At 45.3% G+C, this 70,121-nt stretch overlaps 1 protein-coding gene across 1 annotated transcript; it reads right to left on the reverse strand.

The window, feature by feature from the left end:
• Positions 1-30,814: 30,814 nt before the first annotated feature.
• PTGES3 (prostaglandin E synthase 3) lies at positions 30,815-60,516 on the reverse strand. Its single transcript, XM_077483476.1, has 8 exons — positions 60,351-60,516; positions 46,309-46,422; positions 43,698-43,767; positions 37,372-37,470; positions 37,176-37,265; positions 37,012-37,074; positions 35,902-35,926; positions 30,815-32,268 (listed from the first exon to the last, which is right to left on the reverse strand). Coding segments are annotated over exons 1-8 (483 nt in total). The 5' UTR covers positions 60,353-60,516; the 3' UTR covers positions 30,815-32,248.
• Between the last annotated feature and the right edge of the window lie 9,605 nt (positions 60,517-70,121).

Raw genomic sequence — 70,121 nt, forward strand, 5'->3', positions numbered from 1 at the left:
TGAAATTACAATATGACTTGTGTCTCAATTTACCATTTAAAGCCAGAGACATCGCTACAATTGACTTGAGAAAAGCCAAAATGCACCCCACAACATACTGTCAGGGATGGAACGTATAGCCTCATGCAAGGCGAAAAAGGCCAACATCTGCATGGATAGCCACCATTCCAGAGTCAATCTGGTCTTGGGACTCAGTCCCATGCCAACTAGATATTGAGCTGAAGAGCTCTGGAGTCAAATTGGGCATAGTGGATCACATTGAGATCTACTACCCTCTTCCCCAGTACCCTCATGCAGGCTCAAAATCAACCAACCTTTCAACAACCTCAGGACAGTACCTATGTCTAAGCTGTATCAAGCACTAAGCCCTAATTAGTCTAAGTGCAGTTTGCACTAAGGCTCAGCACCCAACAGAACCTTTCCAGGACTTGTACTATTCTGCTGGACAAAACAAGTCTCTCGCAAATGGCAGCGTCTTGATTTGCTTTTTGAAAAGTTAACCAATTTGAGTGTCCTCCCGCAAGAGCTGCTGTATGAAGTCTTCCAAGACATCCACTGTGAAGCTTAAGGCCCTCTGAAAATCTACCAGGATCTGCCATATGGCAGAATTTCCTGGGTCAGAATCTCTGAAATTAGAGTATGTTTCATCCAGTCTTCAAGGGGTTGGCAAACTTCTACTACAGCTTCTAACCTCTTCTCCAGAGTGTTTTTTTTTTTAAACCCCTTCAGGAGCGCCTAACTAAAAATATGGCATGATTTACCAGGGTTTATGGCTTCAGCAGGATGCCATAATCCAAAGTTGTCAGCGGCCACTGCTCTTTCCAACAAAAGTGATCTGAGCAGCTGATGAGCTACTGGATCACTTTTAGAAGCAGCAAGATGGGTCGTCGTCGACCCCCACCCCCCACCAATTCTTCGGCTTACCTGGCTCATCGGTAAACAATCCAGCGGTTATGTGGAGGCTGACCATAGAGATTAGCAGAGGAAATATAGCCTTCCCCTCAAATCTATGAGGCCAGTAACGAGGTAGCTTCCTGTGCACAGTTAATGTGAACAATGTTTTTTGTTGAAAGCATTAGATCATTTTTATTTTCTTAACCGATTGTTTCCATTGTAGAGAGATTTGGGCTCTTATAGACCCTAGATCCCCCCTAAAGAGGGCCTGTCATTCTTTAATGTTAGCACAAGGGATGTTTATATTTCTTGTGACAGCAACTTCTGGTCTACTCCTTGCTGAAGAAACAGCAGGATCCTGGATATAGAAAAGGAGCGCGGATGCCAACCTTTCTCCTCACACATGGAGATGTAGGCCTTCCAGGTACGATTGTATATCTTCTGTGAAGAAGATTTAGAAGATTTTCGCATCTTCAACATAGTTGGAATCACCGAGTCTGACAGACCCCGATTACTCAGCACCTGGCTCTCAATAGCCATGCCGTTATAGCCAGAAATGGTAAAGCAGGGTGAAAGATTGGACCTTGAGATAGGAGGTCCTCTCGCAGCGGCAGTCGCCAGGGAGCGTCTGCCATCAGATGCACCAGGTCTGCGTACCAGGGCCGCTGAGGCCAATCTGGAGCAACCAGGATTACTGGAATCCCCTTGGCTTCTACTCTGCGAAGCAGACGTGGCAACAGTTTTAGAGGAGGAAAGGCATAGATCAGCTGGTACTGATCCCACGGAGCCACCAACGCGTCTGCCCATGGATCTCTTGTCCTGGACACAAATCTTGGCACCTTCCGATTGAGACAGGAGGCCAATAGATCCACATTTGGCGTGCACCCACTATAGGCACAGCAGCCTGAAAATCTCCAGATCCAATACCCATTCTCCTGGGTCCAGCATCTGTCGACTCCGTCCGCCTGCTAATTTTCCACCCCTGGGATGTAAATGGCCGACAGGGCCTGTACGTGTCCCTCTGCCCACCGAAGTGAGCGACCTCCCGAGCAGCGGCTGAGCTCCTTGTTCCCCCTTGGTGATTTATGTATGCCACAGCCATGGCGTTGTCCGACTGTACCCTGATCGGACGCCCTTGAAGACTCAACGACCATATGTGGAGGCACAGCCTTATCGCTCTCACTTCGAGCAGATTGATCGGCAACCTGGATTCTGCCAGCGACCAGAGGCCCTGAGCCAACTGAATCCCCATCACTCCACCCAAACCGGATAGGCTGGCGTTCGTTGTGATCACCGGGGATCTCAGCCACCATAGCAGGGAGTCTGATGGACTGGCTCACCTGGATCGAGCGATCCTGGGACAACGGAGACTTGTTCCATTTCGACAAAATCTCTTTCTGCAAGACCCTGGTGTGGAACTGGGCATACGGTACGGCCTCGAAGGCAGCCCCCATGAGTCCTAGGACTTGCATGCAAAAAGCGAAGTGACGACCGCTCGCGATTCCACAGTAGTTTTATCGTGGCTCTGAGGGTCTTCACCTTGTCTGAAGGGAGAAAGACTCTCACTTCCTTAGAGTGCAGCAACAAGCCTAGGTACTCCAGATGCTGGGTCGGTACAACCACCGACTTCTTCAGGTTCAACAGCCACCCAATTTCTTGCAAAGTCTGCACGGAGATCGCAACATCCTCCTCCAACTCTGAGGCGGAAGATGCTCTCAGGAGGAGATCGTCTAGATATCCCATGATCGCGATCCTGCGTTGTCGCAGCAACGCCAAAACTAGAGCCAATACCTTGGTAAAGACTTGGGGGGCTGATGCCAGGCCAAAATGGTAGAGCCACAAACTGATAGTGGGCTTCCCCAACTGCAAAGCGCAGAAACGTTTGATGCCGTAGACATACAGGTATGTGCAGGTACACATCCTGGATGTCCGACGCCAGGGAGTCCCCTTGATGGAGTGCAGTGACTACTAAGGGAACCGATTCCAGCATGAGCCTCTGCACTTTTACAAAGTGATTGAGGGCTTATAAGTCTAAGGTACCCAAGAAGGAAGGGGTACGGCCAAACAGATTTGAGTAGAATCCCTGGAAGCGTTCCTATTCTGGAACTTGTACAACCACCCCTCGACACAGCAAGTCCCTTACCGCCCCCAACAGGGCCTCCTGGCAAACCAGGGACACGGGAATGCTGGGAGGGGGAAGAATCTGTTTGGCGGCCAAGAGAGCCAGTGGAAATCAGATTGCAGACACATTGGTTGGATAAGCGGGAGGACAACCGGGCTGCAAACTCCCAAAGGCGACCCCCCACCCGAGACATGGGTGGGGGCAAACCTTCATGGAGGTAGCACTTTTTGTCGCAGGCTTGCGATGCCAGGGACGCTTTTGTCTGTCCGTGGCCATCCTGTCAGGCTGGGGGCGCTTTGCCGAAGCCCCGGTCGGATAAAAAAGCTGTTTGTGAGCAGAAAAAGAGGGCCCTTGTCTACGGCGTGGCTCCTTAGACTTCCTCGCTTGCGGGAGTAGGGTACCCTTACCAACTGTGGCATTTTTTAGAATGTCATCCAATGAGGCTCCAAAGAGCCAGTTGCCAAGGAAGGGAAGATCCGTCAGGGCTTTCTTAGATGCCTGGTCGGCAGACCAGCATTTTAGCCAAATCAGGCGCCTCAGCACCACAGCTGACACTGAAGCCCTGGATAACAGTGGAAGGAAGAGTATGCAGGGCTGCGTCAGATGTACTTAAGGCCTTGCACTAGTTGGTCTGCTAGTTCCACGCAGACAGGGGAGGCCTGTTGCTCTCCCAATTCACGTGCAAAAGTTTTGCCCACTCAGTGTCTGCGACACCAGTGCGGATGCCAGTACAGGTCGCACGGCCGACCCCACAATCGTAAACAAGGAACGAGCCACCGCCTCAGCCTTCCTGTCCGTGGGATCCTTGAATGCAGGAGTCCCCTCAACCAGGATCGTGGTTACTTTATTTAACCTGGATACTGGGGGGTCCACGACTGGAGGAGCCGCCACTTTTTGAGAAGGCTTTCCTCAAAGGGGTAAAGCACTGCCATGTTTTTGGGGACCGAAAAAGTCCTTTGCGGCCGACCCCATTCCCTGTAGATGAACTTGTCAGAATAAGTCAAATACCCTAAAAATCTCGGAAACTCTAAATCCATTTCTTGTCTTAATATTTTATAGATTTTTGATACTTTTTGGACTAAACACTTGTTATCCTTCAATAAATTCTCCAAAGGTCTAAGACACTCTAGTCCCCGAAGCGGACGTGGTAAACTTTGTGCAAAGTGTAAAATTTGAGTGTGCCTCCATTTATCTAACGGTTTATGTCCCCATTCTTGTGTGAGTTCCCTATATGTATATAACCTGTTCCCTTTAATAATTTCCCCTAATTTTATTTCCTCTTTACCTGCCCATCTACTAAAATACAATCGTTCCTCTTTCCCTGGCAAAAAATAATCCGTGTCCAAAAGTGACATTAAAGGTGAATTGTGAGTCCAGTTATATGCCCTATTAATGCTATCCCATACTCTTAACGTATGTCTCGTTAAATTACTTGTATTTTCTCCTAAGTTCCGCTGTTCCGATGGTATCCATACCATTTTTTCTAGCGGTACTCCACTCAGTCTCATTTCCAAATTTACCCAACCTTTTCCCTTCTGATTATGTATCCAGTCTGCTACTCTAGCTATTATTATTGCCTCATAGTATTTCTTAACATCTGGTAGAGCTACTCCCCCCTTGTCTTTTCCCTTTACTAAAACTTTATATGGTATACGTGCTCGTTTCAGGGGCCATATGAAAGTCATCATTAATGTTTTTAATTTCCTAAAGAAACACATTGGGACCGGAACAGGAATCATTTGAAATGTATAGTTAATAATAGGGAGAATAATCATTTTTATTACATTTACTCTACCCATCCAGGATACTGCTTTATACCTCATGTTATTCATTATTTTTTTTATTTTATTTAGAAGCGGGATATAATTTGCCTCGTAAAGGCCTTGCCTCTGTGGGGTCAATTTTATCCCCAAATAGTTCAGTTCTCCCTTACACCATCTGAAAGGCAAGCTTGATATGAGGATACTCTGTTCTGCCTCTGGTATATTCAAATTCAAGATCTCTGTCTTCGTAAGATTTATTTTAAAGTTTGATAACCTTCCATAACACTCCAGTTCCTTCAAGATTGGGGGGATCGATGTTCTTGGGTTAGTTATATACAATAATACGTCATCTGCAAATGCCGATAATTTATACTCTATCCCGCCCACCCTGATACCTTGGATATCCTGATTCCTGCGTATTGCCACCAAGAGGGGTTCGAGGCTCAAAACAAATAGCAGCGGTGAGAGCGGGCATCCCTGTCTCGTCCCATTGAACAACTCCAGGGGGCGAGACAGGGATCTGTTAACTCTTATTCTGGCCGTTGGATGAGTATATAATGCCTTAATCCATCTCATCATTCTGTCCCCTACCCCCTTATAGGTTAGGGTTTCGTACATAAAGTCCCAATCTAGTCTGTCAAAGGCCTTTTCAGCGTCAATTGACATGAGCACTGTTGGGGTCTTTTCTTTATTCACCTCTTGGATCAGAATGATGGATTTCACTGAGTTATCCCTTCCCTCCCGTCCCTGCACGAATCCTGCCTGATCGGCATGGACCCATGCAGGTAAAAGAACCTTTAACCTGTCAGCTATTATTTTTGCGTATATTTTTATGTCTACGTTCAATAGCGATATTGGGCGATAACTCTCCACCACGACTGGATCCTTACCCTCCTTCAAAATTAGGGAGATGTAGGCCAGAAGTGCCTCTTTACGGAACGGTAGACCCTCACCTACTGCATTAAAATACTCACATAATTTAGGTACCAACAGAGTCTTATATCTCTTATAGTACCTACTAGAGAACCCATCTGGGCCGGGGCTGCTCCCTAGTGGCATTTCCTTTATTGCTCTCTCTACTTCCCCAGTTGAAATGGGGGCCTCTAGAGCCTCCATCTCCTCTCTCTCTTCTCTTGGGAACTCAAGCTTCCTGAAGTATTCCCTAATCGCTTCCTTCCTTTTTTCTCCTTTACTACTAATTGTTCCCAGTTTATATAGGGTGCTATAGAATGCGTGAAAATTCTCAGCAATTTCTGGAGTCGCAAATTTTAACTCCCCCTCCTTATTTCTTATTTTGGGGATAAAAGTCCTATTTTTTTGTTCCTTGACCCTCCTTGCAAGCCATTTACCTGGCATATTCCCCCATTGGTATCTTTCCTTGTTTATCTCATGGAACCTTGTTCTCCTATCTTGGTCCAGGTACTCTTCTAACTCTCTTTTTTTTTTTTGTAGATCCTGACTCTCCTGTATTCCTCTCGGTCTAGTTTTCTGTTCCAATTGTTCTATCTCGTTATATAGTTGGGACTTCCTTTTCTGTTTTTCCTGTTTTATTCCTGCTCCGATCCCTATTAACCTACCCCTCATTACAACCTTATGTGTTTCCCATAGGGTCGCTCTAGATATTTCCTTTGTGTCATTTAATTCAAAAAAATCGTTCAACTCTTTTTCAATTTGTCGACTCGCCCTTTGTTCCTGTAAAAGGGAATCATTTATTCTCCAAATCATCTCCCTCTCTGTCTCTTCCTGCGTTTCTATTTGGGCAACTATCGGGGCATGATCTGATAGGGTGATAGGCTTGATCTCAACTTTTTTCAAGTTGGTCACAAGTCGGTGTTCTATAAAAACGTAGTCTAATCTCGCAAAAGTTTTATGGACCGCTGAGAAATGAGTGTAGTCCCGCTCTTTTTGATGGCTAATCCTCCAGGCATCCAAAAGCTGAGCCTTTGAAAATGCTTTAATTACCCCCCTATATCTCTGTTGCGACGCTCTTAATCCCTCCCCCGAGGAATCCATCCTTGGATCTAGACACCAGTTTAAATCCCCTGCTAATACTACTTTGCCCTCTCTAAATTCCTCAAGTTTTATTAAGGTTTTCTTTAGAAATCTGTCTGGGTTTCTGTTTGGAGCATAAATATTTGCTATTGTATATTGCGTTTCCCCCATTTTTCCCTTTATGAACATAAATCTGCCGTCTGGGTCGGTTAAACGGTCTTGAATATCAAATCTCATTTGTCTATCAAAACCAATGGCTACTCCTCTTGAGTGGGCCGATGGTGAATCCCCGTAATACCATAATGGGAATTGTACCGATGGATGCCATTTTTATTCCAGAGGAACTGGTTATATATGTCTCCTGTAGACATATTACATTTCCCCTCAGAAACTGCAATTCCTCATTGATTTTAAATCTTTTTTCTCTTGTATTTAACCCCCTCACATTGTATGTTATCACATTAATTAATGTCATTAAATATTAATTTCTTTAAAAGAGCTCCACCAACCCAGAGACATTTTTCGAGAGGACAGATCGGGATTGACGTAAAAAAAAAAAAATAAAAAAAAAAAGGAAAAATTAAATAAATACATTTCCCCATAACCTCCCCCCCTCCCTCCCATCCCTCTCCGCAACGCTATTCGGAGAACCCCCCTTTCTGCGTTGATCATATGGGATCGACACATCACCTCGAGGTGTCTTTTTCCTTCCCATATTTACCTCGGTGGCTCACGTCAGTAGGCCTACAAGAAACTCCCCCCCCTCCCTCCCCACCATCCCCCCGTCCTCCCCCCATCCTACCTTCACTTTTAGTTTAACTTCTAACTGTCTCCCCCTCATTAGGGTATGCGCCTCGCCCCCTCTTCCATCTTGCTCTCCTTTGTATTGGTCCTTCCTCTATAGCTTCTATTCCCCACCCCGGTAATAGGGGCTGGGGTATATCCAGCCTATCGCAGAAGGCTCTAAGGTCTTCCGGGAAACGCAATACTGCAGAGCGACCATCCTTTTTCCCTTTTAAACAGGCTGGAAAACCCCATTGGTACTCTATTCCCAGGGCAGACATCTGTTGAGTTAGATGTTTTAATAATCTCCTTCTCCTTAGTGTTTCTGGGGCTAGGTCTGAGAACACCTGCAGGTCTGCCCCATCTAGGGACAAGTCTGGGAGCGTCCTCAGCCTCCCCATTATTTGCCCCTTTTCCTCTGGATAGTGGAATCTTGCTATTACGTCTCTTGGGGCCTCTTCTCCTGCCCTCCTCCCCTTTGGAATCCTATGTACTCTCTCCAATTTTAACGGATCGGAGGGGTCCCTCTCTAACAAAGGATTAAACAGTTTTTGTAATGTGTCACCCAGAACCCCGGAGCTGTATTTCTCCGGGAGCCCTTTGATACGCACATTCTTTCTCCTCCCCCCTATTTTCCTGATCTTCAATTCTGTACTGGAGATTTATATTTGTTCTCTGCAAGTTTACCACTTGTTCTGCTATCTCATCCAACCTTTCATCATGTTTATCTAACCTATCCTCCAGTTCCTCTACTCTTCCCAGGACCAGCCCTATATCTGCCCTTACTCCTGCTATCTCTGTTCTTATTGACTCCTCCATTTTAGAAAACATTTCCGTTAACAGCTCCTTAATTGAGGCTGATTCTACTTCCTGGGGTGGTGGGACACCCCCTCCTACCCCACCCGTATCTATTTCTGCCTCTGTTATTTCCTCTCTCTCCTGTTGAGTCCTTGTAGATCCAGTAGGTTTGCCTTCTTCTAAGGCCTTCTGTCTATTTGGTCCTGATCTGCGTAGTGATCCTGCCTTTGGGCTACCTTGTCCCTCCTCTGATGTACTAGCCATGTTTGCCATATACCGCTGGATGCCTCCCGGACTGGCCGCCGGCGGTATATTGTTGCCTGCTTTTGCTTTCCCTCTCATTTTCCTTTTCCCTTCCTTTCCTCTTTCCCCTTCCCCCTTTCTCCTTCCCTTATCTTCCCCCCCCTCTCTTCTCGCAGCACCGCGGTCTCTGATCCCCAGAGCCGTGGAAGCAGCGAGGGACTGGAGGGGAAACAAGGGGCTAACTAATCAACTCCGTACTATTATTCCTTTGTTATACACCCCAAATTCAAACTTACATGCTACTTAAACAAATATATAAATATAAACAAATATATATTAAGGGTGTCCCTGTGTCTTTTTGTTGGGCATATGGTTTTCACTATGGTGTTTGACCTCTCCCTTCTTCTTTTGCTTTAAGTACTTATTTGATCTTATCCTTGTGAATCTGTTATATTTATGTTGTATTTATGTCCCTGGGACTCTTTGACCCCTTTTACTGATGAAACTCATATACTTATTCCAGTCTAGGCCGCACACCTCCCCCCCCCCCCAAGAAATCTTAGGAGGTGTTGTTGGGCCCAGCAATATTCTGCTGATTCAGGATCTGCCGGCCCAATTTCTAATCGGGCAGTTGGTGCGGCGGTGGTGCGGCGGGAAATTAGAAGGCCTCTTTGGTCTTCAATCACCACGTTAATGTCTTTCCACTGTTCCATATATAAAAAATGCAAAAACTACGAGTCCCAGCTTTAGGAAAATAAGTCCTTACATTACTGAACTTCTTCACACAGCAATGTCTCTTTCTTTATATATCCCCACTGATTCTCCTTTTTAGTTTTTACCATCCCAGCAAACTTGAGCCTTATACACCTTGTCTCAACAAGAGCAGCATTTTCCAGGTGTCACGTAAAGTGGGGGAGAAAAAGAGAGAAAGCAGACGGGAACATTGCCGGGAGGGGGGGGGAGGATAGGAGGCATGTGTATAAGAAGAAACAATCTCCTGCTCCTTTCGTGCGACCTATCTTCACACCCGCCTCAAAGCCGCTTCTTAATTTGTTGTATAGAGTACAAAATATGGGAGCGCTGTTTTCACCAGCGGCACTCCTTATACCTCTTAGCTTCTTCCCCCCACAATACCCCCTTTTGCGTGTTAAAGACTGCTTCACTTTTTAATTTTACTAGCCCACAATGCTATACCATATACACTTCCTCGCGGCCAAACAGGGCATTTTCCAAATATCACGTAAGGGAAAGCACAGCAGTAATCCAATGAGACCTCTTATGATGGCAGCCGTTCCAATTAACGAGTGTAGCAGGGATATTGCAGAGGAGATGGAAGACATATAAGGATATCTCCTACCTCCTTCCTACGACCTCTCTTCACTGCATCCTTTACTTCATAGGGATTCCTTTATCTCTCCAGGGGCTCCTCGAGCGGATTACATTACCTGGCCAAGTTGATTTTCTGGTTCTGCTGGAGCAGGGGGCTGCGCTAGGCACCGAGATAGGTAGGGCTGGGGGAGTGAGGCTATGGGCCCCCTCCGCTGTCTCTCCTCGTCCACTACCAAAGCGGCGGGTTATTACCGCATGTTAAACGGTCAGCGAGTTCTCCGCTCCCACCGGGGGCCACCAAGGATCCTGACTCGCGGGCGGCGGAGAGCCAACTGTGGTGCGGCAGGGCAGCGGTTCGGCTTCCAATCCAAGCGGGTCCCGTGCAAGCTTTCGACGGGACGGGACGGCGGGGTTGCGGGAGGTCGAGCGTGCGGGGAGACGCTCCTCGGCCGCCTACGTCATGACGCTCCGCCTCCTCCCAAAGCCTCCAGCATCATTTGATTTTTAGGGAAATGGGAAGAAGATTTAGGGGCACTAAGGGATGAGGAACACAGGATAAAAATATGTAAACTTACTCACTCAGCGTCAAGAGAAGTCCGTATGATAGAGATGTCTTATAAATTACTATCAAGATGGTATATGACCCCCCAAAGTATGCAGAGGTTTACAGGTGCACAGCAGGCACTGTGTTGGAGGGAATGTTCGGAGGAGGGCTCCCTCTCACATATATGGTGGAGTTGCTCCAAAATATCTCCGTTTTGGGATAAAATTGTAGAAATCATAAACTTGGTGACACAAAAGAAACTTAAGAAAAACCCCTGGACATGCCTTCTTCACGACACTGAATTAGGAATAACACAATATAGAAACACGATAGTCCCCCATCTCCTGAATGCTGCTAAAGTTCTGATTCCTCGCTATTGGAAATCCAAACAAATTCCAAGAATTACGGAATGGGTACAGAGGGTGGAGCAAACGAGGATAATGGAAGAATCATTATATAAATTAAAAGATAGAGAGGAAGAAGATCATGGGGAGTGGCAACAGTGGCTGGCATTCTTGGAGAGGGAGGACTGTCGTGAAATAATTGAGGGATAAGGGGACAGAGAGGGAGAGGACATTGGGAGGATAATTTTTTTTTTTTTTTGGGAGGGGAGGGTTAAGGAAAGTAGGGAGTAATGTACTTACATGTGATTAAATGTAAAATTATTTATTAAAGGTAATGAAAAGAAAAACAAAAATTTGCCACAATGATGTCAAAGTTAGCGGAGATATGAACACTGAGTTGATTACACTCTGCGAGATAAAGTAACCGACTGAGATGGCAAAAAAAAAAAAAAAGAATAAGTCAAATACCGGAACAGCTTAGGTGAACATGCTGGCTTGCGGGACCCAAAGGGGACTGATACATCAGCAGAGGGATCCGCTGGCTCCTGGATCTTCAGGGTATCACGCACAGCTGTGATAAGTGCTCCAACCAGCGTTTTGTCGCGCCCGGACCCGGAATCATCCTCACTGTCCGCCCGGTCCTGGTCAGCTTCGACCGATAGGTCAGAGCAGGGGTCACCAGCCACAGCAGGGCCCGAGTCCGCATCAGAGCTCTCCCCAGAGGACGGGGGGCAGGGGCCTTTTTAGCACACCTTTCCTTCCACGCACCGCCTCTATTTTAGCAACAAAATGAGGTAAGGACTGCCATCAGGGTGTCTATGGGCACAGCGCCATCCGCAGGTGACCCAGTTGCAATAGCCTGGATTTAGGGGGAAGAAACACCAGTTTCTGAAGCCATGCTGACCCTACCCTGTCTGCCACCTGAAAGGGGACTTAGGACAGGGAAGGTCCCACCTTCCTGCTGCCGCTGGCTGGGAGGGCTCCTAGCAGCAGACTCACCACCCTGAGGCATTCTGTGTTGGTTACTAGCCTTGCCTGTAGTCCCCAGGAGGTTACCCAAGTGTAGTGAAGAAGCTGTGTCGGCAGCAGCAGCAGCAGAGAAGAGCGGTGAAACGATCTGCAGAGCTTGCATCAGCGTTCAGGGAATGGCTGCTCAGCGTCCTGTATACACAGGAAGCAGCATGTAATAGCAAATGGCATGCTGTCACTAGAGAGCTGCGGTGAAAAAAAGCACTCAGGCTTCAAGAAAATGGCCAATGATCTGAATAGGGAAAACCTACAGAAAATGGCCACTGAAGCTCACAAGGGGAACCTGCTCTGCCCCTATCCAAAATGGCCGCCAGACAGCGCCATGCGGTGAAAGGAACAGTGCTGTCTCAAACAGTAAAATATCTCCACAGGCACCTTTTTGGGACCCCCCCACACCGAAACCAGGACCATCGCTAACCGCGTAGACCCCATACAGGTGCGACCCAGCGATCCCCTGTACACACACTGCACAGCAGACACATGCAGCCGTGGGAAGAGAGACGTGGGAGAGAAGAGGAGGCGAGATGGCCCCCCGAATCAACCTCCCAGGGAATTCCCAGCTGCTCACACCACCGAAGCAGTGAGAGCCTTACCAGTCCTGAAGAGCTGGGAGACATTCCAACACAGACCGGCTGCTGGCCTCGGTATACTGTGATCCAGACATCAGTAGCCCGGTCATATGTATACCCCAGAGCATTGAAGCTCACAGACCACCTCTGGAGCTGAGGTATGTCGTGGCCTGCCGAGCCGTAGCTGCGACGCGCACACGCTCGATGGCCGGACTGGGGGGACTACAAGGATAACTTAGCCAGCCTGTCACCCAGCCCACAGTTGATAGAATATCTCAGGATCATTCATCTTGCACAAAAGCATAAGTCCTGCATCAAAAAAATGGATCAAAGGGCCCGCGGGATTCCTAGGTCATTCTCCTTCACTAGGTAAAATAAAACTGAAGCTGCTGGGGCAGCAGGGAGGGTTGTTAGCACAGGGTCTGCCCCCTGGGCGGTACTGACAATCTGTGTATTGTGTTACAATTTTTCCTAGTTACTCCTAGTGGCAGGCTAACAAACCCATTTAGTTACAGAGAGGAGCTGTGTCGGTCGGTGAATATAAGAGAAAAATGCATTTGAAAAACTGCTGCATAAACACACACTATATATATTTTACACACACACACACACACACACACACACACACAATAAATTTTTTACATGTAGGAGAGAAGTGTCAGAATAGGCCTGGTCCTTAAGTGGTTAAAGACCTCATCTCCAGGGACCACCAGGGTCTTCTTCAAGTAAGGAATGGCCAGGGTCACTAGACAGAGTATATACTGTTGTGAATTCATGAAGAAATACATTTAATATTCACTGGCCAAGATGAGAGATTTCAGTAGGCCTAGAAAAAGGTGGATGAACTATAGTATTGATATTATTGAACTGTGACCTCTTGGAGAACTATAAAAAGCAAAGTACAAGATCTCACAGGTTTTTCCAAATGTTAAAGGGATTAGCTATCTTTTAAAGTTCTACAAGCCTGTATTGAGACAACCTGAACAAAAGGGGGCTTTTGTCATAACATATACCTCAAAATATCATATTTTGTTATTTTTGTTTTAGTCTGGTAACATTTAAATCAGCGGACCAAAAAGGACCACTTTCCCCTCCCATCAGAATTAGGTGACCAATTTATATGACCCATTGAAAAGCTGGGCTGCGACAAACAAAAGTCTCAAGCTGACTCAGACTGAAGCCACAATAACTTTTAATTCAAGGAAGGTTTAAATAAATAAACCTATTGTATCAGAGAGTGAACAGATATCCTAAAGTCAACCTCAATATGGACTCAGATGTCAATGAGACAATGACTAAGATACGAAGTGGAGGTCTACCCCAACAGGGCAAATAAGACACCTCTATTAGAAAAGTAAACAATGGGATTGTGTCCTGAATGTTCAAAGTTCATTTGAGACGCTGCAAGGAAACATTGAAAAGTGTGTATATTTTTACATCATGAATATACGTATATTAGAAGCAGGAATATAATATTTTACTATAGTATAAATGTCTCAAAACATGGTGTGAGAGGAATATACAGGCAGAGATATTTCAAAAATACTTCAAGTGATTCAAACTGTATGTGATATTTGTGGGTCAACAAGGAGATATTGTGGTTTGGTATCTAGTGATCTGGGGAACTTTGTCATGGAGAGATTATGTGTGAAAGTGTGATTATAAATAGAAGTGTTTTAGCACCGAATTAGCATTATAAAAACATATAATCGTGATAATAACTGTATAAGAATTTAACCTATGTTTAGATAAACAAATATTGATTGGATACCCAAATTATACGTGTATCCATATAGATAATAATTGTATGTGATATTGTTTGATATATATCTAACCTGTGTCCTTTATAAATGGACTAAAGATTAATAGATATACATTGATATGCATATACATCACCATTTTATACAAGTGATCATTCAAAATTATGTTAAGCGTCATTTATATTCTACTATCATTCCTGAACACTCAAAAGATATTCGTTAGAACATATATAAACAACAAACGCATATTATAGAAATAAAAATATTAACTTAAAGAAATAAAATACCAAACACATGTGAGACACCTGGTGGTTGAAGGTGCTATTACCTTAAAATCACGAGACTACTGGGAAAGGTGATCATTAAGTCTGCCTGCCAATAGGAAAGGGACACATACCCTCTGGGCAGAACTTAGTATAATTTTATGACTTTTGTCCAAGAGGATATTTAAGAAAATAAAAAGATGGTCAATGGGGAGAGCTGGGGGAAAAGAGCTCAGGGGGAAGCTTAGGGACCCCCCCGAGAAGGGACACTGGAAGACTCCCAGACAACTGACCCTCATGCACCATGCATGAATACATATTTTTACATTCATGAAGATCCCTGCTCCTTGGAACTCGGAGGTCACACAAAGTAATTCCTCTGTAAAAGGATCCATGTTGAAGCCACAGCAGCCATCTTAAAATTCCTGGTAACCAACACTCCACACTAATAGCCATATTGGAAATGGGTAAATATATGTTTATCATCTATTCTATGTTCTCTTAAATATTGATTTTTTTTTTTTGAATATTCTATTATTGAAAATATTTCTCCCGAATCAATAACCGCCTTTTAGATTTTTCTCAAAATTAAATTTTTCATTATAAATTTCTTTTTGCATAGATGCCAATTTTATTGACAAGCTAATGTCTAATTTCACATTGTTAACCACTTACTTACCTGCAGTATAGTAACGGTTGGACGTGTGAAATACAGACATTCTGTTTAATTGTCAATTATCAAAAGGTTATTGATTCTACCGAGAAGGGATAATGGTGATAATTGTGTCCAAGGTACTACTACGCCCAGTTTGAGGATGTTTCCATTAATTGTCAAAATGATCAAGTAATGCAATCTGTATTTTAATATTTCATGTAAATATTTGTCTTTTGTCAACCAATAAATGTAACCATTTTGTATGATCACTCGTCTCCGTGAATAAGTTTCACATGTATAGACCGCGTCATATAGATTGATTCTGTATCTTAAAAATATCTTCGTTAAATATTACTTAATAGGGGCGTGGCCTGACCTTGCATGGAGTAGGACGTGTGTCTCCGGAGCTCCGCCGAATAATCCTGTCTCCCACGCTGATCCTGTGACACCACAGCACAAATACTTACCTGAACACGTCTGGAAGGCTTCCCTTCATCCCGGTGGACATGTCTCCCTCGAAATCCCAGCGATCGGCGGCAGCACGGCTGTCTCAATACCGCCGACATGTGAGTGAGGAGGGGGAGGAAAATGGCGGCGCGGAGGAGACAGGAGGGCCGCGTGCAGCGGGAGACATGGACAGGCTTCTTGAAGCCATTACATTGTGCCGCACGTCCCTTACATCCCAAATTGAAGAAGTGCAAATGGACATCTCTTTAATAAGGCAGGATTTTCAGAAGCTGCGTGACCGAGTGAGGGAAACTGAGACCCGTATTAGCAATATGGAGGACGCTCTCCCGCCACTGCAAAATGATGCTGACCACATGCAGAAACAAATAGACCTCCTGCTTGCTAAGCAGGACGAAATGGAAAATCGTATACGCAGATGCAATATCCGACTGATTGGTCTTCCGGAAGGGGCTGAAGGTAAAGACCCCACAACTTTTCTGGAACAATTGCTGATAACTACCTATGGCCGGGAGTCTTTTTCCCCCGTGTTGACGGTTGAACGCGCGCATCGTATGCCTGCCAGGCCTCCACCTTAGGGTGCACCTCCGCGCACATTCATTGCAAAACTCCTGAACTATAAGGATAGAGATGCTGCCCTGCGCATAGCTCGGGAAAAGGGTAACATCCCTATAGGAAATGCTAAAGTTGCAATCTTTCCTGATTTTTCTGCGGACGTCCAGAAACGCCGACAGTTTCCTGGAGGCTAAAAGATTGCTACGTGCACAAGTGAAGTACTCTATGCTATTCCCAGCGCGCCTCAGGGTGGAGGCAGGGGACCGGGCACTCTTCTTTGAACAACCCAGGGAGGTCATGGCATGGTTGGAACGCAGAGCGCCTCGGGATAGAGCTGTCTGAGAACCTGTGGGACGGGTGAGCTAAAAACTTTTTTACTTTTCCCCTGGTGTCCTGGAAATATGGCAGGCTACCTGATCTCTTTATCCTGCTCCAGCATCGCTAGGATGCTTGCATCTGTGGCGTCTGATACTCTTATGCCTTTTCTACTTCGCGATATGCTGGACTTTCCAATTCTGGAACTAATGGGGGAAGAACTTTTTCGCCTGCTGATAGTGTCAACGTTCATGGAACAAATTTTTTCCTTTTTTTCTTCGTGTCCCTATTGAGGGAATTTTTCTGCACTACATGCCTGTTAGTTTATTTCAACAATTTTGAGGATTTTCTTTTTTTCTCCCGGAGCAAGGGGAGACATGTTAGTCCTACGGACTGATTGCAGGGTGCAGCGGAAAACTGCTCTATTGTCTGCTGGGACTTTTTATTGCCATGGGGGCGTTGGTCACTGGGACTGGACAGCAACTGACACTTTTGCCTCTCTACCCAGGTCACCGCTGTGTGCTGTTATGCAGGGTGCTCTACTTTACCTGGCCTTCTGGTGCCGGTGGCCACGACCCTTTTTCAGATTTATTGTTCTGGGTTTTCTTTCTAATTCACTGAAACTGGTTTTCCCAGCCAGGCATGTTTGGTTTTTGAGGGAATATACCCGCACAAGTTGGGGCAGGTGCAGGGTAGGGTGGGGGGAGGGGGGTGGATTGGTTTGGGTTTACATACAGAAGAATAATATGAACAAGCTAGAGTATGTAACTGGATTGTGTGTTGCCTTTGACGACTGTTTTTTGCAACTACTGACTAAGCAGTCCCTGTATGGGCTCGATCATGCACAATTGTATTGGGGTGCGCTTACGGGAGGACTGTTAGGGGGAAAGTTGAACGCACTCATTATTGTATATGACTCTATATGGCATCTATACGATTTTTTGTTTGGAACGTGAGGGGCCTGCGTGATAAAATTAAGCGCGCGGCGGCCTTCACGTTCCTCAAGAAGCAAAGGGCGGAGGTGATGGTGTTGGTTGAGACACATGTGGAGGGTGGACTGCAAATGGCCCTTAAGCGCCCTTGGATTGGGTGGGCATTTCATTCCACCTACACGTCTCACTCGAGAGGAGTTTCGGTACTTGTAGCTAAGTCTGTCCAATTTGAACTTTGCAAAGTTCTTACTGACCCGCAGGGCAGGTTTGTTTTTCTGCATGCTAAATTGTATGGGGAACCCTACCTTATTATGGCCTTTTATATCCCCCCTCCATTTAACATGGCGTTGGTTGTTGAGGGACTGTCTTTTATGTCCAGACACCCGGCGGTTCCTGTTATCTGGCTGGGGGATTTCAACACTACGCTTAACCCTTCCCTGGATAGGCTCAAACCCCCCGAGTTGATGGTGGGACAGGCTGGGACCACTAGGCTGTCCAGGCTCTTAGCCACCATTCATCTTGTGGACACTTGGAGACACAAATTCCCTCAAAAGAAAGAGTATTCATGCTTCTCACCCACACATGGTTCTCTATCACGTATTGACTTTATATTAATATCTCAACAACTCACTCCCAGACTCAGGGAAGCATTGTTTTGCCCCAGACTGCTTTCGGACCACAGCCCCTACTCTATAGTGCTTGATGTACCCCTGGGTAGGCCTCCGCGGGCGTGGCGGTTAAACCCGTTCTGGCTGACATTATTACCCGACGATGGCACTATTGAGGCGGAGTGGATAAGATTTTTTTAAAGGACAATGACCACACGGCCTCGGATCCGGCCGTGTGGGATGCATTTAAATTACATGCTCGTTCGGTACTGACTACCCACATTAATAGGCTCAAGGCTGATTCGGCTACTGCCTTTGCTGAGGCTGAGGCGGATTTGAGCTCCATGGAACACACCTACATAAACGACCCGTCTACGGCAAACGCCGATGCACTTAGACTACAGTCGAGAGTGGTTTCCCAGCTACACCATGACAGGGCCCGACAGAAACTTTTTTTTACCAAACAAAAATATTTTGAATCTAGGGAAAGAGTTGGTAAGTTGCTAGCATACTTAGTGCATAAGGAAGACAGACCCCCGATTGTTATCTCTTTGCGTGGACAAGGAGATACAATGATCACGGACCCTTCTGAGGTAGCGGCAAGATTTCTGGACTTTTTTGCGGACTTATACACCACTACAGTATCCGACGACACCACTCAGATGGACAGCTTTCTAGCTCAGGTTTCCCTCCCCCAAGTCACTGAGGAACAGGTGCAGGCTTTGGAGGCCCCCCTGACCACTGATGAAATAGTGTGTGCTATTGCGGAATTTGCAAGATCCAAGTCACCGGGGTCAGATGGTCTTCCCATTGAATTTTACTCCTGTTACCAAGAAATACTGGCGCCTCGGCTTCTCGCCCTCTACAGGAGTCTTTTTGATACACTGACACTGCCTCCGTCCATGAGGGAGGCAACGATAGTTTTAATACCCAAGCCTGGAAAAGATCCAGGTTTCCCAGAATCCTACCGCCCAATCTCCCTATTGCAGGTTGATATTAAGATTTTAGCTAAGCTACTTGCTACTCGATTGAACGGAGTGATCCTTATCCAGGCTGATCAAGCGGGCTTTATGCCGGGTCGGAATACGTCGTTCAATCTACGCAGGCTCTATATTAATTTGCAGGCAACGCATGAGGCGGTGGTGTCACTTGACACGGCCAAGGCATTTGACTCTGTGGAATGGGGGTATTTGTGGAGGTGTCTCGAAGGATACGGCTTTGGCCCTAACTTTATTCGGTGGGTGAAACTATTGTATCACCACCCAACGGCCAGGGTGGTGGCAAATGGGTGGTCCTCCCGGGCATTTGACCTCAGTAGGGGTACCAGGCAGGGGTGCCCACTGTCCCCACTACTTTATGCCTTGGCTGCCGAACCTTTAGCGGTGTCGATCCGTACAGACCCTGAGATCAGGGGACTGTCGGTGGGTCAACTAACGGAGAAAATCAGTCAATACGCTGATGACACGCTGTTATACTTGGCAGACTCTGGCCCTTCCCTCGCAAAGGCCCTGCACATGATAGAGTGGTTTGGTAGCTTTTCCGGTCTTCGTATAAACTGGGAAAAATCCCAAATCTTACCTATTGACAGTTTTCCACAGTCAGAATCTCAGGCCAGCCTGCCTCTTCAGCGAGTGGGAACTATTAAATATCTGGGTGTATATATCTCTAGGACTCCAGCAGACTATACTGCTCTGAATATAGAACCTTTATTCTCCCTAGTGCGCACCAATCTGCAAGCCTGGTCTCGTTTCCCCCTTGGGGTTTGGGGGCGCATTAATCTTATTAAAATGGTTTTATTACCTAAAATACTGTATGTGTTGTGGCACGCCCCGGTATACTTACCGCTAAAATATTTTAAATCCCTTGAAAGTCTTCTTAGACCCTTTGTATGGGGGAATAACAGGCACAAGCTTGCTTGGCAGGCTTTGAAAAGCCCGACTGATATGGGAGGCATGGCTCTTCCAGATCTAAATCACTACTATGTTGCCTCACAACTGTCTCAACTTTTTCATGTGGACAAGACTGATAAACAACGGTTTCTTACCCTTCTCTGTCCCACTTGGGCTCAAATTGCAGATGATCCGATAGCTGCTGTCTCGACGGGGGCTGGGAGCTCTGCACTAGAGCCAGGTAAACACTCCATGCTTTTTCACTACAGAAGGATCTGGGATCTGGCATCCGCTAAATTGAATGTTATGTCCCCAAATGACTATACACCACTTTGGCATAATAAACAATTGCCAGAACTTCAAAAGATCCAGAGTGTTCAGTTATGGGTATCGAGGGGTATATACTACATGCATCACCTGCTTCACCATGGCACTATTAAAACATTCCAGACGCTGCAGGAGGAATTTGGTATTCCAAACACTATGCTGTTTCAGTACCTTCAGGTTCAGCATGCACTTAGGGCACAATTTCCGCAGTCATTGCCTCAGCCTGCTCCCAACCCTATTGTCGCCATAGTGAAGGATACAGATCCCAAAAAGCTTATCTCGTGCTTCTATGGTATGCTTGCGGCCCCCATCTCGGCGAGACTGGCCTATGCTCTAAAGTCCCGCTGGGAGGGTGATGTAGGTGAGCTGACGGATGAGGAATGGGAGGAGGCCCTCGAGACGTGCAAGCTGGTGTCCCCTAGGCTCCAAGACAGGCTTTCCAAAATTTACATGGTGCATAGAGCGTACCTCACCCCCCTTAGGACCGCCAAATATAATACGAATCAATCTGTGTTCTGCCCGATATGTACTGTTGAGACTGGAACATTTTTCCACCTTATCTGGTCTTGCCCCAAATTGCAGGAACTTTGGATACAAGTAGTATCATTTCTACATGATGTTATGGGCTCACCCTTAGCCCTCGACCCCAAACCCTGTCTCCTAGGGATATTTCCCGAAGTATTGGATAAATTTACCAAAACTTTTCTGCAGGAAACCTTGTTTTCTGCTCGAAAAGTGATAGCTAGACAGTGGATGAGACCACTTCCGCCCAGGGTGGAGGACTGGAAACGGGAAGTTAATTCCACGCTCCCATATAAAAAATTCATATATAAAAAAAAATAGGGGATGCCCAGCTAAATACAATAAAATTTGGGATAGGTGGTTGCAAGAGGCTGCCACGTGTGATCAGGAACTTTGATGTAATGTTGAAGTAAATGACATGTATGTGCTATGACTTTGTTTAGCTGTGATCCAAACTGTCTATTGCAACGGAGAAATGTTTCTTTATTTACTGTTATGGTTCTGACGCAACACTTTTTGATTGTTTGGTGTTTGCCACTGTGATTGTACTCTATGCAATACTGTTCAATAAACAATACGTGTTTAACCCAAAAAAAAAAAAAATTACTTAATAAATATTGTGTGGGAAAATGTCCTTAAAAAGCACAACAATACTTTTTTGTAGACTTTCTTTTCCATTGGGTACAGCTGAGGGAAGCACTGCAGAGGTGAAAACACCTTCTCGGAGCCCAATCAGCATGTAATGGGCCATCAGAAAAAGAGTTGGAATTTTTTTTTGTGCAACTACCAGGACACAAATCCAGTGATCTTTGGAAAGAAGAAATCAAGGTGGTCATTTTTAGGTTACTGTGCAGCACATCTACCAGGAAGCCCAATGTGGTCCTGTATCTGAGACGGCACCAGACCTCAAGACTCCTCCATGGAGGACCTCCCTATTCCTGATCTGACAGCTTCCCCACAAAAAGAGAAAAGGTGAAGGTGATCGCTCACATTTGCATTCTAGGTGTTCCAAGCCAGTAAGAACTGATAAAAACAGACCAGAAATTACTTCAGAGAATATAGAGTAAAAGGAACAAGAGGATTATGGGAAAACAGATAGGGACAGGTTGGAAAGCCATCGCAAAGCAAACTATGCAGGATGCGCTCATCTAATAAGGGGGATTTGGGAGCCTACCCCTATATCTAATTTCCTGTGAAAAGCCAGTGCTTGCTAGGGTTTTGTAGGCCAAATTACACCGCAAATGGAAGGGTCACCCAGCTAAGAGGAGTGTAGATACAAGCAATAACACCTCAGTGGGAGTCACCCCCTGTATTCAAGAGTCTCAAAACGTGCACCCTATATTGAAAACAGCTGTGCACAGTTTTGCCAAATTACTGGCTAGTCTGAGCTGCCAGAGCCTTAAGTATGTGATCCTGAATCTAGAAAAATAAAATGGCATATGTGCATGGTGATATTGTGCCAGACTACCTACCTTGAACATTGTTACTGTGGTGCAATTCTCCCCTCGCGGAAACCAGAGACTAGTAGCCCATAGAGGGGACACTGTAGGAGAATGCTGCCTTAATGTCCACTAGTACTGGAAGTTTAAATCGAATTTTGAGCATATGAAAGTCAGCACTGCTGGGTCAGCAACTAAGAATTGATTATAGCCAAGCAAGCAGCATTTTCAGAATGGTAACAGGAGCCTCTCAGCACAGGTCATCTTTTCAGTGAACCTGTCTTCTCTCTCCTACAGAATACTAGTTCAGATTAATTTTGCCACTTAAATTAAAAATCCCCTGTTCAGAAGGCAACAGCCCCACAAATTCCCCGCAGAACAGCATTGTTGCCCTGTTAAAAACAAAAACTGGAGTTAGTACTTACCGGTAACTCCTTTTCCGGTGGTCTTCCAGGACAGCCCTTGAGAGATGGAGCTCCTCCCATCGACACAGGAAACACATTGCCACAGTTCAAAAGGCGGTCCCTCAGGTCCCTGGTCAATCATTCACCAAGAACCAAAGGATGGAACTGAAAAACATATAAACCATAACAGGTAATAACATTAGTACATCACTATAATCAAATAAAGGGTGGGATCGTGCTGTCCTGGAAGACCACCGGAAAAGGAGTTACCGGTAAGTACTAACTCCAGTTTTCCCAAGTGTTCTTCCAGGACAGCCTTTGAGAGGATCCCCAAGTACTTACCAGATTAGGGGGGGGGGACCACGGCCTGGAGGACCTTCCTCCCAAAGGCCTGATCCTGACTAGACATTAGGTCCAGTCGGTAATGCCTTGTAAAGGTGGAAAAGCTTGACCATGTGGCTGCTTTACATACCTGCTCTGGGGTGGCACCAGCTCTTTCTGCCCAGGATGCAGACAACGCTCTTGTTGAGTGAGCTTTAACACCCTCAGGAGGATCTCTATTCAAGGCCTTATACCCCTCTGCTATAGCTAGCCTAATCCATCTAGCTATGGTTACTTTTGAAGCTTTTTGCCCCCTACGCTGCCCGGAAAAAAGGACAAAAAGGGAGTCAGAGATTCTGAAAGGATTTGTCACTAAGATATTCTAGAATACACCTCCTCACATCCAATAAATTAAAACGTTCTTTCTCATTTGCTGCATTTTGACAAAATGAGGGGAGGACAATATCTTGGGACCTATGAAAGCTAGAAGCTACTTTTGGTAAGAACCCAGGGTCTGTTTTTAGTATGACTCTGTCTTCTAGGATCTGTAGAAAAGGTTCCCTGATGGAAAGGGCTTGGATTTCACTGACCCTACGGGCTGAAGTGATTGCCACCAGGAGTACTGTCTTAAATGTAATAAGCTTTAGGGAGGCCTCTGAGATAGGCTCAAAGGGTGACCCCAAGAAAGCTTTTAGTACAACTGCTAAATCCCAGGATGGGACTTTGCTGACTCTAACCGGCTTACGTCTAGCGATTGCCTTACAGAATCTAGCGACAAAAGGATTTTCCTGTAAGCGTTCATGTAGGTACACACTTAAAGGGGGATTCCACCAAAAAAAAAAATATTAAAAAGCCAGCAGCTATAAATACTACAGCTGCTGACTTTTAATAAATGGACACTCACCTGTCCCGGTTTCCAACGATGCCGGCAGCCGAGGCCGAGCGATCGCTCGGCTCTCGGCTGCTGTAGTCACCATTCTAGGTGAGGGAATCAGGAAGTGAAGCGAATCGGCTTCACTTCCCGGTTCCCTACTGCGCATGCGCGATTCGCGCCGCACAATAGGAAATCTCCGCGCTGTCACTGGGACCCGTGTGTGTCCCAGAAGACAGCGCGGCAGGGCAGGAAATGGCGTAGACTCCCACGGGAGTCTATGCCCAGAAGTGGGTGAAAATACCTGTCTTTGACAGGTATCTCCACCCCCCTCCCCCCTGAAAGGTGTCAATTGTGACACCGGAGGGGGGGAGGGATTCGATCAGCGGAGGTTCCACTTTAGGGTGGAATCCCGCTTTAAGGCAGCTATCTGAACCTTAATAGTTCTTAGGATTAATCCTTTGTTTACACCTTCCTGTAAAAACTGTAGAATATTAGCCGTATTTATGTCACGGCTATTCAGCCAGCTATTAAATTTTTTCTTTTTTGTAAATAGCCCTCGTGACTGGTTTGCGACTCTGTAGTAAGGTCGCAATTACCTCATCTGTCAGGCCCTTACTCCTTAAGATTTCCTCCTCAGTAACCACGCTGAAAGCTTCAGTGTGGCCACCTGTGGATGATAAAGAGGTCCCTGCGACAGGAGGTCCTGTCTGCAGGGAAGCCTTAGAGGCGGACAGTCTGTTAATTGTAGCAACGTTGTGAACCATGGTCTCCTGGGCCAGAATGGTGCTACTAGAATCAGTTTTTTTCCGTGAGGAATCTTGCTAGGACCCTCGGAATGAGATGAAGAGGGGGAAATGCATAAGCCAGACTGAAAATCCATGGAGTTTGCAAGGCATCTACAGCCAGGGACTGATCTCCTGGGTTTAGCGAGCAAAAATTGGGAACCTTTGCATTCTCTTTGCTCGCAAAAAGGTCTACTTCTGGTTTTCCCCAGTGAGTTGTTATGAGATTGAATGCCTCTGGGTGTAAGGACCACTCTTGGTTCGAAACTTTTTGTCGACTCAAGAAGTCCGCCGTGCTGTTCAGCTCCCCTTTCAGGTGAACTGCAGAAATGGATTCCAGATTGGCTTCTGCCCACTGAAAAATGCGTCTGGCTACCAACATCAAACGAGGACTTCTGGTACCTCCTTGTTTGTTTATGTATGCTACAGCCGTCATATTGTCTGAACGGACTTGTAGATGGTGACCCTGTATTGTGGGGTGAAAGGCTAAAACAGCTCTTAGGATCGCTGTTAGCTCCTTCCAATTGGAAGAGAAACATTTCTCTTCCGGGGTCCACTTGTCCTGGACCCAGCCTGAGCCGAGGTGGGCTCCCCAGCCCCAGCTGCTCGCATCCGTTGCCAGTGTTGAAGTGATAGGAAGAACCCAATGAACCCCTTTGTTTAGGTTCTCCCTGTCTTTCCACCACCAGAGGGAGTGTTTTATCTTTGAGGGGATCGATACCTCCTCCTCCAGATCTCTGCCCTTTAATTGTTCCAACAGAAATCCCTGAAGGTCTCTTTGGTGGAACCTGGCCCATTGTACAGCTGGAATGGCTGCCGTCATAAGACCTAAGACCGACATTACTTCCCTCACAGTACATTTGGGGCTGCATTGAAGAAAAGATGTTCTCTGCCACAGATTCAAAATCTTTTCTTCCGGCAGTATAATTTTCTGATCTACAGACTTGATCCAGTAACCCAAATACAGGATCTCCTGTGTTGAGGTTGTCTTGGATTTCTCCTGACTGACAATCCACCCTAATCGACTCAGGCTGAGTTGAGTCAACTCCAGATCCTGAGAAAGACGACTCTCCAAGTGTGCTGTTAGGAGCAGGTCGTCTAGATAGGGAATAATTGAGACTGATTGAAGCCTCAGTGGAACTAAAGCCTCTCCTAGAACCTTGGAAAAGATTCTCGGGGAGGATGACAGACCGAAGGGGAGCGCTCTGCACTGAAAGTGGCAAACTTTTGTGTCTATCTGCACTGCCATCGGAAGGAATTTCTGGCATTCCTCCCTTATTGGAATATGCAGATAAGCATCCCTTAGATCCAGGGTGGCCATAAATATCCCTTTCTGGAGAAGGTTCGTTATGGAATAAATGGACTCCATCCGAAATCTCTTGTAACGGATGGAGCGATTCAGTGGTCGGAGGTTCATAATTAGTCTGAACCTCCCCGACGGCTTTTTTACCACGAAAATGTGCGAGTAAAAACCGTCTCCTTGTTCCTGAATACCTCTTGATCCACCATTTCCCCTATCAGTAAAGGTAAGGCCCTGGCCTTTTCTGAGTGACTTGGGAGCTTTGTCACCAAAAACCTTGAGGGAGGGCTGCTGTGGAATTCCAGCGCATGACCCCTTTTTATTATATTTAAGACAAACTCGTTCGAGGTTGTCTCTTCCCATTGTGGAAGAAATTTTCTTAATCTTCCTCCCACAGGAACCCTGACGTCACTGGGGTTTGGGATCCTGATTGGGGCGGCTAAACAGTAAACTTTCCCTTTCTGTCCCGACCAATGTTTTTTGGGGGTTGAACTCTTCTCCGATTTAGAGGGTTCCTTAAAGGGACGAAAAAAATTCTTTGGAAATTTTTCTTTTTTGCGGGAAAGGTTTTCTTTTTATCCGCCGTCCTTTCTAAGGCGGAATCTAATTCAGGCCCGAAGACTAAGTCTCCTGTAAAAGGGACGCTGCACAGGCGGGTTTTAGACGCCGTGTCTCCCCCCAAGTTTTCAGCCATACTGACCTCCTTGCTGCCACTGAAAGTGCTGCTGACATAGCCGTAAATTTTACGGAGTCCGTGGAGGCGTCAGATGAAACTGGTGGCCTTAAAAAGCACAGGGAAGGATTTCAGAAGCTCCCCCCTAGGAGTGCCTGCTTTTAAATGTTCCTGTAGTTGCGACAACCAGAACTCCAGGTTTCTAGTTACACAAGAAGTGGCTAGAGCTGGTTTTAAGCTTGCCATAGAGGCATCCCAGGCCCTCTTTAAGACAATGTCTGTTCTCCTGTCCATTGGATCTTTCAGATGGCCCATATCCTCAAAGACCAGATCAGCCTGCTTTGAGACTTTGGACAGAGGGGCGTCTAGTTTAGGATTTTTATTCCAGACCGCCTCTGGGCTCTCATCAAAAGGGAACCTTCTCTTAAGGGATTTAGGAAAGAAAACCTTTTTATCTGGTTCAGACCACTCCTTAAGGACAAGGTCAGAAAGCACCTTATGTATAGGGAAAGCCCTTGCTTTCTTTTTCCCCAGAGCCTCATACATTTGATCATGTCTGGATAACTGAGTTACTTCCTCCTCAATTTCCAGTGTATCATAGATAGCACCCATTAGCTCATCAACTTCCTCAAGAGACAATCTATACTTTGAGGTTTTAGATGTTGCTTGCTCCTCTTCCTGATCAGTCTGTGTCAGAGGAATCGGGGCTAATCAACGTGGGGCTAGGCTCCCTGACCATACGGGGCTCCCCTGAGCTGGGTGTTGTAAGGCATGGTGAGGAGGAGATTGCAGTTGTTTTACTCGTGGAGGCAGCTGACCCTACGTCAGTGATTAACTCCCGGAGGGATTTAAAGGTCGACGCCATTTCCTCTTTAAAGGAGCCCAAAAATTTTGCTAAGGGGGAATCTGCCTCAGATTTAAGCAAGCTTGCAATGCATTGCTTACATAGGGCTTTGTTAGAGCCAGAGGACAACCTATTCCCACAATTAGGGCACTTTTTGCGGCCTGCCTCGTCTTCCTTTGGTAGCTCTTTAGCCTGAAAATAAGAAGACAAAGAATTTTTTAGCGTCAGCTCCATTGTCCCTCCTTAGAATCACCCAACTGCATACATCCTTAACTGTGAGTTAACCACCACCGTGGGGCACTACAGAACCCAGCCAACAAACACCACCACTCCACCAGAGTAATAGCATGCCCAGCAGCCTACCTGGGATTGGCTGGTGCCTGTCTCCGCCAGAGCGTCCTGGGGAATAGCCTCCATGGTCCCCCTCTGCCGCTCCGGATCCCGACGCTAGTCCGGTATTGCTGGACGCTGGTCGGGACTGTACAGGCACAGTGCTGGCTCTCCCTCTCCTCCTTGTACCCTAGAGACCCGGAACCGGAAGTCTCGGCACACAGTGATGACGCGGTTCCGCCGGAAATGACGCTCGGCGTCTCCGACCCCACCGCAACAAGGAGCAGAGATGGAAGGTTCCACTCACCGCTCCTGGGGGAAACCGGCGTCATTCTGCCCCTGGCCACCTCGGCACTGGAAGGAGGAGGGTAACGGGTCTGCTCCGATTCAGCTGGACGGTACCCGAGCCACAAGAAAAAAGGTATGGACCCAACTGCAGCCAAAAAACAGGACCCGGTCCCTTATGGCTTGCAGGTTCTCAGGTAGCCCCTGAGAGGGGCCTCCAGGTTCCTGGCAACATGTTCCTCCGACGGAGGAAACACAAATGACTGACCAGGGACCTGAGGGACCGCCTTTTGAACTGTGGCAATGTGTTTCCTGTGTCGATGGGAGGAGCTCCATCTCTCAAGGGCTGTCCTGGAAGAACACTTGGGAAAAATACCCGTAGGACCAAAAAGGTAATAAAACAGGTGGGTGGAGGACGGGACACTGCTGTAATGATGCTAGTGATAGTTTGCAGCAAGTCAGTATTTTTCCCCCTATAGCGCTACTCTAAAACAGTTATATGCCAGATCATCATGTTGTGAATTCATGAAGAAATACATTTAATATTCACTGGCAGAGATGAGAGATTTCAGTAAGCCTAAAATAAATAAAAAATAAATGGATGAACTATAATTTTGATATTATTGAACGGTTACCCTCTTGGAGACTTTTAAAGCAAAATACATGATCTTGCATGTTTTCCCAAATGTTCAGGGGATTAGTTATCTTTTAAAGTTTTACAAACCCTGTGCTGAAACAATGATAACTTGTCACCAAAACAAAAAGATGTTTACTTATTTTGTTGGTTAGATTGAGAAGACCAAACTTGCATAAGTAATGATCACACGGAAATAGCCCTTAACTAGAAAACCCCATTGTGAGCAAGTGAAGACTGTTTGGACAATATACAACCATGAAGACAAAATTCAATAGCTGACACCTTGTCCAACAAAACCTATTGTGTGAATTGTAGGGACTTGAAGGGCACAGCTCAGCTATCTAAACATTTATTGGACTGCTCAAAGTCCATCTCAAAACATGGTGTTAGAGGGATATGCAAGTCAGACATATTTTAAAAGTACTTCAAGTCATTCAAATGATATGTGTAGGTCACAAAAGAGATTATAATTTTAGTATCTAATGATCTAAAGAACTTTGTCATAAAGGAATTGTATATGAATGTATAATTATAAATAGAAGTGTTTTAGCAACGAATTAGCATTATGAAAAACATAATTGTGATTATAACTGTATAAGAATTTAACCTATGTTTAGATAAACAAATATTGATTGGATACCCGAATTATACATGTATCCATATAGATAATTGTATGCGATATTGATTGATCTATATCTAACCTGTGTCCATTCTAAATGGACTAAAGATTTGATATACATATAACCATTTTATACAATGGGGATTATTCAAAATTATGTTAAGCTTATTTTCTATTATATCGATTACCATGATTCCTGAACACTTGAGATATATTCGTTAGAACATATATAAAAAACGAACGCATATTATAGAAATAAAAATATTAACTTAAAGAGATAAAACACCAAACACATGTGAGACACCTGGTGGTTGAAGGTGCTATGACCTTAAAATCATTAGACTCCTGGGAAAGGTTGCCTGCCAAAGAGGAGGGAACACATACCTTCTGGGCAGAACTTAGTATAATTTTATGATTTTTGTTTAAGAGGATATTTAAGAAACAAGAAAGATGCCATAGGAGAGAGCTCAGGGACATACCCGGGGGGGGGGGGGGGGGGGACGGGAATGGGACACTGGAAGACTCCCAGACAAACTGACACTCATGCACCAATACACATTTTTACATTCATGAAGATCCCTGCTCCTTGGAACTCGGAGGTCACACAAAGTAATTCCTCTGTAAGAGAATCCATGTTGAATGCCACGGCAGCTATCTTAAAAATCCTGGTAACCAACAAGCCACACCAATAGCCATATTGGAATGGGTAAATATTTTGTTTATTATATCTTCTATGTTCTCTTAAATATTGATGTTTTGACTATTCTATTGAAAATCGTTCTCCCGAATCAATAACCGCCTTTTAGATTTTTCTCTAAATTTAATTTTTCAATATAAAATTTCTTTTTGCATAGATGCCAATTTTATTGACAAACAAATGTCTAATTTATTTCACATTGTTAACCACTTACCTGCAGTATAGTAATGGTTGGACGTGTGAAATACAGACGTTCTGTTTAATTGTCAATCATCAAAAGGTTATTGATTCTACCGAGAAGTGATAATGGCGATAAGTTAAGTACTATACGCCCATTTTGTTGGTGTCTCCATTAATTGTCAAGGTGTTCATGTGACGCAATCGATATTTTAATTTAATGCAAATATTTGTCTTTTGTCAACCAATAAATGTAACTATTTTTTATGATCACTTGTCTCTGTGAATAAGTTTCACATGTATAGACTGTCGTATAGATTGATTTTGTATCTTAAAAATATCTTCGTTAAAAAATACTTAAATACTGTGCGGGAAACTGTCCTTAAAAAGCACAACAATCAGTAGCACTGATCACTACTCTAGCCTTCACCAATGATATGAGCAGGTCTGTGCATCAGTGAGTGGATGATGAACTTATATTCTGTAACGTCACAGTTGATGACTAGGACGAGGCTTTACTATCAACTTGGGCAGAAGTTAGGGTTATGTAAAGCAAAAATTAATCAGCCTATGCCAAGCTAGTACTGTAGCTCCCAGGTCTCCTTTACTCGCTTTGGAATCTTTCATAATTCACAAAAAATAAAAGCCAAGGGCAGACTTAATATGATTTGACAAACTTCAGTTAACCTATATGTATAAACAAAATACACTTAAAAAAAATTAAATCATAATTATGTCTATTAATAGTTTATTAGAAATAACGCAAACAATTAAAAAAAATCCCCTTCAATACAACGTAGGCTTTTTCAGCTGATCAAAAAGAAAAAAAACAAAAAACAGAATAGTGAATAAACATTGTTACTCTTTCCTTTTTAATATATACTGTGACAGTGCAAATACAATTTGGTCTAAATGTACAGACTGATGAGAGAAACAATGTACAGTTGTCTACACTCTTCCAATGTAGAGATGGAAAGGGTCAGTTAAATTGTACAGGACTCACAGGTTGGGTGGTTTATTCATCACTAACCTTGGAGGAACAGAATTCAATTCAACCATAAGATTTTCTCGTACATATTTAGGGCATCTACTGTATTATGCCCATTGTCAAAGCAGCATATTAGGTATTCAATTGATGTAGTGCGGCGTGCTACAATGCTGGATATGGAAAGCTCCCAATACTGACTAACTTGCTTTCTGAAACAATTTAGATCCCTTTCACACTGGAGGTGTTTTTCAGTGCCTGTAAAGCATCTGAAAAAAGCCTCAGCTGCAATCCCAGTATGAAAGCCAGAGTGCTTTCAAACTGGTGCACTGCGTCAAAAAAAAAAATCCTGCCTTTTTTGCAGCATTGTTGAAGTGATGAATACACCACTCCTGCTAGCGGCTGAATGGCGCAGCTAAAACTATGGTAAAGAGCCGCAAAATAAAGCAGTGCTTTATCGCCAACGCCTGGGCACTTTCAGTGTTAAAGGGCTCTTCAATTAAATCAGAACGAGCCATTTTTTTATATAATCTGTTTTCTCATGAAAATTAAAGTACGCTATGCCATTGCTGAGCACGTCAAAAAGGCAATATTGATCCAAATAATGTGTTTTTGTAATAGAAAGCCTAAATGTTCTGGCACAATAGTATTTAGATTTACTAGTTCACTTTCTACCAGTTCGTCAAATCTGGTAAAGCTTCCATCACATCTAATCAAAAGCACAGCTTATTTTAAACCAACAATGACAAAATGGAAGGGAACTGGGATGCACCATGTTCCCAAAAGTTACAAGTTTCAGAATGGTCCTTGGTACCTAAAAGCATGTTTCAGTTTTTGTAATGTCATGTCGTAGAATATTCAAATTGCTGTGCAAAACAATTTCAATATTAAAAACCATTTCAAAAAAAGATGCTCAAGTCCTAGAACACTTACAAACACATGCACGGTGGTTAAGATGATTTTACATAGCAGCTCTGTAGCAGGAAAAGATTGAAGGATGTCCTGTACAATCATAATCTCTAACCCTGATAAGCGTCATTTGGTGATAGACAAACAAGGCTGACTGGAAGTACTCAGTAACTGTATTTACAACTTGGGTATCGGCAACTGTTGCAGAGTGTTTCGAAATATTCTTTCCTCCCATTCTCCCACCCCTTTCCCAAAAGCACAGGATGTCTCTTTATTCGAGGTCGGGCATTTCTATAAAGAAAAACGAAAAACATTAGACGAAAAACATTAGACAAAAAATACACACGATAGAGAATATATATATATATAAAAATCAAACGAATGCAAGACATAAAATGTGGTCACATTTTAGGTTAATGCAGGTAGAGTTCAAACTACACTGAGAAGGTTCTATACAGAAATAATTGACAGTCTTGTGAAAGTATGTAGACACCATATAAATTGGCTTATTTTTATCACTCAAACAGGGCCTACAGAAAAGGCAAAAACACAAGGAAAATGCACCTTTCAATCATTTACTCAGCCAAAATGTCAATAGTTTTAATTGTGTGATGTGGGGAAAAAAAAAAAAAAAGTATACTTTTGGCCTCAGAAGCCAGCATTGTCCCATTGAGCAAAAATGTTTTGTCTTTACATTGCACAAATTCCCCACCAGTCTGACATTGACTCTTTGCAAATCACCTTCGGCTACATGATTGTGGGTCTCCTCAGCATGAAAGATTTTAACCCCCAACCCTTAATTTTAATACAAATTATTGCTTATTTTTTGAGTCATTCCTTAGTGGAATTGCTAGTGCACATCAACCATTATTTCATTGATGGATCAATCTCCTACTGGACAGATGACCTCACATTCTGACCAAGTACACTTGGTATGACACAGAATTCATAAACAAGGACCATATCTGCCCAGGCTCTGAAGACACAAACTTAAACCACAATGCCTAGCTGTTGGTGCAAGGTTCATTTCCTGAAATGCTTTCTTTGGCTTGCACCAAACATGTCTAATTACTGTAGTCAGACAACTATCTCCGATTCATCGGTCTGTAGCACATTGTTCTGCTTAGTCCTCGCCTATATGTTCCATGGCAAAACTATATTCTTGCTCCAATCTTTGTGGACAGCAAAGGCTCTTTCTGGCACATCTCTTATGCAGTTTAAATTGGTGTGTTCTCTTTCCCGGATATACAGTGCTCATAGGTTTACATACCCTGGCAGAATATACGATTTCTTGGCCATTTTTCAGAGAATATGAACAAAAATATTTTTCACTCATGTTTAGCGTTTGGCTGAAGCCATTTATCTTCAACTGTGTTTACTCTTTAAAATCATGACAACAGATCTAGCCAAATGACCCTGAGCAAAAGTTTACATACCCCAGTTCTTAATAAAGTGTATTGCCCCCTTTAAAGAGGAAGTAAACCCTAATGGGTTTACTTCCTCTTTCATTCCCTGAAGGTAAAGCATAATGGACTACTATGCATCGCATAGTAGTCCATTATGTGTCACTTACCTGACACAGGAGCCAGCGATGTCACCGCTGTCCCCTGTAGTCCGGCGCATCCATCTTCTCGGTGGGTCTCGCTGCCCCGCCGCTGTCATTCGACAAAGCCACGACGACGTCACTCCCGCGCAATGCGCACGGGAGCCGCCACACACGGCATATCGCCGATGATGGGTGCCGCGCTCAGTGCGCCTGCGCTCCGCTGTCTACGGTGCATGCGCCGTAGACACCGGTGCCTGTCTTTCGGCAAATATCTCCTAAACCGTGTAGGTTTAGGAGATATTTCTTGGACCTACAGGTAAGCCTTAATCTAGGCTTACCTGTAGGTCAAAGTGTGTTGTAAGGGTTTACAACCACTTTAACATCAATGACAGCTTGAAGTCTTGTTGTATTTGTGAATGAGGCTCTTTATCTTCTCAGATGGTAAAGCTGCCCATTCCTCTTGGCAAAAAGCCTCCAGTTCCTGTAAATTCTTGGGCTGTCTTGCATGAACTGCACGTTTGAGATCTCTCAAGTGGCTCAATGATAGAGATGGCCACTCCAGAACCTTCACTTTATTCTGCTTTAACCAATGACAGGTCGACTTGGCCTTGTATTTTGGATTATTATGTTTGAATGTCCAAATACGTTCCATGCGTAGCTTCCAGGCTGATGAATGCAAATGTTCCACCAGTATTTTTTGATAACATACTGCATTCATCTTGCCATCAATTTTACAATTCCTGTCTTTGTAGTTCACACATCTCCCCCCCCCCCCCCCCCCCAAAAAAAAAAAAAAATAAAAAAAAAATAAAAAAAATCAGAGACCCACCTCTGTATTTCACAGTAGGAATGGCATACCTTTCATCATAGGCCTTGTTGATTCCTCTCCAAAAACATAGCATTTATGGTTGTGGCCAAAAAGTAAATTTTTGGTCTCATCAATCCAAATGACTTTGTGGCAGAAGGTTTGAGGCTTGTCTGTTTGCCGCATTATAAGTGGGATACTTTGTGACATTTGCGTAGTAGTAATGGCTTTCTTCTGGCGACTAGACCATGCAGCCCATCTTTCAAGTGCCTCCTTATTGTGCATCTTGAAAACAGCCACACCACATATTTTCTGAGAATCCTGTATTTCATCTGAAGTTATTTGTGGGTTTTTCTTTGCATCCCAATTTTCCTGGCAATTGTAGCTGAAATTTTAGTTGGTCTACCTGACCGTGGTTTGGTTTCAACAGAACCCCTTGTTTTCCACTTCTTGATTAGAATTTGAACACTGCTGATTGGCATTCTCAATTCCTTGGATATCTTTTTATACAGTTCAAAACCTGACAATTCGTTTGCTTTCCCCATGACTCAGAATCCAAAAGGTCAGTGCAGCAATGGATGAATGATGCAAGGGTCAGTCATGAGTCCAGAAACTCATTGACCTTTTATATACACACACCCCAATTACAAGTAGATCACAGGAGACAATGGTTACCTTTAATAGACATTCAAACCCCTTTGTGTTAACTTGTGTGCATGTTATCAGGCCAAAATCACCAGGGTATGTAAACTTTATCAGGGTCATTTGGGTAGTTTGTTTCCATTATGATTTAAAGAGTAAACAGTTGGTTGATAATAAATGTCTTCAGCCAAACACAAACCATGAGCGAAATAAACATTTTTGTGTTATTCATATTCTCTGAAAAATGGCCAAGAAATCAAATTGTGCCAGGGTATGTAAACTTATGAGCACAACTGTAGATGCATACATTTGACACCAACTGTCAACTGCAGTTCTTGGCAATGGAAACTTCTTTTAGTATCAGTTGGCACTTGGGCTGAATTTGCTGGCCTAGTAAGTCCAGGACAAATTTGCAGTCTTATGAACACAAAGTAGATTTCCTTACAGTGAAAGGATTTAAAATAATTTAGAGATCTTTACATCCATTGCCATGCTGACACTTACAACCTTCTGGAGGGGCTTAGAGACCACTTTTGAACTTGACATGAAACCCACAATTCCCACCTACATACTTCCTAAGGATATTCCAATCACTGGCACTTAATCTGAAACACTAGATTACAAACGTATGGATTTAAAGTGGCGGTATACTTTTTTCATGTGACAAAACTGCATTTTTGTTTAGATGAGATCAAACCATATCATTTGTTCAAGTAGATCAAGGTCATTAGGCACCGTCTGGAAAAAATATCTGTTTGCCTATGAACAATTTCCATAGGGTGTGCTTTTTCACAAGATTGTATATATTTTATAAGTAGCGTTACTAATATAAACAAATACTTGAAGAAAAGATTCTTTACTGGAGTATCTTACAAACAAATTACTGATGTTTGTAAATCATTCTGCTCATACGCAACATTCAATTACTTACTTTCATCATCGCTGTCTGGTGAATCCTAAGAATGAAAAAATAAGCCTTGTTAAATTTGCAAATCGTAGGAGGTCATATACGTCAGCACAATGGCACGGCTAGGCAAATGGGCGTGCCTGCTGTGTACTCTGTGACTGCGGACTATGTCCACCATGGGGCCAGCGATCGTGTCACGGAGTGGCAAAACAGGGAGATGTTTATGTAAACAAAGCATTTCCCTGTTCTGCCTAGCAACATGACAGATCTACTGTCCCCTGTCATCGGGAGCAATGATCTGTCATGTTCCTGTGAGGCAACACCCCCCCAGTTAGAATCACTCCCTAGGACGCAAGTTAACCCCTTGATCGCCCCCTAGTGTTTAACCCCTTCCCTGCCAGTGTCATTTACACAGTAATCAGTGCATTTTTATAGCCCTACTCGCTGTATAAATGACAATGGTCCCAAAAGTGTGTCAAGTGTCCAATGTGTCTATCAATGTTGCAGTCACAATAAAAAAATAAAAAGGAAAAAAGGAAAAAATATAAAAAGAAAAAATGCCATAAATTTCATTTTGTAGACAATATAACTTGTGTAAACCAATCAATATACGCTTATTGCTTTTTTATTTTCTGACTTTATTTATAGCGCAAAAAAATAAAAGCCACCTAGGTGATAAAATACCACAAGAAAGCTCTACATATGGCACAAACTTACGAGAGGCGGCAAAGTCTAGCAGAAGTGGGGAAGGGTACTTGTCAAACACAAGTTCCCCTTCCCCCCAAAAGGTGGGTGCCAAATGTGGCAACTCTGCTTTAAGTCTGGCTTGTGTACATTTTAATCTTTAGTGAAATATGCCCCCTCTAAAATGACTCCCCTGCTTTAACTACTTCAGCCCCGGAAGGATTTACCCCCTTAATGACCAGTCCATTTTTTTGAGCTCTATTGCAGGAAGTCTTGTACAGCGCATGTTATTTTGCGAAATAGAGACAACCTGCCACAGTACATGTACTGTGGCTGCTCAGCAAGTAGTTAATACCATACCATAGGTGACACTTTCACAATTTGGTCTGATGAAAATGTATCATACAACTTTCACAAAGCAATTTAAAAATAATTTTTTATAAAACGTACATCATCTGCACCATCTACTTCTGGTAAGTCTACATCTTCATCTCCTCCCATGTTGTTCATCATCTGTTGTCAAAAATATAAAATAAGAATGCAGGTAGCAAAACTTACATAATCATTTTCAGAATACAGAAAAAATACTCTCCAAAGCAAAATAGAATATTTACCTCTGAAAAGCGGTCAAAATTTGACAGATCTTCATCTGAGTCATCTTCCCAATCTTTCCAATTGTTAAAATCCACACAAAGCCAATTGAGCTTAAAGAAGTTAAATACTTTTAAAATTACAAATATTTAAACAAATCTTTCACATGCTTAGCAGGAGGCAGCTAGCAAAATATAGTAGATAGAGATAAGCATTTACCTTTGCTTTCTCCTTTGTCAACCTAGGCCACGACTGGCCAGATTCTCCTTTTCGTAAACAACACAGGACAGATCTGTCTGTTCTTTTATGTTTGGACTCCTATATAAAGAAAACAAAACAATTGTAAAGAACATCTACATAGTCAACGCGTATGATCAATTTGACAACCTTCGAAAATGCTAGCTTGCCTGGTTTACTGGTCTTTCATTATTGAACCAGAAAAGAGCTAGTGACCTTAAGCATGGAAGCTATGTGTGAGCATGATATTTATGAGAGATATACTGAAACGGGAGGACTCTGGTGAAGCTGTGCATAGTATCAATCAGTATCTAGGTTTTATTGGCAAAGCTTAATTGAACACGCTAAAGTTAGAAGCCGATTGGTTACTATGCGCTGCTGCACCAGATACTGCACTAGTTTTAGTAAATCTTCCCCTTAGGCATCTAGCCTTTTCAGTAGAGGTCAGTAGTGGCAGTCTGCATGCCTTTCCCCGAGCTAATTTTTATTTAAAAAGTCAAAATCACCATAATGACAAAACACATGGGCAGGTGCTTGCTAGGGTACCGGACGTGTGAGTTGTTAAGTATGCACATCATTTAAGTAAAAAGTTGCCCATGTTCGTTTTCTAATGGTTGGTGGAATGCAAACCACAAATTCTGGTCAGTATGAGCAGATTTCTAAACATCAATATGCAAAGATTTAACTTTATATATGAAAATTCATATATCTGAACTAGTGACTTAACTGCAGTTCACTGGGATTATGCCCCGAGGTCTTCGCAGATGAAAGCCTTGAGTACCAAATACGATGCACAGGTCCCTATAACTCAACCTCAGTGGGGCTCCTATTCTGTTGGGGTTCTCAATTTATGGATGGTGGTATATGGCCTCATTCACACAAGATTTATCCTTACAGCTACTTCAAGACTGGCATATTTCTGCAGCTGGATACATAGTTGTGGCCACTCAGCCTGTATAACGCAATGACAGTAGCCGTTAGATAATTGCTCCATGAGTGGTTATACTCAGGTTAGGAACAGATGGCCCCTGGACACAAGCAGCTTGTATCCAGGGGTGATTATCCTGTCATAATTGCACGTCGTCGCTTTGAATCGAGGAATACAATGGATTCTTGCGGCAGCAAGTTAAATCCTACATGGATGAGGCCTATGGCTCGATCAATGTCTTCCTAAACTCGTGCAAGTAGTGTGAAATCTTTTTCTTGTTAACGGGGGTCCCTCAGGGTCATTACTAAACAATGTCAAAAAGTTGTCCTTTCCTTGCAGTCAGGTTTGAAGAAGTGCTTTTGCAGAGTCTAGGACTTTCAGATGAAGTTGTTTGACCTCTTGCTTCTGTCATCTTAATGCTACCACTGGGTCAGGTTATAGCGCCATAGCAAAGATCAATTACTTAGAAGGCAATTGACTAGTTCCCTGTCATTTTTAATGTGTTCTGCTGCTATCTCCAGGTAAATTTTTCAACTTCTAACCGATTCAGAACAGTAAAATGCTTAGAACAGCCCCCCCCCCCATCTTGTATTTGTGTGTTGGGGCCACTTTTATATCTCCTATGAATTCTTTTGCTGTTCTGTAGAAAATTAAGGGCTCATGCACACGTTTTCACAGCTACTGTTAGGGATGTCTGACTTTATTTTAACTGCCTCTAAATACCCCTCCATTTTAGCCTATGTGTCCATGCACACAAACTGTCAGGCATTTGGAGGCATAAGAGATTAGGGGTAGTAGAGGGGGAAAAAAAATAAAAAATAAAAAACCACAACCAAAAACGGTATAACAAGCTGTTAGCCGCAATTGGCGTTTTTACATTATAGTGAGTGTTTACTAAAAAAAATAAATAAAAAAAAAAGCCCATAAATGTTATTTAAAAACGTTGCCAATAGCGTGTTTTTAACATTGCTTTTTCCTGGCAGCAGCGCTGCGCCCCCCCAATTCTCTTTGTTTTTTCCAAAGAGGTAATAGAGTCACAAAAACAGAGCCTTTGGGCATTCCCCAGTTCAAAAACAAAAGTACGCAAAAAAAAAAAAAAAAAAAAATATATATAAAATCGGTATTTAACAGGTTATCTACCTCAAACAGTGACAAAAAACACCACTGCTCAGTCACTCCATTTGGAAAAGTTATGGAAGGAGAACTTGCTACTCTTCAATAGGGGTGAGGTTTCCCAAAAGGGAACTTTGGTACTAGGCCTAGAATACTAGCGGATTCAAATATAGGGGTATCATGAGGGTCTTAACATGGAGGGAGTAGTTACTGTGCATCAGATTTACCTTCTATTCTCGAACAGCATAAGGGGAGAGAAGTCAAACCATATTTTTCACAATCAAATTTTGCAATACAACCACGGGAGCGATATGTGGCTTTATATAATGGAATTGCAGCGTTGACCAGGTCTTTCCAAAAGTTCAGAGAGGGCGAGTTTGTTTCCAAGTTAGCAATATTGCTTTACAGGCATAAGAGCAAAAGTCCTATGAGGGTCTTGGTTGCTGTGCGCCAAAGTGCCCATCAAGCAAACTGGTATAGTTTGCGGGATTGTTAAAAGCGAGGCTATAAACTGCGTTACCTCCGCCCAGAAAGTGTGCACTCAAGACGACAGCATGACAGAAACCTGCCTCTAGATTACCACTTTCCCAACAGCTAAGATAGGCCCCAGGATAAAATGTATTCAACCTTTGTGGCGTTAAATACACCTCGCGTAGAATCTGAAATTGAATTAAGCGGTCCTTTACAGCCACTAATTCAAGAAAAGGGTATTACCACATATCCTCCCAATACTCTCTATCTAGCTCAAGAAAGTCCACCCTCCATTTAGCTTGGAGAATTTAAAGACCAAAATGCATTGATGGTAGTAGTGCCTTATATATGGTGGACAGGGGTTTTACCAGCTCGTCATTCTGGAGTAGGGATTTGAGTGGAGTAAACGAGTAATAACGCTTAAGACCCAAATTGGGAAGAGGAGTGTCTGAGCTGAAGATATCTCAAGAAATAATAATTGGGTAAGTCAAAGTTCTGTTTGAGAGTATTCAAAGAGAAGGCTAGCCCTGTCATCACATATATGGTCGAGTACCTGAATGCCCCCCTTGTTGCCCATATGCTTGGTTCAGTGATAGTATGGAATTCCACGAGGAGTGGGTTGAGTCAGAGAGGGGTTATTTAGTTTCGCTTTATGAAATCAGTAATAAAGGAGTGTCAATCACAAATATGTAAACAGTGCGAGAGTCACAGGTGCCTGGAGACCTCTGTATAGTGCATTTCTCAATGATTCAAGGACCCCAGCGATGCAGCAGCCAGTACTATTGAGGAGTTTGTAACAAAGAGCAACCAATTATGCGCGTGGGCAAGTAGGGCTGTGAAGAAATGATTTTTGGAGGTCTGGATAAGCCAGATCCCCTTCTGTTCAGGGTCTATGGAGAATTGATATGCTAAACTTGGGGGTTTTAGAGTTCCATAGGAATGAAGAGATAATAGCATCTAATTGTGTATAAAATGTTTTGGGTATCCATATTGGAGTGTGTCTTATGACATATAGAAAAATAGGAAGGCACTTCATTTTAAAATAGGTTTATTCTGTCTATAAGAGATAGAGGCAGATTATCCCAAGCTCTTAGTTTGGATTTAAGGGTTGATAATAGGGGAGTGAGGTTCAGGTCAATAAAGTCCATCACATTGGGGGGTGATGTTGATCCCCAGGTAACGGATTGACGAGGCCCAGGACAAGGGTAGTGAGGGGTCTGCCGCCTGGCCAGCCGCTGGGTTGATAGGAAAAATCCCAACTATTAACCAATTTACTTTCACTCCAGAAAGAGCTGTGTAAGGGCAATGATGGAGCCCACTCGTATGCCTACCACAGCCTTAAAATGATGGATGGCAGAGGCTCCATCCCCAGGGGAAACAAAGGGGAAGTGGGCATCCCTGCCTAGTTCCCCCGTTATATCTGGAACTGTTCTGAGAGCATGCCTCTGAGTTCAATTTGTGCTGTTGGGGATTTATACAAAATGGTGATCCACTTGCAAAAGGTGGGGCTGATTCCAAAGGCTTGTAGTACTATAAGCATGTAAACCCAAACAATGTCAAAAGCCTTCTCCACATCTAAGGCCACCAACACCCTAGTCTGGGAGGAAGTCGAGGGAAGTTGCAAATGTGAGATTCATTCTCCAGACATTGTAAAGAGCTTGCAGTCTGGGGGCCAACTTCTTTGCTTACATCTTATACCAGCCCCCTGGTAGACCATCTGGGCCTGGCATCTTAGCAGGAGGAAGTGATGAAATAGCGTTCTATCTATAAATGGAGATCTGGGCATCCAGAGCCTCCCTCCACATCCTCCTACGCCAGAGAGGGAAAGAAGAGATTACAAATTTCCTCTGCCACGAGTTCAGTAGAGACAGGCAGAGATTGGCTATACAGGTCCTTGAAGTTCCTAAATTCCTGAAGTATAGCTTTTGTGCCCACAATTCTCTCCCTGTCAGGTGTATGAAGTTCAGATACCACCGTTTGGTAGCCAACAACCTGCCGTTCTTGTCCCGATTAAAAAATTCTACCAGCTAATAAATTTACATCATTGTGCGTTAAAGTGGTGTAATGAAGGTTTACCTCTCTTCTAACCTGTGCCAATAACAGATAGGCCTCTGGTGAGGGGTTTCGTGCAAAGTAGTCGGCTGCTTCAGATGCACAATTTTCAAGTTGTGAAGTCAAGGATTTATAGTCAGCCCTTGCTTTAAAAGCATCCCATAAAGTTTCGACAGAAGCCGTATCATCATTGGCAGGACAGTAAGAGTCTAATAGTGGAATAACAGTTTCTGAAACTCATTTTGTATTCACCGTAGTCAATCTATACTTACCTACTCTGTGCAAGGGCTTTACACAGAGTGGCCCCGATCCTCCTCTTCTGGTGTCCCCCAGCAGCACTCCTGGTTCCTCTGCACCAAGTGTCCCCTTTCATCCGTTGACAGAGAGCAGGAGTCGCGAACCCCCCCCCCCCCCATCATTGGATTTGATTGACAGCAATGGAAGCAAATGGCTGCGCTAACAATCTATCCAACGAGTACCCGAGACAGCAGCTGGAGCTGCTGTGCTAGTCTCCGCAGGAACACTAAGTTTCAGCTAAGTAAAAGGGGAGGGGTCTAGTGAGAAGGTTTTTCACCTTAATGCCTAGAATACATTAAGGTGAAAAACTGAGGGTTTACAACCTTTAAAAAATATACACAAAAGCAATAGGAAAAAAAAAAAAAACACACTATGAAAATGCATAGTACAATTAAGTACAATTATGATATCTAGTAGTTAAAAAAAAAAAAAAAAAAAATGTACCTCTTGTATGCATCTGGACACTCATCCAAGCCACCATTTCACAATATCTCAACAAGGAATCTTCTAGTACTTATACCTCAACGTACATTGCAATCAGCAATAGAACCCTGCAACATGCTTAAAGTTTCTTTGACAGCAGGAAACTGAAAAACGCAGCAAAATCATGTCATGATTTTACACCCGGCGGTCAAAACATACCTATCCTGAAAGATTCTTCCGCACATCTTATAATGCAAAAAAACAAAGACACACTCACACAAAAGGCACCAAGACTATTTACTATAAGGCTCATAAGGCTACTATAAGGCCCAACATCGGCACATGCGAACGGAAGCAACAGCTTGTTCACGCGCGGGAGTGACGTCATCGCGGCTCTGGCCAATCACAGCGCCGGAGCCCGCAAGAACTGGATGCAACTCCAGGAGACACGTCGCAGGCCAAAGCGGCATGCCAGGACCGCTGCAGGGGCTTCGATCTAAGGCAAGTATATCGTAACGAGCTAGTAAGCTATGCATACTAGCTCATTATGCCTTTGTCTTGCATGTTTTTTTCCCTCCCCATGGGTTTAGAACCACTTCACGTTACAGTAAATGATTCACATGCAGTGAATGTCTGGAAGTATTTTTTTACTGCTTTAACAATTTGCCCAAGTGTGTCAGATCATGCCAGGTCTTTCCCACTGCCTTACATTACTATTGGCCATTCCTATGACAGGCTGCCTCACAGACCAAGAGGAAGATGCAGAAGGCAGGAAGGGGTGGGCAGGCTTTAGCAAGAAGTGCAGAGCTTTGCCTGTCAACCTATGGCCTGCCATTCATAAAAAGCAGATGTAATAAAGACGTTGCAGGTATAAGCAAAGATGCCCGCACTTAATACTTGACAGGTCAGCAGCATTTTGTTTGCTTAAAGTGATTGTCTCTAAACAAAGTCAAGTAACATTTAACATAAAATTATACTAATACCATTACAGTTAATCAACTGGAAAAGGAATCAATTTACTTACATTTGGGTCAATAGACTGATAAAGTTCAACCTCATTTAAATGTTTAACATTATCAGCTCCTCCCAGACAGCTGCAAAATAAAAATAAAAGTTCAGAGGTTTACAATGTGTTGTCCATTAACATAGAATAAAACCATATAGAAGGCAATGTTAGTTGTAAATTTAGATAAAGAGACAAACAAACACAAAACCATTCTTAAAATCTTAGAATTAAAAGGGATTGTAAAAGATCACCCTGTAAAACAACCCAGTTTAAAATAGAAATAAAAAAAAAAAGGCAAAAAACGTAGATAAAAAGTCGTTTTCTTCTCCCCTTTAGGCCCCTTTCACGCTTGTGCGACCCGAAAGTCATGCGACTGCCATGACTTGAAGCAATGCCTGTGCGAGCGCGCGTGGGGGCGCGGGCGAGAGTGTGGGCGCAGGCGAGCGCGCGTGAGCGAGTGCGGGGGCGGGCGAGTGCGTAAGGGCGAGAGTGTGGGGGCGGGCGAGTGCGTGAGGGCGAGAGTGTGGGGGCGGGCGAGTGCGTGAGGGCGAGAGTGTGAGGGGGGCGGGCGAGTGCGTGAGGGCGAGAGTGTGAGGGGGGCGGGCGAGAGTGTGCGCGGTCAGCACAAGTATGATCATTGGAGGAGAGCAGGTAGAGTTCACAGCAGCTAGAAAACTGATCACACTGTGCTCTCATGTCTAGTGTGGTCAGATTTTCCCATATAAAAAATAAATAAAAAAAATACAGGCAGGTGGAACACCAGAGATTTCACAAAAAGGAAGCACTACAAAGAACAGGACACTTTTAGAGTAAATGCATGGTACAGCAGGCACACATTAGAAATAGAATGGCTCCTGTACATACATGGTGGCAGAATGGCTCTCCTGAGTGAATCGCTCAGGACAGTGGCTCCTTTAAGAGCCATAGCAGGCCCACTGCATGGCGGGGGGCCCGATGCACGTGTCTGGCGGGCGTCAAGTGTCCGATCATTCCACCGCAATGCCGCAGTTCCGATACAAATCACTCATCACAAACTAGTGATTGTCCAGGTGTGGCCACAATATTTCCTCATCTTCCCTACCGAGGAAGGGCAACTTTTAAAGATGATGCGGCCCAGGGTTCTCCCCAATGGCGACAAGGTGCTGTGCCGCAAGGGACCTCTCTGAGACGGCCGGACGGGGCCCTATCTCGGAGGAGGACTCAGACGTTAATATACCGCTGGGTAGCCAGCTGGATGGGAGAGCCGATGTCGTAGCTGTAGGTTACTCACAATGATAATGCTATCGCATACTATTTTTCCAATTGATCTGTTTACTGTAATATGTGTATTACTCGGTACCAAGGGAAGAGGAGTAACATGTTTTAATCAGTATGTTTCTGTATTGCCTGCAATCCATAAATAAAGATTAAAAAAAAAAAAAAAAAATCACTCATCACCTCCATTACTATATAAAAAAAATAAGCCATAATCTTTCCACTATTTTGTAGACCAGGGATATGCAATTAGCGGACCTCCAGCTGTTGCAAAACTACAAGTCCCATCATGCCTCTGGGTGATGTTTGTGGCTGTCAGAGTCTCGCTATGCCTCATGGAACTTGTAGTTCTGCAACAGCTGGAGGTCCGCTAATTGCATATCCCTGTTGTAGACGTTCTAACTTTTGCACAATATTGATCTGTGTTCTTTCTGAAGGAAAGGCGTTTTGAGAAAAAACACTGATCAATATTGTTTGCTAAAGTGAAGCATGCTTTGAGGATTCACGGACTTTTGCAACATTGTATAAACACTGTATATGTTTTTGCAATACTCCTTGAGGAGTGTTTGAATGTATAGTGTAAACTATCACTTATTCACTGGGTTATTTAATATTGTTTAATGTTTATTCATCATTTTTTTCACGGAAATTTTGATCTATATTTGATGCATTTTGTATCATAGGATTTAGTGGTGCAATATACACTTGATTTTAGCGCCACGTGTTTCAATTATTTACAATAGGAACATTACACAGAATATACATTTATTGCAATTCTTTTACCAAAAATATGTAGAATACTACATATTGGCCTAAACTGATAAAATGTGTGTTTTTTTTTTTTAAATTTGGATATTATAGCAAAAAGAGTAAAAAAAATAGCTTTTTTTTCAAAATACACACTCTTGTTTATAGCACAAAAATAAAAGCCACCAAAAGAAATCTCTACTCGTGGGGGGGTGGACACTGCCCTGAGTCACCGACTATTTGGTAATTAGCTCACCGTTTATGTAGATTACTGCTTGTTGGCTGTTCAGTAGATGTACTGTTAGACCGACTGATATTATCGTTTGACATTTGCATTGTTTAGGACATGATCAAGCTCCGATTGGATTGTGTGTGGTATATACAGGGTGCAAGTTTACAATAAAGTCAGTTCCAGTTTGCACCAAAGCTAGTGCCATCTAGTTCTTAGGTGCAATCCTCAGCTACAATACCTGGTTCCAGAGTGGAGGAAGCTGCATCTTGGCAGCAGTACACATGCGGGGTTGCCAGGCGGTCCATCACATGCACCATTTAAAAAGTGCCTGGGACTCAAGTGGTTAACACTCAAAAGGGACAAGTGTAAAAAGCCTATATTTTGCAGAATATTTACCTGAAGGTTAATTTATTTTTCTCAAAGTCCAATTTTACTTCTTTGCTGTCCTCAACACAGAACTCCACAAAAACATAATCCCTCCTATCGTACCACTTTGCGGATGCTGGTTGCCTGTAGCAAGAAAAATAAATAATTCACACAAATTTTGACAATACAATACAGCTTCATTACATATTATGAATACAACTACCATTCATTCACATTAATTTTAGTTTAGTACATTTGGGAACACACTGAAAGCTGACAATTTTTTAATCAGATGTCAGTGCAGTTAGTAAAACCATGCGACTCCTAGGATGAAAAAAAAAATTAAAATAAAAAAACCCGTAGTGATCCCTTTTCTACATATAATGCAACATGATCTCCCCCAGATCATGTTAATAGTACAGGGTTCGATAGCTGTTGACTAAAGGACCTACGTTTTAAACCAAGTTACAAAAAATATATAAATAATATCACCTTGCATGCCTAAAGTCTTACTACATTTTGAAAAATTAAGCCATATTCATATGAGACAACTAAAGCTGGTCATAGGCGGTTCGAATCTCGAATTCCTGTTGAACCAGCCAAGATTCGAACCACGTATGGGCAGGCTCAATATACCCAAAGTTGATCACCCTGGGTACATCCAGCCTAGCAGATTTTACATGCTATTATTGCTAGCGGCTGTACACAATGGCTTTGCGGGAGGGGATTCACCCATGAACACTGACTGTGCTATTCTCTTTTCTGCAACATGTTTCAAAGAAAGAAAAATTGCTCCATCCATGGCCGGCCTAAGGCCTTGTTCATACCGTGTGCAAAGATTAGTTTTTCTCAAAATGACAAACATGAGCGTATTACATCAGTAAAAGAAACAATGCTATCCATAAGCTTTGATGAAATCTCAGCCAAAGGCATCTTCCAGATTCAATTCTACAGAAGAATGGAATTGGGGGGGGGGGGGGGGGGGGGGGGGAATCAGTTTACCGCCGCCTCAAGCAGCAGCAGAAAGAGAAAAGTCAGACCACCTCAGTAGGGAAGACTGAAGGGCATGGTTTGAGAACCCCGCGACATATGGTCTCAAAGAGAACCAAGATCTCGTCCATATAATTATAGGAAGAGGAAGGGTGTGTGGCTAAAAGGCCCAGAGGAAAGCAGGGAATCAGACAGGTACTAGGGCCCTTCTGAGACTTACCACCCCAGAGCATCGAGCCAAGTCTGACCCTTTGTCCCTGCACTTGTGATCTGTCATGCGCAATGCAAAACGTCCCAAGTGAAGGTATGGATGCCAGACACCATAAGCTGCTACACAATAGTTACACAATACACAGAACTTTAATCCTGCCTTGGGGGGGGCGGGCCCCGTGCTATCAACCCTCCTCCTGCTGCTAGCAGCTTCAGTACTTCAACAAGCAGTATAACATAGAAAAAAAGGAGGGGTGGGTGCTGTATCGGTCGGTGAATTACAGAGAAAAGGATTTTCCGGCGAGTACAAAAATCCTATTTTCTCTTATATCTTATATTCACTGACCGACACAGCTCCTCTCTAACTACATGGGACGTCCCCAAGCAGTGTCAAACGAGGGGTGGGAAAAAAACAGCATTAAAAAACTTCATCCACCATGGCAAGTGGGAAGTAGTGAAACTAAACCCACAAAAAAACAGCAATATGTGGAAATTCCACCACAACAACAGGCATCCTCAACAGGAGTGATCCCCCAGACCGCAGCATTGTGGAAGTAATGCAACAGTGCATTAACAAAACAGAACTGTGTTTTTATCGAAAAAACTCAATCGCAACTACACAACCGCCTGCAAACCTTTGCGGCCAAAACCAGCATCAGCTGATGCACTGATGTCTACCTTGTAAAACTTGGTAAACGTATGGACAGACGACCAGGTCGCTGCCTTACACACCTGAGCGACAGATGCTTGGTTTCGGAAAGCCCAAGACGTTCCGATTGCTCTTGTATAGTGGGCTGTGACTGGAATGGGGGGCACCTGCCCCTTCAAGGCGTAGGCTTGGACTACAATCTCTCTGATACACCTGGAGATGGTGGCAGACGAGACCGCCATGCCCTTCTTAGGACCAGCCACCGAAACAAAAGCGAGTCTGACTTCCGAAAGGAAGCTGTGGCAGACAAGTACACCTTCAGAACCCTAACCACAACTAGAGCGTGAAGGGTACACCTCTTTGGGGTGCTTCGGCTTAGGACCCAATGATGGCAATACAATGTCCTCATTGATATGAAAGGCCAAGACCACCTTCGGTAGAAAAGAAGGTTGCGGACGCAACACCACCTTATCCCTGTGGATGACCAGATAAGGCGACTTGCAGGACAAGGCCGCCAGTTCCGAAACCCTCCTGGCCAATGTGATGGCCACTAAAAAGACCACCTTCTGTGAAAGGGTCAGAGGTATCTCCCTGATATTCTCAAACGGCAGCTTCTGAAGCGCCAACACCAGGTTCAAATCCCACGGAGGCAACGGAGGATGCACCGGAGGGACTACATGGCGCACCCCCTGAAAAAAGGTACTCACCAATGAGTGAGGCTAGGGGTTGCTGAAAAAAAAAAAAAAAGCCAGCCAAAGCTGAAGTTTGCCCCTTGATGGTGCTCAACTCCAACCTCTGGTCTACCCCTTGCTGAAGAAACAGCAGGATCCTGGATATAGAGAAGGAGCGTGGATGCCTTTCTCCTCACACATGGAGATATAGGCCTTCCAAGTACAATGGTATATCTTCCTGGAAGAAGATTTCTGCGCTCTCAGCATAGTCTGAATCACCAAGTCGGACAGACCCCGGTTCCTCAATACCAGGCTTTCAACAGCCAGGCCTTTAAGGCCAGTGATGGTAAAGAAGGGTGAAAGATTGGACCTTGAGATAGGAGGTCCTCTCGCAACGTCAGAGGCCAGGGAGCATCTGCCACCAGGCGCACCAGGTCTGCGCACCAGGCCCGCCGAGGCCAATCTGGGGCAATCAGGATTACTGGAATCCCCTTAGCTTCCACTCTGCGAAGCAGACGTGGCAACAGTTTCTGTGGAGGAAAGGCGTAGATCAGCTGGCACTGATCCCACGGAGCCACCAGCGCGTCTGACGGGTCTGCCCACGGATCTCTTGTCCTGGACACGAATCTCGGGACCTTCCGATTGAGCCGGGAGGCCAATAGATCCACCTCTGGAGTGCCTAATTTCAGGCACAGCAGCCTGAATATCTCCGGATGCAATGCCCATTCTCCTGGGTCCAGCATCTGTCGACTCAGATAGTCCGCCTGCCAATTTTCCACCCTGGGATGTAAATGGCCGTCAGGGCCAGAGCGTGCCGCTATGCCCACCAAAGTATGTGAGCGATCTCCCGAGCAGCTGCGGAGCTTCTTGTTCCCCCTTGGTGATTCATGTATGCCACAGCCATGGCGTTGTCTGACTGTATTCTGATCGGACGCCCTTGAAGACTCATCGACCATGCCATGAGTCGAGGCACAGCCTGATCGCTCTCAATTCAAGCAGATTGATCGGCAACTTGGATTCCTCCGTCGACCAGATGCCACTGAATCCCCATCACTCCACCCAAGCCGGCCAGACTGGCGTCCGTAGTGACCACCGTCCAATTCAGAGGAAGGAACGATTTGCCGGCCTGAATCACCAGGGACCTCAACCACCAGATCAGGGAATCCCTGACTGGCTGGCTCACCTGGATCTGCCGATCCAGGGACAGCGGAGATTTGTCCCATTTTGTCAAGATCATCTTCTGCAGGACTCTGGTGTGGAACTGGGCATAGGGTACTGCCTCGAAAGAGGCTACCATGAGTCCCAGCACTCGCATGCAAAAGCGGAGTGATGACCACTTGCGGTTAATCAGTAGTTTTACCGCAGATCTGAGAGTCTGCAATTTGTCTGAGGGGAGAGATGCAGAGAGGAGAAAAAAAAAAAAAAAAAACTGTCAGCAGCAGCTCTAACATCGGTGCAACGATCTGCAGAACAGCTTCAGCGTTCAAGCACAGAGACATCCAGTATCCCTCACACACAGGGGATACAGGAAGTAACAAGAGCAAGCACATTGCATGCTGTCACAAGAGGCCAGCGGTGAAGCATTCAGGCTTTCACAAAATGGCCGCCAATGTAATCAATAGGAATCCTAGGGAAAATGGCTGCTGAAGCTCCCCAGGGGAATCTATAGCTTTCCCAAATCCAAGATGGCCACCAGAATGGCACCATGCGGTGAACAGAGCAAAAATAAAAACGAGCTGCCTGCTGACAGACAACCTCCACAAAACTGCTTTTTTGGGAACCCCAGACCTGGACCAGGACTGACAGCAACCGCACAGAGCCTCTACAGGTGAGAAACAGCGACCCACACACACCGCCCGCTGCGCATGCAGACATACCCCTCAGAGGGGGAAGGGAGGGGTGATAGGGACTTGGGAGAGAAGATAAGGAGGTGAGGTGGCCCCCAAATCGACCTCCCAGGGAATGCATAGCTGCTCCCCCCACCAAAGCAGGGAGAGCCGTACTTACCAGTCCCGAAGAGCTGAGAGACATTCAATCACAGACCTACGCCTGCGCAGTTACAGGGTAGATGCTGGCCCAGTATACAGTGATCCAGACATCAGTAGCCCAGTCAAATGTATACCCCGGAGCATTGAAGCTCACCGACCACCTCTGGAGCATGAGGTATGTCGTGGCCTGCCGAGCCGTAGCTGCGGCCTGCTTACACTCGATGGCCGGACTGGGGGGACTACAAGGATTTCATTAACCAGCCTGTCACCCAGCCGACAGTTGATAGAAGATCTCAGGATCTCTCATCTTACGCAAAAAGCAGCAAACCTGCAGTAACAATATGGACCGAGAGGTCATTCTCCTTGCTAGGCAAAATAAAAACTGAAGCTGCTAGCAGCAGGAGGGTTGACAGCACAGGGCCCGCCCCCCGTGGCGGAATTAAAGTTCTGTGTATTGTGTAACAATTTTGCCTAGTTTATCCTAATGGCAGGCTATATACAACCCATGTAGTTACAGAGAGGAGCTGTGTCGGTCAGTGAACATGAGAAAAAAAAAAAAAAAAAGACACAAAACAATATCATAAATTCTGAAGTATGACAGATAAACAGAAGAGACTAAGTATAGTACTAGAATATAAATTCTTACAGATAGAACACCAGTCTTTGAAGGGACATATACAAAAACACTGACACGGATAGGGTCAATGGAAAAAAATGCCATAAATTGCCCATAATACTTGAAAGTAGTAAAAGAACAAAAATGTATGAATGCATATAGATTCCATAGCAAATACAGTTCTTAAAAGTAGAACGATGTTGTTCTATCCAAATCTCTGTATAGCTTAATTCTAAAATGGAACCAGCATTCTGAATACCTTCATGCAGTAAAATAAGGAGAGAGTACTCTTACCAACAATGGTGGACTCACAAACCGTTGGCCGTGAGTCAAGCAGACTTAACACCGAAAAGGTGTAAGTGGTTAAATCCCCATCAATGGGGTGTTCCCCTTGGAGACAGGGCAAAAGCAGCTCCCTTTGGTAGACGCTAAACTCATCTCCTCAACCGGGACCACTAGGCACCTCAATAGACCTCCCAATACCAATGCCTTTTGCTCTTCACAAACCAGCGTTGTCTGGATTTCTCTGCCTGGGAAACCCGAAAGCCCTTTCTAATTTAGGTCGTCTTAAAACAATCGATCCTTTAGAACCCTTTGAGATGTTCCTTGCCGTCCGCCCCCTCCCCCCCCCTCATAGCCTTATGCACAAAGCAGAGGCACTACCAGAAGGAATGCATACACTGCTAGGGCTATAGTCCAGCAAAAATTGCGGCCATTAATGCCCAGCCTGAAGCAGTAACAATAGGAAAATGCAAACCAAACCTGATAATGCCACCTCTTTGCTCGTGTCCCTCCACAGCAGCAGTGTGCTTTTAAAAGCTTGCCCTTAGGCTTACCGGAGGAGGAAGTGTTCAGCTCCTGACAGCGCTGTTTCCAGCATGAGGCGGTGAGTACTCAATACAGCACCCAGTGGTGACACATAGGCACGACAACATTTGTAAAGGAGACATTCATAAGAAAATTCAAAAGATTTCTTAGAAAACTCCACCTTTCCTGCCGCAGTGTGGGATCTTTTAAACCTTCAGGAGCAGGGGATCCTAGAGGAAACCCACAATCCTGGACCTGCAACAGCACCCTGCCAGTAAAAACTTTATGGCCTCACTACCAAAAAGTACTGTATCCCAGGGTCCAGCTCTCTAAAAAGAGAAGCATTCACAGGCAAAAATCTTGTTTCTTTGGATACAAGTCAGCATGGCTAGCTAGCTCCAGCAAGGATTGCTCCAGTGGAGCTCAGCACATCTTTACTCGTGACCAACACTTTAGACACTGGTGAAAAAAACTGAGGTACTCCCAGTAGTGGGAGGGGTTATATAGAGAGTGAACTTCCAGATTACTCTCATCCTAAAGGCGCCAGCTTTAAAACATAAAATGTATTCAAAACGTCAATATTGGCTTGTTTGAATACTTCCTTATAGACCCCAGATCCCTCCATAAAGAGTACCTGTCACACAGGATTTATACATTCCTTGTGACAAAAGTACAAAGGACAGTGTAAAAATACAAAAAAAAAAAACTTTAAATCTACAGAATATCAGCACCTGATATCGGCCTTAAAAGCAGCCTCAAAATCTGTATGGGTCCAGAAAAAATAATATCGATCAACCCCTAATTTGATCACCTGTTTTTTATTTTTTGAGTTCTAAAGTTTCTAAAAAAAAATGGGGACCAGTGACACCAATACAGTGATAAAAAGTATACACTGTCACTGTACTAATGACACTGGCTGGGAAGGGGTTAAACATCAGGGGTAATCAAAGGATTAACTGTGCCTACTGTGGGAGGTGCTTTTACTAGGAAATGGCATGGATCATATATCTGTTTTGCAGGAAAGCAACACAGGACCCATGCCTTCCCTACTGACAGAATAGCGATCTGCCTTGCTTACATATGCAGGTGTCGGAGGACATCAGAGTCTGCTGTACCTGCAGAACAGCTCCCATTGTGTATAATCACATTAGAAGCGGGTTACCGGCAGTGTGCATGCTTGCCCCAGACCCGGAAGTGTTGGATCACATTAGGTACGTGATCCGATGCAGCAGTACAAGTTATATGGGCAGCAAGTGGTTAAAAGTCAGCAGCTACACTTTGAAGCTGCTGACCTATAATAAAAATACGAAAACCACTAGAGCTCCGCTTTAACGTCCCTGCCCGCTGCTTGTAAAAGCGACCCAGCAACTAACCATTTGGATTATTTTACAAGAGAGCTGGCCGTTAGCTCTAAACCAGGGATATGCAATTAGCGGACCTCCAGCTGTTGCAAAACTACAAGTCCCATCATGCCTCTGGGTGTCATGCTTGTGGCTGTCAGAGTCTCGCTATGCCTCATGGGACTTGTAGTTCTGCAACAGCTGGAGGTCCGCTAATTGCATAACCCTGGTCTAAACCCTGCTGCCTGCTTGGAGCAGGGCTAATTTTTATTTATTTTTTCCTGGTGCCTGGAACTGCATGTCTCAGGCATTGAGCGATAGGAATCTAACATCCCTGGCTTGCCCTTCTCTAGACTCTGCAGTTCTAGACAGTGGCATCGCTAGGGGGTGCGGGGACTGTACCTGAGTAAAACCCACCAGAGGGGTGACACCCAGGGCAGTCCAACCTGGGGTAAAAGCCTGCAACAGTGACAGAACTCCCAGTACATCAAAGTACCACCTGTCAAAATGATTGGTTGCTGGGCCGCCTAGCATCCAATCAGGTGCATGGATGCCCTGGCATTCAGGAGGAAGATGCAACCTTCTCCTCCTGAGCTGCTCCACCACCACCTTTAGTATTGTACTTCCCACTGACAAGCCGAGACTGGATACCAGGACACTGCTGCTGAGCTGAATGGCCAGGAGTCCGAGGAAACCTGAGTGAAATCCAGACCAGGACATTGCTAATGTCAGTAAGCAGAGCTCCAGCGACACAGGTCACACTGGTGTATTGTGGAGGCATAGGCTTCCACAGAGCTATGTACACTGACTGTAACAGGACCACACTACTTGTACCATGCCTGCACTCTATGACTGTTCCCTGCAGGGGCCTCCCCAAGGTCTCAGACCGATCGTGTCACGGAGCCGCAGAACGGGGCGATGCCTATGTAAACAAGGCATTTACCCATGCTGTCTTGTAACATGACAGATCACTGCACCCTGTCATTGGGAGCAGTGATCTGTCATGTGAGTTGAAGCCCATTTCCGCCCTCCCCCACACAGTTAGAATCACTTTGCCTTTCAAAAGTTTTTTTTTTTTACCAAATATATGTACAATATACATCAGCCTAAACTGAGGAAACAATGTTTATATTATTTTTGGGAGATATAGCAAAAAAATGTCCAAACTTGACGCTTTTTTGTTTATAGCGCAACAAATAAAACCCGCAGAGTAGAGCTGCACAAATAATTGTTAAAAAAAATTGTGATCAATTCAACACCCCGACAATCTCTATTGCAGAGTTTGCCGATTCTTTCATATAACAAGTGGAGAGACGAAGAGCCGGTTCACACAGGGGCGACTCAGATCCGACTTCCTAGTCGCCTCAGGTCGGACAATATGTAAAAATCAATGTAAGTGAATGAGAGCCGTCTTAATGCACACTACTGAAGTCGCTCTGACTTCAGAAGAGGTTCCTGTACTACTTCAATCAGACTTGTAGGCGACCGGTACCCGTTGATTTCAATGGAGGTCGCCTACAAGTCGGATCTCCGTCTATACGGAGGCGACTCTCACGGAATTATCAGCTCTCAAGAGGGAACTCCACGCCAAATTTATTAAACAAATTTGGCGTGGGTTCCCCCTCCGAGAGCATACCAGGCCCTTAGGTCTGGATTAAGGGGAACCTCCTACGTCGAAAAAACTGCGTGGGCGCCCCCCTCAATCCATACCAGACCCTTATACGAGCACGCTACCCGGCCGGCCAGGAAAAGGGGTGGGGACGAGCGAGCGCCCCCCCCCCCCCCCGAGCCGTACCAGGCCGCGTGCCCTCAACATGGGGGGTGCCTTGGGGAAGGGGGGGGCCGTGCAGCCCCCCACCCCCAAAGCACCTTGTCCCCATGCTGATGAGGACACGGGCCTCTTCCCGACAACCATGGCTGTTGGTTGTCGGGGTCTGCAGGAGGGGGGTTTATCGGAATCCGGGAGCCCCCTTTAATAAGGGGCCCCCAGATCCTGGCCCCCCACCCTATGTGAATGAGTATGGGATACAATGTACCCCTACCCATTCACCTGTGAAAAAAAGTAAAAAAACAAAAAAACAAAAAAAACCACACACAACAGTTAAAATAGTTTATTGCACAGCTCCGGGGGTCTTCCGTCTTTGGGGGGGGGGGGGTCTTCTCGCCGGACTCCTCCGCTATCTTTCACTAGCGGAGGAGCCCAGCTTTCTTCTTCGCAGCCGCCCTCTTCTTCCGACTTCGGGGGTCTTGTCCCCCTCTACGGTTCTTCTTGCCGGGCCACCGCGCCTTCTAATAGCTCTTTTACAAGCGGTGGCCCGGTCTTCTGTTCTTCTCTTCAGATGTTGCCTCGTCGCTGTCTCCGCTCACTATGAGAGAACACGCGGCGTGCGGCGACTTATATAGGGACATCACCGGATGATGTCCCCGCCCATTATGATGTCACAGTCCCAGCATCCTCTGGGACTGTGACATCATAATGGGCGGGGACATCATCCAGGATGTCCCTATATAAGTTGCCGCACCCCTGTCATTGTGAGCAGAGACAGCGACGAAGCAACATCTCCTGAAGAGAACAGAAGACGGCGATAGCGGCAGTGGCGACAGAAGACCGGGCCACCGCTTGTAAAAGAGCTAGAAGAAGGTACGGTGGCCCGGCAAGAAGAACCGAAGAGGGGGACAAGACCCCCAAAGTCGGAAGAAGGGGGCGGCGGCGAAGAAGAAAGCCGGGCTCCTCCGCTAGTGAAAGAGCTAGCAAAAGACCAGAAGATAGCGGAGGAGTCAGACGAGAAGACCCCCGAAGTTGTGCAATAAACTATTTTAACCCTTGTGTGTTGTTTTTTTCGTACATTTTTTTCACAGGTAAATGGGTAGGTGTACATTGTACCCCATACTCATTCACATAGGGTGGGGGGCCGGGATCTGGGGGCCCCCTTATTAAAGGGGGCTCCCGGATTCCGATAAGCCCCCCGCCCGTGACAACCAATGGCCAGGGTTGTCGGGAAGAGGCCCTTGTCCTCATCAACATGGGGACAAGGTGCTTTGGGGTGGGGGCCGCGCGGGCCCCCCCTTCCCCAAGGCACCCCCCATGTTGAGGGCACGCGGCCTGGTACGGCTCAGGAGGGGGCGGTCGCTCGTCCCCATCCCCTTTCCTGGCTGGCCGGGTAGCGTGCTCGGATAAGGGTCTGGTATGGATCTGGGGGGGACCCCCACGACGTCTTTTCGGCGTAGGGGGTTCCCCTTAGAATCCATACCAGACCCAAGGGCCTGGCATGCTCTCGGAGGGGGAACCCATGCCATTTTTTTTTAAACTTCCCGTGGAGTTCCCCCTTCAGAGCTCATTCTCTAATTGGCCACGGCAAAAGTGGCCTGGCATGGGGCGACTTAAAGTCGTGTTGTAAGTCGCCCCAAGTCGTGTCCAAGTTGCCTCCAAAAGTCATGTTGAAAGTCATGTCGCCCCTGTGTGAACCGGCTTTTATCTGCTAACTCAGAGTCCATTTACACAGGGGCAACTTTGGATCCGACTTCAAGTCGCCCCTAGTCACGCTACATGAAAAAAAAAAAAAAAAAAAATACACCAACTACTGCAGTCACTCCGACTTTAGAAAAGGTTCCTGAAGTACTTCAATCTGACTTCTACCCATATAATTCGATGGCAGTCGCCTCCAAATCGGATCTCTATCTTGGAGACTTTACAGGAAAAGTGGCCTCTCTAATAAAATCCGCCATGGGTTTCCCTCCAGGGGCAAACCCTTAGGTCTGGTATGGATTTTAAGGGGAACCCCTACGTAGAAAAAAAACTGCATGGGGGTCCCCCCGAAATCAATACCAGACCCCTATCCAAGCACGCAGCTCGGCCGGTCAGGAAGGGGGGTGGGGTCGAGCGAGCGACCCTGGCCGTTGGTTGTCGGAGGCTTATCAGAATCCGGGAACCCCCAGATCCCGACCCCCCCACCCTATGCGAATGAGAGAAAAAGTGTAAAAAAAAAAAAAAAACACACTACATGGGTTTTTAAAGCAATTAGGCAGCTCTGGGGGCCTTCTTCCGACTTCTCTCTCTCGGGCCTCCGGTTCTTCTCGCGCGCTTCTCCGCTATCTTCTGTTGGCGATGGCCCCGTCTTTTTAATCCCTCTTCTGATGTTGACAATGTTCTCTCCCACTGTAATTCCGCGTGCAAGTTTAGCAACGACTTATATAGGCATGGTGCGTGGTCACCAGGTGACATCACCAGGTGACCCCGACCCTTGTGACATCACAGTCCCAGCATGCCCCGGGACTGATGACATAAGGGATGGGGGTCACAGCACCCGGTGACTACGCCCAATGCCTAAACAAGTCGTTGCGCAACTCGCACACAGAATTACAGCGGGAGAGAGTGGCGTGTCAACATCGGAAGAAGAGAAGAGGGATTAAGACGATGGAGAAGACCGGGCTACCGCTAGCAAAAGAGCAGAAGATAAGGCAGGAGCCCAGCAGAAGAACCAGAGGGTGGTAGAAGAGGCCAGAGAAGAACCAGACACTGGAGAGAGCGGAGAAGTCGGAAGAGACTCCCCCCCCCCCCGGAGTTGCCCAATAAATTACTTTAAAAACCTGTCTAGTGTGTTTTTTTTATTGACACTTTTTCCCCCCTCCTGTGGTGAATGGTTAGGGGTACGATGTACCCCATACTCATTCACATAGGGTGGGGGGCCGGGATTCCAATAAGCCCCCAACTGCCAGGGTTGTTGGAAAGAGGTCCTTGTCCTCATTAACATGGGGACAAGGTGCATTGGGCTGGGAGGGCCGCAGGGCACCCCCTCTCATGTTGAGGGCATGTGGCCTGGTACGGTTCAAGAGGGGGTGCTCGCTCATCCCCACCCCCTTTCCTGACCGGCCGGGCTGCGTGCCCGGTTAAGGGTCTGGTATGTATTTTGGGGGACCCTCGCGCCATTTTCTCGGCATAGAGGGTTCCCCTTAAAATCCATACCAGACCTAAGGGCCTGGTATGCTCTTTGAGGGGAAGCCATTCCAGTTTTTTAGTTAAAATTTGGCATGGAGTCCCCCCTCAAGAGCCGATTATTCTGTGATTGGCTACAGCCAAAATCGCCTGGCAGCGACTTGAAGTCATGCTCTAAGTCGCCCCAAGTCTCGCTGTGATTCATACTCAAGTCGTGTCCAAGTTGCCTCCCAAAGGAAGTTGTGTTACCCCTGTGTAAATGGACTCTTAGCTGTCAAAAGAAAACATCCAGGCAGTCTGCCAAGTTTTTTTTTAACATGAAACGAAACTAACTTTTAGATTAAATGGATAAACTTCTGTGTAAAGAAAAAAATCCAGGCAGTCTGCCAAGTTTTTAACAACGTGTAAATGCAGGACTTTTAACCACTTAAAGTCTAAATCTTTTTCTGACACTTAAGTTAAAAATCAATATTTTTTGCTAGAAAATTACTTGGAACCGCCAAACATATTTTAGCAGAAATCCTAGGAAATAAAATGTCAATTGCCGAAATATTTTATGTCACACTGTATTTGCTATTTTTGGGGAAAAAATACTTCAATGGGAAACAAAAAAAAAAAAAAAAAACACACGAAACAGTAAAGTTAGCCCTTTTTTTGTTTTAACGTGAAAGATGTTACGCTGAGAGAATTGTGATCTAGCTTCTAAGCAAAAAAAACCAAAAAACGTGATTCTCATTGTAGCCAGAATCATGCAGCTCTACCACAGAGGTGATCAAATACCACCACAAAGAAAGCTCTATTTGTTTGGGGGGGGGGGATTAGGTAAATTTTGTTTGGGCACAAAGTCGCACAATTGTGAGTTAAAGCGACCCAGTACTAAATCGCTAAAAAAAGTGCTCTGGTCAGGAAGGGGGTCAAATCTTCCAGGGCTGAAGCAGTTAAAGTTGACCCTGGATGCACTGATATCCAACTATCATTTGCAGGGACGGGTTTTGGGGTGACACCATTGGTTCTGACACACCGCTCCTTAGGACTGGTGGGCATACCGAAGTTTGCGTTCAGGGTACTTTTTGCACCTTCTTGGTCTGTGGAAATGTGTATGGAGCGGTTCGGCTCACAATACCGTGGTGGGATTTTTACATGATTTGCGGTGCGCTTCCATTGGCAAGCAATTCAGTACGACTGAAGTCGCACCTGAAATCGCATCCGTGTGAACCAGGCCTTATGCCCAGCATCGGAACAGTAGGTCTGATCCGGTTGTATTTTAACCCTACATTTCCATAAAGCCTCCAGAGTTCCATCAGCTCAAGTGAAAACCAGGTAGTTTTCAGGAGTACAAGATTAAAGAGTTAAAGCGATTGATCCCCATATTTAGATAAAGGGCTTCAGGCGACACAAAGCTGCCAATATTCGGGCCGATACAGCCGAGAGATCCAGCAGGTGGATGGTACCGGTAAGTAACCCGGCGTCACGTGACTCGTGAGGAGCACAGGTGTGACCATGAGCGCGGCCTATCCCCTCCGCCATGAACACAGACCAGGTGACGGGCACTAAAAGGGATGCTCGCTTTAATGAATGGCCGTGTAAGCGGATTAGCGGCTCCGGGCGGACAGAAGCTTCTGGAAACAAAGATGGTCGGAAGAACGGGAGCGGCTCCCCCTCCGCCACCACACTCCTCTCCTTACCGGACAGAGCCGTGTGCACGGGGTCCGCCGGGGCCGTATAGAGCGGCTCACACAGCGGGCCCCGGGTCATCCTCACTACTGTGTCCCCGCCCCAGCTGCACCCGGCATGGCGCAGGCCTCACTTCTACCACTCCCCGCCTCCTCTGTGTAACGGCAAGGCGGGCGGCGGTGCCGCGTACTCACATGTTGGTACAGTTCCCCCGGCTTTCCGTGCACGCTCCACGCTGCTCTTCTCGACAAGTCCGCCGCACGCTTCTCTACTCCTCCCCGTGCTCTCCCGGGCCCGAGTGACGTCACCGAGCGAAGGGTGGAGACTGGCCTCCAGGCTCATTCTGAGGTGGGGGAGAGCGCGCGCAGAGTCTCGCGGCATCACAAAAGAAAAGTGAGAGGTAGGGACGCTCCGCCCCCTTCTCCTCAACCGCCGCTCTGCAAGCGGAGGGCGGGGCGTGTTGTGTACACGGCTTCTATAACGTTCCAGTACTTTCTAATGGCTGCTAGGGGATTTGTATGAGGTGTGTACTGGATACGGCCTCTGCTTTGTTTTTTTTTGTATAATATGCGTTTCCTGGACGTAAGGAGAGTCAGAGAGGACGGAACTGTGTATTGTAGGGCCTGGTCAGGCTTTATGTATGGAAAAGAGGCTTCCAATGGACGAGTATGTGATAGGCCTCAGTGAGGCCTCTTACATGCAAGGCGTTAGCTTAGCCCTCCGAATGCCTGGTAGTAGAAAAAGCAGCTTCAGGCTCCATGCACACTGAAGCTCATAAACTGCAGTTTATTGGAGTTTGAGTGTTTTTTTTTTAAATGCCTAAGTGTCCATGCACACATGGAAGTTTTTTTTAGCTTTAATGAGCAGTGGAGTTTATGGGCTTTTTTCTGAACACCAGAACTTTGCATTCAAAGTGCTGTTTTTCACCGCAAAAAAAGATAAACGCTCATAAACACACGTTAGTGTTCAGCGTTCTATTTTTTTCAATGCATTGTGGGAGTTTGGAATGCACTGTGGGATTTTTGGAGTGTCCTCTGTGTATTTTTATTAAAAACGCACATAAATGCTAACGCTTATGAACACTAGTACAAAACGCTGTTAAAAGCAGGTTTTTCAACCAGCGTTTTCTGCTAGCAATCGCATCCAGAAAAAAGTTTTTGAGTTTCAGTGTGCATGGAGCCTAAGGATCCTTTCACACGGGGCGGATCAGTTCTGATCCGCCCCGTGGATGTCCGTTTGCTCAGCGGGGATCACTCCGCCGATCCCCGCTGAGCAGAAAGATGACAGCTCCGTCTCTGCACACTGCGCAGGGATGGACCTGTCACAGCGCCGCTCTCCCCTATGGGAGATCGGATGATGACGGACCGCAGTGCCCGTCGTCACCCGATCCGATGACGGATGGAAAAATAGCTTTTTCCTCCGTTACACTTTTTCGGAGCGGGTCGGATGTCAGCGGACATGTCACCGCTGACATCCGACGCTCCATAGACCTCTATGGAGCACCCGTTCAGGTCCGCCTGAAAAACTGACAGGCGGGCCTGAACGGGACGTCAGTGTGAAAGAGGCCTAAAGGTTAAATAAACGCTGAATGTTGCACATCTGTTTAACCACTTGAATACCGGGCACGTATACACCTTTCTGCTCAGACCCATTTTCAGCGCTGTCACATTTTGAATAACAATTGCATGGTCATGTGACACTGTACCCAAACAAAATATTTATCATTTTATTCCCACAAATGGAGCTTTCTTTTGGTGGTATTTGATTACCTCTGGGGTTTTTATTTTTTGCGTTACAAATAAAAAAACAAAAAACGAACATGTTGAAAAAAAAGTTTCTTTGTTTCCATTACAAAACTTTGTAAATAAGTACGTTTTAACCTTTACTGATGGGCACAGAGTGCCATCCCTAACGGGCAAATATTGCCATCCCTGGTGGGCTTACCTGGTGGTCCTGTGTGGGGCTGCACTGATAATCACCAAGATATAGAGCACTGACACTAGCACCGTGATAGAGTCCACTGACACCAGCACCGTGATATAGAGAGCACTGACACCAGCACCGTGATATAGAGTGCACTGACACCAGCACCGTGATAGAGTGCACTGACACCAGCACCGTGATAGAGTGCACTGACACCAGCACCGTGATATAGAGAGCACTGACACCAGCACCGAGATAGAGATCACTGACACCAGCACCGTCATACAGAGCACCGACACCACATCAGCACTGAGATAGAGAGAGAGCACTGATACCAGCAACTCGCTGCTGGGCCCCAAAAATATGACACTGCTCAACCTCTTCAAACAGGAGGGTTCGGGCATATAGTACGGTGTGCTTTTTTTGTACATGGAAGTGAGCCAAATGTAGAAAAAAGATCTGTGTGCTCGATTAAATAAATCGTTTATAGAGATATATATGGTCAACTGGTCACATGTGTTGAATTCCTCCGAGATCCATGTCTCATTAATTTTTATGAATGTGAGGTAGTCAACACTGTCGTGAGCTAGGCGAGTGCGCTTATCGGTAACGATCCCCCCTGCTGCGCTGAACATCCTTTCGGACAGGACACTGGATGAGGGGCAAGCCAACAGTTCCATTGCAAATTGGGCAAGCTCTGGCCAGAGGTCATGCCTGCCCACCCAGTAGTCCAGGGGTTCATCACTCCTCAGAGCGTCCACATCGTCACCTTCTCCACCGCTATAATTAGAGATCTCGGAGTAGGCAGCAACAGTGGGGACCAACCTCCTCCTTGGGCGGATCTGGGTACTGTCGTCAGACTGCTGAGTGGCGGTTGTTGCTACCTCCTCTTCCTGATCCAATGCCAAGCGTGGCTGCGCATCGGAAATGTCTTGATATGGATCGGAAAATAATTCCTGTGACTCAAGCGGAAGGTATATAGTGGTGGTGGTGTTGGTGGTAGTGTCTTTGGGGGTGCACATAGCAGAGAGTGAAGAAGAGGGTGCAGATCGAGAGGATGAGGAGGGTGCAGAAGAGTAAGGCTGAGTGAGCCACTCAACCAAGTCTGGTGCGTCCTTTGACATAATCGCATGCACCTTCTGCAATTTGCCACTTTGCTCAAGCCTGTTGCTCCTCCCCTACCCCTACCACCCCTGCAGAAGGGCCTGCATCTTCCTCTGCCTGTCATTTTTTAAATGACCCTGTGACAAAAGTCTCTAGAGAAGTGCAGTATGTATGTGGAAGAAGGTATATAACACCCGGCTTCAATCTGTCGTTTTATGGGGGCCACTGGTCTATTACACCAGTTATAATACTTTTTTTTTATTGCGTTTGTCACTCTTTGTAGTATCGCTGCAGAACCGCTCAGCAGTCACAATGCTGCACAGTGGAAATGCACTATACCAGTGATGGCGAACCTTGGCACCCCAGATGTTTTGGAACTACATTTCCCATGATGCTCATGCACTCTGCAGTGTAGTTTAGCATCATGGGAAATGTAGTTCCAAAACATCTGGGGTGCCAAGGTTCGCCATCACTGCACTATACTATGCTTTTTATATGTGCAAGTATTTTATACGTATGTTACACCCCTATATACTGCACACCAAATAGTACACCTATACCAGTCCTTAAAAGGACCACTGTGGACCTAGTAGCTAGTGATTTGCAGACAGTCCCTCAGTCCCTACACTGATAAAAGACAGCTGCAGAAACAAGCAGTAATCTGCAGCACAGCAGTGCACCAGCACCCTATATATTGTACACCTATGCTAGTCCTTAAAAGGACCTTTGTGGACCTAGTAGCTAGTGATTTGCAGACTGTCCCTCAGTCCCTACACTGATAAAAGACTGCTGTGGAATAGGGCAGCAGTGCACCAGCACCCTACATATTGTACACCTATACCAGTCCTTAAAAGGACCTTTGTGGACCTAGTAGCTAGTGATTTGCAGACAGTTCCTACACTGATAAAAGACTGCTGCAGAATGGGGCAGCAGTCAGCAGCGGTGCACCAGCACCCTATATATTGTACACCTATACCAGTCCTTAAAAAGACCTTTGTGGACCTAGTAGCTAGTGATTTGCAGACTGTCCCTCAGTCCCTACACTGATAAAAGACAGCTGCATAAACGAGCAGTAATCTGCTGCACAGCACCCTATATATTGTACACCTATACCAGTCCTTAAAAGGACCTTTGTGGACCTAGTAGCTAGTGAATTGCAGACTGTCCCTCAGTCCCTACACTGATAAAAGACTGCTGCAGAATAGGGCAGCAGTCAGCAGAAGTGCACCAGCACCCTATATATTGTACACCTATACCAGTCCTTAAAAGGACCTTTGTGGACCTAGTATCTAGTGATTTGCAGAGTGTCCCTCAGTCCCTACACTGATAAAAGACTGCTGCAGAATAGGGCAGCAGTCAGCAGCAGTGCACCAGCACCCTATATATTGTACACCTATACCAGTCCTTAAAAGGACCTTTGTGGACCTAGTAGTTAGTGATTTGCAGACAGTCCCTACACTGATAAAAGACTGCTGCAGAATAGGGCAGCAGTCAGCAGCAGTGCACCAGCACCCTATATATTGTACACCTATACCAGTCCTTAAAAGGACCTTTGTGGACCTAGTAGCTAGTGATTTGCAGACAGTCCCTCAGTCCCTACACTGATAAAAGACAGCTGCAGAAACGAGCAGTAATCTGCAGTGCACCAGCACCCTATATAGTGTACACCTATACCAGTCCTTAAAAAGGACCTTTGTGGACCTAGTAGTAATAGCTAGCTAGTGATTAAACTGACTGTCCCTACTCCACACAGCATCCTGTCCCTACACTGACAAGACAGCTGCAATCACCAGCACAGCAGTGCACTGAACCCTATATACTGTACTATACCTATACCAGTCCCTGAAAGGACTTTTGTGGACCTAATAGCTAGTGATTTGTGTCACTACAGTCTCTCCCTGCTGCACACAGCATCCTGTCCCTACACTGACATAAGACAGAATGTAATATGGCCGCCAGATCAGGTATATTTATAAGGTAGGGGGTATGTCCATTTGTCCATGTGCTGAAATGTCTCAATTGGCTGTCCTGTACCCCATGATGGATGTGTCATCATGGGTCAAAGTTCTTTCACACTGTAAACACATATGTCCGCTGGGCAAACAGCAGCAATAGTCCGCCGGTTTGGCGAATCGCGAACACACAAAATTTGCCGCGAACCGACCGCCAGGCGAACAGTTTGGCCATCCCTACACATCAATGAAGAAGAAAAATGACTTATTTGCAAAATTTTATCACCGAAATGAAGAACTTTTTTTTCAAAACTTTCAGTCTTTTTTAGTTTATTTAGCAAAAAAAAAAACTCAGCAGTGATTAACCACTTGCCGCCAAATCACATACCTGTACGTCATATGGCTTAAAGTGGCTGTACCGGAGTGATGCTTACAGCTGCAGGCATCACCCCCCCAAACCGTTTTTTAGAGCTGACGGTCGGCTCTCGTAATAACAACCGATGCGAGTAAGCAGCCACTCGATTGTTATTACAAGCAGCGGGATTGGACGCCCCTCCCACAGCTCGCTCGGGGCTCTCCCATCCTACCGGTAGACCCGAGTGACCATCTGACACTTCCGCCAGCTCACCAGAGGCCCGAACAAAGCCGGAATCTGCTTTGATCGGATATGGTAACCTGGAAGCAATGTCATAACTAGGGTTGCACCAATACTAGTATCGGTTCCCATACAGAGTATTTGCACAAAAATGCACGATACCTGAAACTGATACTTTCAGGCTCCGTTCTTTGAGCTGTCAGTGGGTCTCCCCCGTTGACAGCTGAAGTGTTAAAGAAGTCCGGTAATTGGAGCTGTCACAAAAAAAGCAGCCGGCAATGTTTATTAACCAAATTGCGCAGCTGCTGAAACTAAAAAATAAAAATAAAATAAAAACATTGTTTCTTTTTGTATCTTTCTGTTTCTTCATCTGCAGATCAAAGGGATGAACAAATGTTCCTTTGTTTAACCTCTTATTAACCCCTTATGTACTCTAATAAGCCTTAATTAACTCCCTATTCTCCTCCATTTAACCACTTCAGCCCTGGAAGAATTTACCCCTTCCCGTCCAGAGCACTTTTTGCGTTTCGGCACTGCGTCGCTTTTACTGACAATTGTGCGGTCATGCGACGCTGCACCCAAACAAAACTGACATTCTTTTTTTCTCACAAATAGAGCTTTCTTTTGGTGGTATTTGATTGCCTCTGCGTTTTTATTTTTTGCTCTATAAACAAAAAAAGAGTGACAATTTTGAAAAATAACACAATATTTTGTACTTTTTGCTATAATAAATATCCCCATTTTAAAAAAAATAAAAGCAAATTTTTTCCTCAGTTTAGGCCAATATGTATTTTACATATTTTTGGTAAAAAAAAAAAAAATCGCAATAACCATATATTGATTGGTTTGCGCAAAAGCTATAGCATCTACAAAATAGGGGCTAGATTTATAGCATTTTTATTATTATTTCTACTAGTAATGGTGGTGATCTGTGATTTTTATCGTGACTGGGACAATTTTGACACATTTTTGGGACCACTGGCATTAACACAGCAATCAATGCTATAAAAATGCATTGATTACTGTGAAAATGTCACTGGCAGTGAAGGGGTTAACACTAGGGGCGACCTAGGGGTTAACTGTGTTCCTTGGGCGGTGATTCTAACTGAAGTAGGGGATTGGCTAGAATAAGTGACGGATCGTGGTTCCCAGCTAATAGGAACACATGATCTGTCACTCCTGTCAGAACAGAACAGGGAAGTGTGTGTTTACACACACTCGTCCCTGTTCTGTGTCTCCTGCTCATGATCGCTTGTGGCCAGCGGTCATCGCGACCATCGGCCACGAGCATCGGCACCCCTGCTGTGCGATGGCACACGCGTGCCTGCTATCCCGGCCCTGCGAGCTGATGTATAGCTACGAAGGCTCGCGCAGGGGAGCCAACTTGTTAACTGGTCGGGAAGCGGTTAATTATTATTTTCCTGCTTTATTTTTTTTTACGTCTATTTTATAAACGATAAACAATTAAAACTTTTTTTTTGTTTGCTTTGTTAGTGAATATTTTTACACATATATATTAACATATATTTACACATTTCACATTGAAAAAGCAGAAAAAAACAAAACAATGTATTTCATTTGTAAATAACATTTCTCTTTCGTTCATTGACGGACACAGCTTCTTTAAATCTTGACCTTAGGGTTATATCGCCAACTTCAGAAGAGGACTAGGCAGAACATCTAAAACAGCAAAACTGCACAGCACCGCCCAGGGGTGGTCCCAATTGCTATAACCCCTCACTCTGCTTCCTGCAGCTGTTTTTCTCTGCCTAGTGTAGGAGAAGGACCTGGCTCCCTGAGGGGACGATTGGTCCTGGGAATTTTTTAATTTTTCTCTGCAATTTTGATCCTGTGATCTACAATCTACAGCCGGGCTGGGTGACAGGCTGGATAATATAGATCCTTGTAGTCTCCTTAGCCTGGCCATCGAGCATGAGCAAACCCTAGCTACGCACTAGGTCAGCCACGACATGCCCCTTTCTGGTCCAGGGGCGACCGGTGAGCTATATTCTCCGGGGCATACATGACCGGGCTACTGCTGTCTGTGTCACAGTGTCCCGTGGCCGACAGCCACCCCGCACTGATCAGGTGATGGGTCTGTGGTGGAATCTGAGAGTCTGTAAATAGAAGCATTGGACCACCCCATTATGGTGACATCTAGCGACCAAAGAATATAATGGTTTGACGTATTGAAGGCGCTTATATCCTTGATTTTCTACGACCAAAGAATATAGTGGTTTGATATATTGAAGGCTCTTATATCCTTGATTTTCTGGTGAGTGCATCCCCAAGGGGGGCTTGTATTTTGAGAGCCCAAAAGGTGGAAAACGTGAGGTGGAAGGTGGTTCCGATCTTTCTTCTTTTTCACGTGTTGGACTCTATCACCATTTTTTCAAGAGCACAAATGAACAACATCTGAACAAGATTTTGCATGTTGAGCGCTGCTATATATATATATATATATATATATATATATATATATATATATATATATATATATATATATATATATATATATATATATATATATATATATATATATTTATTTATTTAATTAGTGGACTTTCTGTTTTGAAGTTTTATCTATCCTTTTTATATATATATATATATACAATTTTATATGATGTATGTCTTAAATAAGCAGCAGCTATTACTATTATTTTTCTGATTTAATTGAATTTCTTGGTCATCACAAGTATTGGTCCAAAGATTATTATTCTTTTAAATCGTAATCCTGAAGCGCTGAGCAGTGTGCTATTGTAGTTAGGGATGATAAATTTTCAGCACGCAGGCTTGGAATATATCTGTGGTGGAATGCGTCCAGTAGTCCCAACAGGAGGGGTAAGTATGGCTCCACTTGCCTTGGCAGGATGGAGCAGCTGGGCATTCCCTGTTGACTAGTGGGTCTCTCACTCTCCCTTTCTCTGATTCCCTCCTCCCCATGCTGGGGCCGCTGTGTGACTGGGAATGAGGTGCGGTGCATGTGCCTGGTTGGGGGGGCTCTGGGCCTTGGCGGGAGGGCTGCTCTGGCTGTCAGGGTCCACTCCTTCTTTTCCTGTTTTTTTCTGGCCACAGTGAGGTGTTCAGGCTGTTTGCCATGAGAGGAGGCAGCTGTGCGCTCTTTTTTCTGAGGCCGCAGCCATTTTCCTGTAGCCTTAGTCAGTGTATTACTGTCAGCCATTTCCTAGAAGGTTCGGTTTTTGCTAGAACAGCCAGCGGCCATTTTCTTGTAGCCTTAGCTCGGTTTACCTCTAGCGCTGGTGACTGTATGCTTCCAGAACAGTGCGGTTTTCACTCAGAACACCTCGTGATTGACCCAGGGCAGAGGGGACGGCGGCAGCACAGCGCAGTACTCGGTCAGGTTGGTGAGTACTGTGAGGGGCCACTCAGTCTGCGAGCAGCTAGGAGGGTGGGTTTTTGTGTACCTCGCCTTAAGTCCCTGAGTAGTGACAGGCGAGTTTGGGTCAGTATGGCATCAGAAGCTGGTGCTTCTTCTCCAGACATCCCTGGTATTGCAACCGGCTCACTTGCACAAAGTGCCTATGGACGCTTTGTCGGAGGTTCTGGAGTCCTTTGTTGCCAGGGTGGAGGCGGCATGCGGGCGCAAGTGGGAAGTAAAAAAGGACCCAACTCCCCCTTGTCTTCTGAGGAAAGCTCTGATTCAGACTCGGGCCCCGCTGTTCATTTACAAGGAATGTAACCGTTACCCTTTTGAGGAGAGCCTCCTGAAAAAATGGGCATCTCCTACGGTCATTGACCCCCTGGTATCCAGGTTGAATAAAGTAACTGTGATTCCGGTAGAAGGGACTCCTGCCTTCAAGGACCCTGTCTGCAGGAGGGCAGGGGCAGTGGCCCGGTCCATGTTTGCAGCTGTGGGGTCAGTGTTACGGCCTGTGTTGGCCACGGCCTTGGTGTCGCAGATGCATACTGAATGGGCAAAGTTGTTGCATCGTGAATTGGAGAAGCAACAGACTTCCCCGGTCTGCGTAGAACTGGCAGATCAGTTGGTGCATGGCCTTAAGTATGTCTGTGATGTGGCCCTGGATACTGTCCCCCTGCTCTCTAGAGCATCAGTATCAGCAGTGGTGCTGCAGCACCTGATTTGGCTGAAATGCTGGTCTGCGGACCAGGCATCTAAAAAAGCACTGACGGATTTGCCCTTCCAAGGTGAGAGGCTATTTGAAGCCTCGCTGGATGACGTTATTGTCATTGTCAAGTGTTACCGGTGGGAAGAGCATGTTTCTCATACAGTCCAGGAAGGGTAAGGAGCCACGCCGTAGACAAGGGCCCTCCTTTACGCTCATAAACGGCTTTTTCACCCGCCCGGGTCAGCAGGTAAGCGCTCCCAGTCTGACAAGGCGCCTGCTGAAGGACAAAAGCATCCCTGGTTT

The sequence above is a fragment of the Lithobates pipiens genome, unplaced genomic scaffold (genome assembly GCF_037356315.1).
Source record: "Lithobates pipiens isolate NorthernLeopardFrog02 unplaced genomic scaffold, aLitPip1_a1.2 Scaffold_16, whole genome shotgun sequence".
In the NCBI taxonomy this organism is placed as follows: domain Eukaryota; kingdom Metazoa; phylum Chordata; class Amphibia; order Anura; family Ranidae; genus Lithobates; species Lithobates pipiens.

Excerpts from the sequence above, each read along its gene's own strand:
- PTGES3 (XM_077483476.1), bottom strand. Across the intron at positions 37,471-43,697 it reads ATCAGTCTATTGACCCAAAT|GAGTCCAAACATAAAAGAAC; the intron begins GTAAGTAAATTG and ends TTCTTTATATAG. Across the intron at positions 32,269-35,901 it reads ACCAGACAGCGATGATGAAA|AAATGCCCGACCTCGAATAA; the intron begins GTAAGTAATTGA and ends TTTTCTTTATAG.